The 66,318-nt window shown below is 46.3% G+C and overlaps 2 protein-coding genes across 2 annotated transcripts in view; both read left to right on the plus strand.

Annotated features, from left to right (window-relative positions):
- Window positions 1–4,285: 4,285 nt before the first annotated feature.
- On the plus strand, window positions 4,286–33,620 carry NBL1 (NBL1, DAN family BMP antagonist). Its single transcript, XM_029578047.1, has 6 exons — window positions 4,286–4,368; window positions 6,266–6,317; window positions 12,750–13,294; window positions 27,771–27,953; window positions 30,820–30,931; window positions 31,892–33,620. The coding sequence occupies exons 1-6, from the start codon at window positions 4,286–4,288 to the stop codon at window positions 32,144–32,146; spliced, it is 1,230 nt and encodes a 409-aa protein (XP_029433907.1). The 3' UTR covers window positions 32,147–33,620.
- Window positions 33,621–46,642: 13,022 nt separating this feature from the next.
- Window positions 46,643–66,318, plus strand: part of HTR6 (5-hydroxytryptamine receptor 6) — a 21,220-nt gene continuing 1,544 nt past the window's right edge. Inside the window, exons 1-2 of the mRNA XM_029579246.1 lie at window positions 46,643–47,635; window positions 66,315–66,318. The exon at window positions 66,315–66,318 is cut by the window's right edge and continues 149 nt beyond it. Of these exons, the coding sequence (XP_029435106.1) occupies window positions 46,886–47,635; window positions 66,315–66,318 (754 nt within the window). The 5' untranslated portion in view covers window positions 46,643–46,885. The remainder of the gene's footprint in view (window positions 47,636–66,314) is intronic.

Raw genomic sequence — 66,318 nt, forward strand, 5'->3', positions numbered from 1 at the left:
ATGTTGGGTTCCATATTAGGTGCTACAACCCATGAAAGAGATTTAGGTGTCATAGTGGATAACACATTGAAATTGTCGGCTCAGTGTGCTGCGGCAGTCAAAAAAGCAAACAGAATGTTGGGAATTATTAGAAAGGGAATGGTGAATAAAACGGAAAATGTCATAATGCCTCTGTATCGCTCCATGGTGAGACCGCACCTTGAATACTGTGTACAATTCTGGTTGCCGCATCTCAAAAAAGATATAATTGCGATGGAGAAGGTACAGAGAAGGGCTACCAAAATGATAAGGGGAATGGAACAGCTCCCCTATGAGGAAAGACTAAAGAGGTTAGGACTTTTCAGCTTGGAGAAGAGACGACTGAGGGGGGATATGATAGAGGTGTTTAAAATCATGAGAGGTCTAGAACCGGTAGATGTGAATCGGTTATTTACTCTTTCGGATAATAGAAAGACTAGGGGGCACTCCATGAAGTTAGCATGGGGCACATTTAAAACTAATTGGAGAAAGTTCTTTTTTACTCAGCGCACAATTAAACTCTGGAATTTGTTGCCAGAGGCTGTGGATAGTGCAGTTAGTACAGCTGTGTTTAAAAAAGGATTGGATAAGTTCTTGGAGGAGAAGTCCATTACCTGCTATTAATTAAGTTGACTTAGATAATAACCACCGCTATTACTAGCAACAGTAACATGGAATAGACTTAGTTTTTGGGTACTTGCCAGGTTCTTATGGCCTGGATTGGCCACTGTTGGAAACAGGATGCTGGGCTTGATGGACCCTTGGTCTGACCCAGTATGGCATTTTCTTATGTTCTTAATAGCAGCAGGAAGCAGGCTGGTCTCGGGATGGAAGGCCCTAGAGCAGGAAAGCTATGATGCCAGCACATAAATGTGTACTTCCAGCCGATGCTTCATTTTGACCCTAAACCATCTATGTTTGAAATCTGTGTTGACTTTAAGAGCCTTTTTTGTATGTACTGGCCTTGAGAAATCCCCTCAGGACAGGAGAAAATGTATTGTGCTCAGGTCATCTTATCTGCTCCAGGCATCCTGTGCACATCTGCTTAGCCTTCCTGGGACGAGCCCTTAAAACAAAATCTCGCTCTCCGAGTCTGGCTAATTTACATCGGGCCTGCTGGATGCCAGTTTGAGGGATTGTTTTCTAGTAGTAGCAGGAAAAGATTTGCTAAGTGGATTTTGTTGGTTCGCCAGCTTTAATTAGTTCCCCAGAAGAGGGCACTTGGTGCTTTAGCATCAGAGCTAGGGCGTGAGGATCCTTCAAGAGCAGAGGGTCACTCGGGGTTGTGATGTACCACCCTCAGCAAGGCCTTTCACAAGCAGCCGAAGACTTTAACAGCGTTGTTCTCGCTTCATTTTGTTTTCCTTTTCCGTTTGAAAAATATTCCAGTGGTTTGGCTTTAGGGTACTGTAGGGCAGTAGGAGGAGTAGTTCTAGGTCTCCTTTCGTCTCCCACTCTTTCTTCTACTTCTCTCTTCTCCCAGTTTTTCCCCCTTTCTCTGCTTGGTTTTCTGTGTCCCACTATTCACTGTTTACTGTTTTGGACAAACTCATCATTGTTTTGCTGTAATTTACTGTAATTGCAGTGTTTTGTAAGAACTATTTCTGTAACTGTCCAAACAAACCCTGCTCACCCTTTCCACCAATAGCACAGACTACGAATTGTCTTTTGTGGGGGCAACGGCTGCTCCATTGCTAAATTATTCTGAAGCCGAAACAGTTTCCTGTTGCTTGGTTTTGTTTTGTTTTTTTCCTAGTTGGGGAACTGGAAAAGGAAAAAAAGTGGGTCATTCTGAAGTAGCAAAAGGAATGTTAAATTTAGGATAAGCGGCTCATCTGGAAAGCATCAGTATTTGTTCCCGGAGCTTGTTGAAATTATGACTTCCTTCCAGACAGTGCACGATGAGCTGGGCGAGGGGAAAGAAGATAAGAGCTCGTGCTCCTCACCAGCCGCCGCTCCCGGTGCAGTACAATGGAGCCCAGTTCTGAGAACCCCCTCGGGACCAAATCAGAATCTTCTGAGCAGAAAATGCCTAGAGATGGCCCCGACAGACCCGGGCTCCAAGAAGTTCCTCTCCTTAGGCCCAGTTCAGGGGCCCAGGGAGGAGAGGGGGGCACAAGCTCGTTTTTCAAGGATGCGGTTTGTGTTCTGATTTCAGATTTATTTGACAGTTCCCCTATCCGCTCGCTGCACCGGGAAGGTGGCCGAAGCACAGTTCTGAAAACGTGGACATCCTCGTTCAGCTCTCCCATCTAGTGCTTGCAGTGCAAGCTTCATCAAGTCACTTAGTTATTATACGATTTATAGCCCGCTGATCTACCAATCTCAGCAGGTTACAACATTACATCCATAATAAAAAAAAAAAAAAAAAAGATTTTATAATATTGATAAGTATATACGCAATGTTAAAACCAAACACAACTCAAAAACAGACAAAGCGCCTCAAAATAAATCCTAAATTGGTAAACTCAGCTTAGACATGCTGCTTCAAAAAGGTGTGTTTTTAGTAGTTTTCTGAACTGGAGAAAATCCTTGTTCTTCTGCTTTCTTCCAGCAAGGAATTCCAGAGTGTTTGCCTAGCTCCACTGAGCAACACTGAACATCCTTTGTCTAGACTGAGAATCTTAAGATGCCGTGAAGGTGTCTATTTATGAATCGGAGATTGTTTTTCTGACAGAGCACAATCATGCAGTGCTTCAAAAACTAGTCATTTTAAATTTTTATTCTCCATACAACTGCAATTACACGTGGAGATACAGTCGTGCAGGTTAGTATTGGCTATTATGGACCACAGCATTTTGGATTAATTGTAGCACTTTTGTGTGTAACTGGCATTCCAATGAACAGAGCATTACAATAGTCAACAGTGGTTAGGACGAAAGATGGATTGACTTCGGAAATCAGAATAAGAAAGGAAAGGTTTGATGGAACATTGAAGCCCTAATTTGTAATAGTATGACCTCACAAGTGATTCGTTAGGGACATAACATTGGTAGGAAGGAAGCCACCAGAACACCCAGATCATGGGCCTGAAATTTGATCGGAATAGAATGGTTTTCAAAGATGAAGTTTCCAAGGATGGTCAGGTGGTGGTCCATGAGATCGGAAGACAATCTTTGTTGATATTTAAAGCTAACTTATTTGTAAATAACCATTTTATTTTTATCAGTAATAGGCAAGAGGTTAACTTATGAAAAGCATGTTCCATGGTTGATGAGATAGGAAAGAAGAATTGTAAATCGTCTGCATATACCTTAAAGGAAGTGTCAAGATGGGAAAGAACTGTGCATAATGGAGCTAAATAAATATTAAAAAGAGCTTCAGTAATTGCTGAATCTTGAGGAATTCCTGTGTAAAGTGGAAGATGAATTTCCTATAATTACCTTGAATGAGCATCCGTACAAGAAAGGAAAATGATAAAATGTACCAGAGATTCCTATCATTTCAAGGCGTGAGAGCAGAATTTTATGATTAAGGGTATCAAAAGCTGCCCATATATCGAGCAGAACTAGTAGCTATCGAGTACCTTTATCAAAACCTTTCTCTGCTGAAACTCAGAGAGTAATTGCAATGCAGCCATTGATGTGTATGGATGTTTTAAATTTTATATTCTGATTTTCCATGATAAGCTCAAAGCAGATTGCACTTGTGTCCGTGGAAACATTGGGTTGAGGCCAGATTGACTCTGCCTGCTGGGAGAAGCCCTGCAAGTTCTCACCGTCAGTAGGCAGACCCAGGCGAAGCAGAGACCTCTCAGGAGCTTCATCTTTACCAGCCGACGTTCCCCTCAAGTTGAGCCTTTGGGTGCCGGGGCTGGCAGAACTTAGGCAATGGTCTCTGCTAAGTGAAGAGATGGTCCAAGGCCAGGCTAAGGTTGTAGGCCGGCAACGATCAAGCATAGCCGGAGTCCAGGCAAAGGTCAAGGACAGGCTGTGATCAGGCATAGCCAAGGTCTAGGAAAAAAGTCAAAACAAAGTGTCTGAAGGAGAAGAGGAGGGATGGAAAAATACGGGCAGGGCAAGTGAGGACTGGAACAAGCTGAGAAGCAACACACACTACCCATAGAAGCTGAACCTGTAGCTGAGGCAAGTTGCTTCTGGAGAGCTACCCTTATATAGGGCAGTGGTGATAACCTCATCACTAGGGGCCATGGGGACTTTCCTGCTGTAGTCCCTTTAAATGAAGAGAAGTTGGGCACGTGCCTAAAGAAAGGTGTGGCGCATTACTGTCGGCGTCTTGCCATGTGGTGAGCTGGTGGCGTTTCGGCATGTCAGGGAGCACCATCTTGCTGTGTGGCGAGCTGGCGGTGTTCCTGGCATTGGGGACCAGCGTAGCTGGCTGGGCCCAGAGGTAAAGGCAGCGTTGGTGGGGTTAGCCTGCGGACCGCCAAACTCAACAACAATAAGAATATAACTGCTTTGTATATGAACCATAAGATGGAACACATGTAAAATATTGTCTGGTCTCTAAATCCTGTATGACAGATCACGCATTTCCCCAGTGTTTAAGAATGTATCCTATGCTACGCGATCATCGCCCAAAAGAGCTGTATTCTTTTTCCTCTTACAGAATTCAGGTATGAGTTGCTTTTATTGAGCCTTACTTTAATGAGACAGAGTGAGTCCTTGGCCCCTGTTTTGATGTAGCTTCCTGCTCTGGAGATCCAGCAACTGCTGGAAATCCTTCCTCTTCCATCTCTGCTGGAACTGGTTTGACATAATGTAGATGGAGTCAGTGCTAACATGTGGTTACAATTGTCTGATGGCTCCCCTCCCCGGTGCGATTACTCACTGTGGTTCTGTACATTCTCAGGTTGGTTCTCACCGTAGGGTTGCTATATCTCTTCCGTTTCCTCCATGGCCATGTGAATTGTCTTTTCTGGTGCCGAGGGGCTTGGTTGCAGGTGGTTTGATGTATCTTTGGTCTTTTTTTAAACTTAGTAAAGATTTGTGGGTCTGCAGGTGTTTATATAAAGCATACTCTGTTGATATTTCACTTGAGAAATGCTTTCTCCATATCCAAATTCCCACCCAATTTAGTAGAATGGATTCTCCTGTTGGCCGCAGATCAAGAGGCCAACGTACTAAAGTGCGCTAACACTTTTACAAGTGTTAATCTGCAATAAACGTTCTGTTAACACATGAAATCTAGTTTATTTAGTTTGGCCAGTTTGATTATGCCCCTTATTAAAACCCAGAGTGGGTTACAAGATAATTGGTATACATAGTTACAAGCATATTAAAAACATAAAATAATTGCTATCAAGGTAATGAGATGCACAACAGCTTATCTATAAGTGCATAGGAAAAAACACATTAAAACTCATAAACGTAAACATCCCCATTAATGCTAAAAAAAGAAAATGAACTATCTCTCTGATAGATGCACTTAAGGTTTTGGAATAATGTCAAAGTTAACATGCTAAGTAAACTAATGCAAAAGTCATTTGCATTTTATTAACATAGAACATTAACACAAGCTAAGAAACGCAGATTAATGGCCAATGTTAACATTACCCATCTGCTAAAAAAAAAAAAATAAAAATTAACTCCAGATGCAGTAAGCTAATGGTATGCTAATGCACGCCAACCTGAAAATACATGCACAAGCCATGATTTGTGCACAAATGGTGCTTTATGCACCTAAATCCCGAGTTAAATTTCCAGCATTATAAAAATGATTGATAAGCCTGTGCATCCCTCTGCATTGGGGAGGAATAGCTAATGCCTTGAATAACATGGACTTTGCATAAGAGGCATGCTAAATTGTGTGCTCAGTTTTACTCACATTCGTGTGCCTGCTTTTTGTGTACTAAACTCCTGGTTAAATCAAGAGTAAAGTTGTACTCACTAAAATGCGCGCACAGCCCATTCAGGGCCTGAGTGAGGCGGGAGGGTTAGAGTGGAAGGAGGAAGAATATTAGATGTGATGCCTTACAATAAAAGAAGCAACTACCGGCCATGCAGACCCATCCACCACCTCCTGGCTTGCTACCTTCTACCTCCCAACTTTTGCATTGCAGCCGACAGCAGAGGCCACGGGGAGGCGATGCAATGTTGGATGTTTGCAGCACTGCTTCAGCAGCCAGCTCCTCCGGTGTCTTGGTCTCCCGCCCACTATTTTGTTTAACTGCAGCCACTGGTCCTCCAGTCTTTGGGATAGTTAGGGGGGCCTGGACCCCCTGCTAGCCAGGCTTCTTTTTCGCTCTGCTGCAGCTCCGACTCCTGTGCTTCTGTTTTAACTTTAGTCTGCCCACCTGTGGCATCGTCTCTGGCATCGGAGACAGGAAGGATGGACTGGTAAGAGCTTGCTTTATTTCAGAACATGCCCTAAAAATGACAGAGGCTGGTGGCACCTTACAGACTGACTCAAGAGGGTCCCAAACCTGTCCTGGAGCAACTCCAGCCCATCAGGTTTTCAGGATATCCACAATGAATGTGCATGAGATAAATTTGCATGCACTGCAGGACAGGTTTGGGAACCTCTGCACTAACTGATTTAGTGAGGCACGAGTTTTCAAGGACAAGATGCAAAGAGGAGTGGCCTGAACTGGGGTTCAAATCCCTGACACTCCTTAGGACAGTGGGAAAATCACTTTTCTCCCATTGTCTCAGCCACCCACTTCTATGGTAAACTCTTTGGAAGGTACTTAGCATATTTCTAAATCCTTGTCACCATTGTACAGTGCTAGAATCATTCAGTAGTACTATCCAAATATTTCTTTGATTTATATTCCGCTTTTTCAGGCACTTCAAAGCAGATTACGTTCAGGCACTGCAGGTATTTCCCTATCCCCAGAGGGATTACAATATCAATTTGTACTTGAGGCAATGGAGGGTAAAGTGACTTGCCCAAGGTCACAAGGAGCAACAGCGGGACTCGAACCCTGGTCTCCTAGGTTCCCCACTAGGCTGCTGCTCCACTGGTGCATAATCTGCCCAACCAAATGGTTTCATGGGGAGGACAGAAACATTGAAGCCTAGCTTCAAATGATGAGGTTTTACGCGATCCAGCTTGCTTCGGCCTGTGCAGAGGACCTGCTGGGGAGGGGTTGTCGCAGGTCGTGCATGCGGGCGCCTGCGGCTCTGAGTGTGAAGGCCGAGTCTGGATGTGTTGGTTCCTGCCTTGGGAGATGGCTTCCCTCGCATGGAATGCACTTCTCAGGCTGCGTGGGCGTGGGAATGGTTGCAGTGTTTTAAAGTCTGTTTTGTTGCTAGCTGTTCCGATGGCTCCGTGAGATCATGGCTCGTGTGGTTTGGCTCGGGTTTTTGGCCATGAGCTGGAAGGTAAATGGAGGAGGAAGGCAGAGGGGAGACTCTTGACATAGAGGCAGAAGGTTTAGCTTGTGGCCGGTGTGAGAAGTGAATTATTTTCTTTTTAAAGTTGAAAGGGAAGGGCACACGTGCAACCTTTCAGATCACTGGGGGGGGGGGGGGGGGAGGATGTTGGATGTTTGGGGGCTCAGGTGAGGAGGAGGGGGTTCTTCCTTGGACTCTGTCCCTTTCAATGACTGAAATACTGTGAGAGGGGGGAGGGGGCAAGGTTCCCCCAGGGGTAACGCAGATAGAAATAGTTTTACTGACCCCCCCCCAAGACAAACTGCCATTACCCCAGGGAACCCTACCAGCTGCTTCCCCCCTTCCTCAGCATCTAAATCTTTCCTTGGGGGGGGGGGGGGTGAATGGTGCATTTTACGTGCGCTGTCTCCCACTTTCCCCATACACTCTCTCACCCACCCCCCCCCCCCCCCCCAAAAAAAAGGAAGCCAATTATTTAGGGTCAATTACTCTGTTAATGTGAGTGTGTGTCACATTGCCTAGCAAGGGACCTTAGTAGTCCCCGAAGGCTTGCACCTTTAAACATTCATTAGCATTGAGTCGATCCCTTCTACCTTGCCTTGAGCCACCGATGAAAGGCAGGAGCTAAACCTGGATTCATTAATAATTAGCCACTCTTTCTAAAGAAACAGTCGTCAATAGAAAAGGGCCACTGGGTCGGCTTCTTCTTCCCTGCACCCTCCCCCACCCCAGCACATCTGGTTTTCTCAGCCATGCAGATTCCGTTTCCAGTGCCCCCTCTTCACCAGGGTGCTAGCGTAAAAAAAATATATCTTTGAATACATTTGGTTTAAATATTTAGTGATTCCCTATTACTAACCAGTAAGAAGGCCACAGTGGGAGTCTTTGGAATGGTCCTTCTGGATCCTGAAATGGAAACACTGGGCCTCATCAGGCCATCCTTGAGGGGGGGAGGAGCAAATAGGGGTGACCACCCTTGGCCCCATACTGCCACAGTAGCCCCCATCCCCAACCATATAATTTCATTGGAACTATTTGGCCGCTTCACGCCCAAGTTTATTTATTTACTTATTTAAAGCTTTTTTATACCGGCATTAGTGGGTACATCATACCGGTTCAAAATCGAACTAAAGGTGGAAAATACATAAAACAGGGGCTGGGGGTGGGACAGGAGAAAAGAGGAGGCCGAAAGAGAGCACACAGAGTAACAAAATACGCATATATAAATAACAGGATAAAATAATATATAATATATATAATAATATATAATAATATATAAATAACAGGATAAAATAATATATAATATATATAATAATATATAATATATAAATAACAGGATAAAATAATATATAAATAACAAGATAAAATAATATATAATATATAAATAACAGCAAGTCCCCTGCTTGTGCTGCAACAAGAGGGCGATTGCTAACATAAAACAAACTCCGTGAGAGTTATCAACTGGAAATCATTAGCGGCTTCTTATGTCTTACATCATTTTCTTCCAAATCTGAAATGCACTCCTTTGTGCAACTAGCCAGACTCTGGTCTTTAAACTCTGCTCCCGAAGGTGGCGTGAAAGCTTCCTGCCAGGAGTGACAGAAAGATGGATTGCGAGCTTTCTGTGTCCAGCGGAAGGGCTGCCACACATCACCCAGGCTGCCCAGATTTCCCTTTCCATGACCACAAGATGTGGGAAAATCCACATCGTTCGGGGCGGAGTCTGAATCCATCATTTTGGAAGTTCTCGCCACGAAGTTGGCCAGAGGGGCTCAGAAAGCTTTCAGCTGCAGTCTCGAGTGTCTCCAACAGCAGCATTTTTCCAGGTGCCAGCAGCATTAGTAATGGAAGTCAGCGTGGGGCCTGTGAGCCAGCGGCACTGCCCTTGCATGAGTTTCTGCGGCGTGGGGAGGGATCGGGGCTGCTCCAAGGCCCACGCGCTATCAGCAGCCCACAGATCCCGTGCTGACTTTCATTAGTAACGCCGCAAATTCACGGGGCCAGCCACGGGGGGGGGAGAGCTGAGTGTGCACTGATCGGTGGAGATCTCCACTTCTCCTCTGTCCTCGCCCACCACTGAACCTGCTCAAGCAAAAAATGTTGCCCCACCAGGGCCCAAAGCAAAATATTGCTGCTGATCTAGGCCAGGGGGGATCTTTGGAGAAGGAGTTATTTGAAGGGAGGGATAAGATGCAGGAGGGGGTTTGAGGATCAGATAAAGTGGAGAGGGATTGGTTGTGGAGGATGAGAGAGAGAATGACAGAAGATCAACTTGGGGATATAAGAGGGGATCAGCGGGGGGGGGGGGGGAACTGAGAGGGGTTGGAGTGGAGGAGATGACACTGGGAGGTGAGAGAGAGGATAAGAGGTAAGAGGGAGGGGATGGCAGAGAATCGGGGATTATAAGAAGGGCTTAGAGTGAGAAAGGATCAGCTTGGGAAGATGCACAAAGGGCTGGAAGGAGTCAGAGAAGGGGGGGAGAGAGAAGCTGTGAGAGGGAGCCCGTTGTAGCTGAGGAGGTTAAGAGGGGCTCTGCTGGTGTGGAAAGGATGGGAAGGAGTGATTGTTGGAGGGGAACCACACCCCTGCTAATTTGATTAGGTCTTCCTTTGGGGTCATGGATTTTTAAGTGCTAAAGTGGGGTCACATTGGCTAAAAGTTTGAGAAGCCCTGCTCTCAGACCAACTGAAAAGATAGAGGGGAAACTACGGGAATGGTAGGGGTACCAAAGCAGCCTCTGTCTCTACCATCATGTTATTGTCCAGAGGCTGTGTTTAATGACTTCAAATTCTTCCTTCTTTCTCCTCTGTCCATAGGGTCCTGCTCCTAATAGCCCTAAAGAGAATGGCTTAGCCGATGGTCCTTGCCTCATGAGACGCTTCTAAGGAAACTAAAAAGTCATGGGATAGGAGGCGAAGTCCTTTCGTGGATTACAAACTGGTTAAAAGACAGGAAACAGAGGGTAGGATTAAATGGTCAGTTTTCTCAGTGGAAAAGGGTAAACAGTGGAGTGCCTCAGGGATCTGTACTGGGACTCGTGCTTTTCAATATATTTATAAATGATCTGGAAAGGAATACGACAAGTGAGGTTATCAAATTTGCAGATGACACAAAATTATTCAGAGTAGTTAAATCACAAGCGGATTGTGATACATTACAGGAGGACCTTGCAAGACTGGAAGATTGGGCATCCAAATGGCAGATGAGATTTAATGTGGATAAGTGGAAGGTGATGCATATAGGGAAAAATAACCCTTGCTGTAGTTACATGAGGTTAGGTTCCATATTAGGAGCTACCACCCAGGAAAAAGATCTAGGCATCAAAGTGGATAACACATTGAAATCGTCGGTTCAGTGTGCTGCGGCAGTCAAAAAAGCAAACACAATGTTAGGAATTATTAGGAAGGGAATGGTTAATAAAACGGAAAATATCATAATGCCTCTGTATCGCTCCATGGTGAGACCGCACCTTGAATACTGTGTACAATTCTGGTCGCCGCATCTCAAAAAAGATATAGTTGCACTGGAGAAAGTGCAGAAAAAGGGCCAAAATGATAAAGGGGATAGAACAGCTCCCCTATGAGGAAAGGCTGAAGAGGTTAGGGCTGTTCAGCTTGGAGAAGAGATGGCTGAGGGAAGATATGTACTGAGTAGTATTATTTTATTGTATCTGTACCTTATTTTTTATTTTGTTTTTAAATTATTGCTGTACTCTATTATGCATGTGAGTTTGGTATCCATTGAGATCTGTGGATTGGTGGAATACAAATTTTCAAAATAAATATGATAGAGGTGTACAAAATCATGAAAGAACTTGAACAGGTAAATGTAAATTGGTTATTCTTTCAGATGATAGAAAACCTAAGGGGCACTCAATGAATTAGCAAATAGCACATTTAAAACAAATCAAAGAAATGTCTTTTTCTCTCAATGCACAATTAAGCTCTGGAATTCATTGCCAGAGGATGTGGTTAAGGCAGTTAGTATAGTTGGGTTTAAAAAAGGTTGGAATGAGTTCCTGGAGGAGAAGTCTGTAAACTGCTATTAATCAATAGGGAATGGCCACTGCTTGTTGCAGGTTTAGCACCTTGGGATCTATTTAATGTTTGGGTACTTGCCAGGTACTTGTGACTTGGATTGGCCACCCTTGGATGCTGGGCTTGAAAGATCCTTGGTCTGACCCAGTAGGGCAGTTCTTATGCCATGTGGTGGTGCTCAGCCAAATCAGTCTATAAGAATCTGGTCCTTTATAGTTTCAGACTTGCTGCTTCTATTTATTGACAATCACTCTTAAGATTAACGAGCGGAAGATGGTAGTGTGTGCTTGAGCAGTGTAAGACTAATCCTTTGTCTATTGTGAACAGACTTTTTGTATTTGGATTAAAGGTGATCTCTTCTGCGGGTCCAATAAAGGTTCTATGACCTACAAACATTTTATCCGTACAAATGTTTAGATGCCTTTTCATGGGGGCCTAAATCTGGTTGGATGTCAGCGCAGAAGACGAGTGATGTAAACCTCATAGCCACGGGATTAGGTTCCATGCGGGTGAGCACGCAGAGGGCAACGCTTGCTTACTCAGTTATTAGAGTTTGAAATGGTTGCTTACCGGGACCCTCATAATTCATGTCTTCAGTACAACCTTCCAATTACTTAGCTCACGAGCAGAGCTCTAAGGGGAGAGGAGGAGCAGCAGAGGCGGCGGTGGAGCGTGGGTGCTGCTCTCCCTTCCTCCATTGACCTACAGTATGTGGCCAGAGATGCATCAAGGTGGTACAAGGATGGAGATCAGCACAGTACCCCTCCCTCCCCCCCCCCCCCAAGCACCCCCAGCACCCCCTCCCCCACTTTACTGGCAGCCAGCGGCCGAGGGGAGCCGGTCTCAAAAACGTCACCTGCTCCTTTCTCCTGAGAAATAAAATGAAGCTTGCAGAATGGGGATCTCATTTCTTTCTACTGGCTCGGCCTGCCCAGGTAAGGGGTTAGGCCCAGGTGCTGCGTCGGGGGTACTCACCCCTTTCGGCTTTTCCCAGAACCTGCAGGATGAAACAAATTGAAGCTATTTTAGCCTGAAGGGTCCTGGTCATGGAGGGGCCTGTTCCAGTAGCTAAGCAAAGGGATCCTGAGAAGCGATGGCTCTCTGTTAGGTGAAGTCCTACAGGACCCGGTGTCATCTCTCCTAGTACTGCAGGCTTTTGCCTGGGATTTTTCTAGCGGGGGAGCTGACAAACTGTTTCCACCCATGTATGCAGCCAGCCAGTGACCGTGCAGCACCGGGGCCTCCAGCACCTAAGACTAGCACTGGCCCCTGTGAGTGCAGAGCCTAAGGAAATTCAACCAAGCCCAAAATCTCCCACAAACCCAGCTATTTTTTTGGGGGGGGGGGGGGTGCATAACACACAGTGAGCGCCCATCCACAAACCTAACAAATAAAGGTAAGGAAGGTGCTGCCGCTGTTTGCAGACTTCCAGCAGGGCCCGGGAGGTTTTCTGGGAGGTGCGGCTGTGCTGTTCGTTGCCTGCGCGGAGGGAAACGTGACCTCGGGGCGAGAGTGGGCCCGGGGCGCTGCCCCTGTGGCACTTGCGTCTCCTCCCTGCCCGAGGACGGATGGGGAGCAGCTCTTGGCTTTATTATCATCATCATTCTTCTTCTTCTTCTCATCTTCGGCGCAGTCTCTGCAGAGCCCAGCCTGCCCGCATTACCGCTTCCTTGGGAGGGGGCTCTCTGCCACTTTAATTTATTGCCTTTGTAGGAGAATCTGCGGGGAAACGTCGCAGGAATTTGAAACTGGAGATTTTCTCTCCCTCTCTGCAGATCTTCGCGTTGGAAAGTTTCGGATTTTGCTGATCGATTTTTTTCGCACTTCTGGTCGTTTTTACCGCGCGGGCTCTCCTTTCGCCCTGGGGAATGCGCCCGCCTGCGTCGGACCCCTCCCAGACCCTGCTCTGCTGCCTCTGCTTTTCCTCGGCTTCTCTGCTGGGTAGTTAGTTTGTTTTGTTTGTTTGGTTTTTTTGTGTCCTTCTGGAAGGGGGGGGGGGGGGGCAGGGGATTTGCTTGCCCTGTTTGGAGAGGAGGAGATCCGGTCCTGACGTCTCCTCTTCCCAGCAGGAGATCCCCCCCCTCCCCCCGGGATTACGTTGTGGGCAGGAGGGAGGGCGCTGGGGTTTGTAGCAGGCGGAAGACCCTCTCTGCATGGAGCGCTCCCCCGGCAGCCCCTAGCGCAAGCCCCCTCTGGATGGGAGCGACCCGAACGCGCTTTCAGGGTAAGTGAGCTTCGTGCCTGGGCTGAAGACCATAACATCGGCTCGGTTTCTCTCCCACTGACGTTTGCCCCTCGCTGCTGGCTTTGCAATGAGAAAAAGGTCGCCCAAAAAAAAAAAGCCCAAATCGGCTGCAGATGAGACGTCAGTAAAAGACGTTAATTGCAGGGCACTTCTTCGGTTCTTCTGCTTCCAGGAGCCTGGTTTTACAAAGGGTTTCCCATTGCTCTTCTGCTGAAGGAAACCTTTTAGCTGCTGGCACCCTAAAAAGAGCATTTGCTGTTCTTTCCTTTTCCTTCCTGCACCTCCACAGGTTAGAAGACGTCTGACCCCCCCCCCCCCCCTCCACTAACGGGACTGGGGGGTCCCTGGGGGAGACGGATTGTTTTCCAGTTCCTGGCATGAAATTCCTATTATTCATTGGAAAACCTGCTTCGTACTCCAGTGCCGTAAGGGACGCGTTTGTCCAGACCCCTTCATCCAACAGAGGAGCCGGCGCTTACTTTATCCCAAAGGCAGAGGATTAGGATAACTTTATTCATCCTGGTAACCCCCAAATCCCCTCAACCCGCCGCCCTCCAAACTGGAAGATATTAAGCAGACATGGGCTTAACACTAGGAGCTTGGGAAGGAAAGAAGGTAGGGAGAGAATTTTAAGTCCTTTGCTAGGGGGGGATGTGCACCTGGCTGGTGAGGGGGGAGAGGCGTGGAGCAGCTGGGGGTGAGGTGGGATGGAAGGGACACTGCGCCTTGACCGAGGCACATGGAACATGTTAAGGAGGGAGACATGGAAGCCAAAGCGACTGAGAGCTGGTGAGCAGGGGCTCTCTCTCTCTCTGACATGGAAAGGTTTCCCCGCTGCCGGGCACAGGAGTTCAGCATCGCTTGTTGCCTTCTCCTCCAAATCCCGGCCACCGGCAACGGCAGAAATCTTGGACCCTCCAGCTCCTACGGACCCCTCTGAGCCCCCCCGTTTCCCTTCGGAATAATCTCTTCCCCTCTTGTGTGGGTGGGTGGTGGCCTTTAGCCAGGCATTTCCCTTCTATGCACGTCCCGCTTCAGACTGCGTCCCCGAAGCCCCTGGCACCGGGAGAGGTCAAGGTCCTTAACTAAGCCAGGTCAAAGGAATATCCCCAGGCCGGCGCACGGGTTAAACTGCGGTTGGACGCGCGTCCAGAACCCCTGATGCAGTAAAGGGGGATCAGCGCGTCCAAAACGTGCGCAGCTAATAGCGCTCATCACATATAAATGCCATGTGGGTGAGGCCATTAGCCAGTACGCCCGACGCATGAAATGAATGCGCGCGCCTGACGTGCACGTTTTAACCCTCAAAAATGAACGCCAGCCCCGGAGCCGGCGTTAAGCCTTGAGGCGCCCCCCAAAAAGCCTGCACAGGAAAGCAGAAACTACTGCTTTTCTGTGGGTCCACCCACTTAATATCATCGATACTAAGCAGGAGGAACCACAGCACCGTGGTGAAAATAAAGTCTTGACGGGTGTTCAGGTTAGGAAAACGTTCACTCGTAAAACTGAGCACCCCTTTTCCTAACCCACGCATGCGGCCGCTCCTCCGGGGCGCCCGGTGCCAAGGAGGCGCTACGGACGCACTCTAGCGCCTCCTTTTTAACGCAGCAGTCCACTTGCCTTCTGCATCGCGTGCCTGGGGGAGAGGTGGATGGGCGCACGGTAGGAACGCGGGCGCTCAATCGCGGGCGCTCATTTTTCGTGCGCTGATATTGCCTCGGCCTCCTACAGGAAGAGGGGGATATCTGTCTAATGCCTTTCAAAATCCGAGAGGTCAAAGCCATCAAGTCCTTGCTTTGTAGTCTCCTGGCTTTACTATTTCTCCTTTGAGGGGCTCTTTGTGGTGCTCCTATCACCTCTCATAGTAATTGTAATTGTGTATTACATAGTAATATAATATATTCTCATAGTAAGATGTAATTGTATATTTGTTAATTGTTCAATCTGTTTGATGTAATTTTCTGTTCCTTGTTCTGTGTAAACCGAAGTGGTATGCACAAGTGCATGAACTCCGGTATATAAAAGCCTTTAAATAAATAAATAAATAGTGCCGGCACTGGAACTGGGGGGAGTAAAGAATGTCCCCCCTTCGGGGTAGTTGAGCCGAGTTTAAAAGGCGGGGGAAGGCAGAGGTCTCCTTGCTGGGAATCCAGGAGCTTCTTCGGATCCACCCTGGCAGTTCACTAGTGCCACGTGAAATGCTTTTCAGCGGTGCATGGCATTCCCTTTTATAATTGTTATCTTTAAATATATATATATATATATATATATATATATACACACCTTTGCAACAGAGCTATTTACATTTGGGATAAAGTCTGAAGCAGTAATGTGTTGCGTGTAGCTCTGCAAAGTTTAGGACTTTCGTTTTGCAGCGACTGAGATGGGAGGCCGTTTCTAGAAAAATACCAGGCCATTTTTCCAGAAGGGTAATGGGTCATTGACCTTCACCCTCCTAGTAACACTCCACATGTGTAAGCTGTTTCACCCTCAGAACATGCAGTAATGTCACAGCACTGGTGGATCTAGGGAATCGTACATTCCTGCTCCTTTAGATACAATCTTTTAGTGAATCTATAGGAGTAACGTTGAGTGCATCCGACTCCTATGCCCAAGTTTATAAAAATAGGCTTTTCGTGGTTAAACAGGACTGGAGCCAGTCAAACAGTTGCTGATAGCGGGGGACTGCAGGATGTGTAGATTAGAGGGAGGCGTTTGAGGTTGAATTATGCTCTTCACGTGCGTGGCCTTGCCTTTGGGGCATGAATCCTGTGTTCTGGCAGGCCTTTGTCCAACATTTGGTTTGCTTCAGGAGCCCATAATCCCTCTGGTGTGGACCACCCTAATGCTCATTGCACCAGTTCGGAAATGAGTTTTAAATTGATGAGTTTTTAAGCACTTGTATACTTTTTAAAACGCCTGTGGGAGATTTCTGCTAGCACTAATAGCTTCCACTGTTGAGTATTTCCCATTATGAAGGCTCTTGTGCATTAAGGATGGGAGGTATTGACTGCCAGGAAATGTGCATCATTCTGGCCATAGGTACATGGCAAGGAAATGCACCAGTTAAGGTGATCACCCCCTAGTGCCACAGAAAGAAGACAGAATCCCAAACCATAGCCAGGCAGTTTCATAAAACCTTGCCACTACCTTTTAAGGAATACTCAAAGAAAAAACTGCCTTTGAAAAACTTCCCTGTCCAGCCTTCCATGCTGTTCATCTCTCCATCCCCCTCCCTACCAGCTCCTCAGCCTCAGTGCTTCCTTACAGCCCCTCAGGTGGGGCAGACACTGGTGCACGGAGGAATCACAGGGGTTCCTCTAGCTCCTGCCTGGGAGCGGCTGGTTAGCAGCAACCCTAGCCCAGCTTGCCTCCCACTGGCCATAAAGCCACCCAGCAAACGAGTAGCCTGGGAGCAAGACCTCGGGTCTGTCCATCTCTGGCTTGTGGTTCTTCACGCCCCGCAGATGTAGAGCTAGGAACCTCTTTATGAGAAATTCAGGACTTCTGGGTTTCACTTGTTTTCTGCAGGTGGAAGATGTACCCAAGCTGATCACCCCCAGTGCTTCTCTCCTACTTAAGGAATTTCTCTAGCACAAGAAGTGAAATTGCCATTATTCCCAAATTAGTGAGATCAATATGTAATAGGTGAACTGGTGCCTTTTTGAAGACCTGATTAATTTCTTTGCGCTTGGCTAATCCAAGAGTTTGGGCAGACTCATTGTAAGATTATTTGTTTGTGTGAACCCCCACTTACAGGTCAGCCCACATAAACCACTCCCTCTCAGCCATGTGGGTTAGAATGGGCACGTGTGGCACATCCACACAACTAAAGGGTTTCTCAGGGGTGGAAAGGAGAAGCTGGAGCAAAAGGTAAGAACAAGGCAGAATAAAATAAACATAAAATATTACTATGGCAAGTAACATGAGCAAAATCAATACATGCATATTTCCGTACCACATCTACTGCCTTAATCAAGCCGTTAGATTCTTACACTTTATAAGAAACAGAAGTACATGACCATATAGTAAAAATAATTTATTAATATTGGATACTTAAGAAATTTAGCTTTTTGTAAGTTGTAACAGAAAACCACCAACCCCACCTATATATCAGGCCAATTAACTTCCAGCTTATTAAAAAATTAGGGTTTCACAATTCCCTTCTAAATTCTGGCCAGAATATTAGCATAAATTCTGAGTTTAATCTCGTGATTATTGAATACTTTAGACTAACTTCTCTGTAGTTCAGAAGGTTGATGATACAGTTGCTGATGCTTGATAGATCCACAGTTGTTTCCACTACTCTAGTGGGTCCACAATCAACTTGCCTCATGAAAAAGTCTGAACTCGTACACAAAAAGAAATATTTCCTTTGCATTCTAAATAAAATCGTGACAAATCTTCTGAAAGATTCCTGGCACTAAATTAGCCTAATACTAAAAGTGTGCAGGTACAGTTCTTATCAGTTTGAAATAAAACAAAATCAGGGAATATCTAAAAAAATCACCTTCCTTTCCCATGCTAATAAATAACAAATAACTAGCTGTCAGAGTACTACTAGATATATAACAATTACAAGAAAACTTCTAGCTACCAGAAACTGCTTTTTCCTTTGTTATACATAGCCAGCTAGAGGTTACAATTAGGGTCTCATCTCATGACTGCATCCCTGTATCTCTTCCTCTCCATCTCAGCTTAAACAAAAACAGCCTTATCTTTTATAATTAATTAAAAAAAACTCATTAGTATTCAATCCCTTATCCCTCATTGACTCCAGGCAGGTATTGGCCACCCAATTTGTGATGCATTTATCAGTCCAAATATAAAAGTGTCTCATAGTCTGTCTAAGAAAAGTCAATTAAAATAAATTCTAATATCCCACTTTCCATTAATGTCCATTTGGTGTAAGTTTAGTCTAGTAAATAATACAACATTGATTTCAAATCACAGGAGTTCCCCCTGCTGACATCAAAAGAAGATAATGACCATCACAAGGAAGTGTTAATGGCCATTCTGTTGTCTTTCAAAGGGAACATTTTGCATTTGCATTCCTCTGTAACAAAAGAGAGATTTCAAGGAACTGCTTCAAGTTATCATTTGTTCTTGTTGCAAAGGAAGAAAGAATTTAACTTAATAAATACTTCTACAAGCCATTGACTTACATTTTTTATTTTATCATCTTTGGAAAAATTATTATAAACCTTTTAGTTCTTAGCTTTAAAAAACGTTTTAGTTTCACTCACGTCACCAAAATGTCTTTTTAAATGGAATTTGTAAGGTGGCTGTTACACCCAGGAGTTGACCCACATTCAGGGCTCATTTTCCAATCCTGTGTCTGTGGGAGAAAAGCTTAGTAAACTGCCTTTCTGTGTGTCTTCACTAGCTTGTAAGCTCCATGGAGCAGGGACTGTCTGTACAGTGCTGTGTACATCTGATAGCACTATTGAAATGACTGATGAGCTCTTAATGAGTTCTCACGTTTTGTGCCTTTGGGAAGAGTGATTAGCAGTTTTAGGCCTATGTGTTACTTTCTGTTTCTGCTGAAATATTGCTATTGCATTTTTTTTTTGTGTAGTATCCTAATGTTGCCGGCAGAAATGATTCCAGCACTGTTTGTAATTGTTTATTCACAATAGTGTGCTCGGTGTTCACTATGGCAAGAAAGATACAATAGATTCCTTCTATTAAAAACAATCTGGGGGCTGTCTAAAATTGTCCCTAAGAATCCAGTGCTTCCTTCAGGTCAATACGTGAAGGAAGACGTCGGATAAGTGGTTGGATGAAGTTCAAACGATGGTCCTTGAAGGCTTAATTTTGTTGTAAAGTGATTGGGTGTTAGACCAGTGCATGTTCCAAGTTGTCATTTTTGTGGTTTGTGTTTGCGGGCTCGGTATAGCTGGGGCAGGATTTTCGCTTTCTTTACCAGATTTGAGAGCTTCTGATAGTGTGTTCTATAGCCGTGTAAGGAAAGATCTCAGTCCATTCTCTCAGAGGAGAGGAAGAGTGAATAAAGCATCCCGGCAGCTGCGATGCGAAGAATTGTTGTCTTTGTTAGTAGACTGTTAATGTTAGTTGTGGTTTGCTGTTTAGATTTTTTTTGTGTGTGTAGTTTGTGTGCATCAGGGTAGGCTAAGTGGCATGTCCAGAGAAACTGTAATAACATAAACGTTTTTGTTTTTTTCCAGAGCTGTAATTTGTGAAAGATGTTTTGCATTAAATTGTTTAAAGAGGAGATAAATATTATGGTGTTATACTTTTATTTTTGTGTTAGCAAAGAATAAATAATTTATTTTCTGCAAGTACACATTCCTTATTGCCTTTTTGATTCCTATGGAGTTGCACAAGAGAGAGAACAAGCGTGCCCTTGTGTGACACGTGGGCATCTCTCTCCAGGATTAGAATGTCTATTCTGCTTCCAGTCCTCTGCTCCATTCCAGATGTGCACAGCATCACCTAGGGAGGAGATCAGATGCATACCTTTACCATTATTCTGTTACTGGTGCTGTGACTGCAGAACCTGTGCTTACACAACATGACTATTTTTATCTAAGGAACATGATGATGTCCCTTGGTTATCCTTATGTGACTGCATGCTGTCTCTGGGTAGGAAAGAGACTGCTTGCAGTGTCACTTCCATGTCCAGTCACAGTCCTTTCAGGATTGTCTGTAAGATGCAGTGAAGTCTCCTGTAGAATTCCCTTGAAGTGAAGCCAAGATGAATTCCAGGCTTGGCAGGGACCTAGGAATGGCCTTAGCGGAGGCATTTCTGGCAATACTGCTTCAGAGGCAGAATTCACTGCTTATTTTTGTGGAGTTAAATACCTCGCGGGATCGTCTTGTGATGTTTTAGGCAGGGATTATGCCATTCCTTCTATATTGTTGGCACTGTGATTTTTCGAGCCAGTTTCTCCTGTTAGGCTATCTGACTACCTTAGCATGTACCTCCATTACTGACCTCAGGGGCAAATCATTTGAGCCCACATCCACTAACTGCTGGCCCACTGGACTCTTGGTATAAAAGTACACTACATATACTGAGTTCATTTTAAAATATGAGCCAACTAAGTGATTGCTACTCTTTAGAGCATGAAATGCAATAACACAACATTCAGTAGTGGATTTCAAGTCCATGATTAATCACCCATTCCAGAAACCCCTCGGATGCCTCAGGTCAGAGGAAAAGAGGAGGTGGGATCTCTTCTCTCTCCTGGAAGGAGACCAAGAAAAGGTGAGAGGAGGAGCTTGTGGCAGGTTAACAAGCTGCCCAGATAAGAACAGTAACAGCATTCCTTCTTTGACAAGCTAAATCACAGAGTCTTCCCTTCAAGGCTTTTAAGATGTCCAACCTCTAGCGCAGTCAAGAAGCCCCAAACCCTGTATGAAACACAACCAGCCACCCCGGGCCCAGAGCACACGCACAGTCAACTAGAACCACAGCGTCTTTGTGCTAAGACGCTGCTCACGCCTTGTCCTGGACTGCTGCCAGGCAAGAAAAAAATCAACCAAGCAGTCAAGCAACTTTCAGAAACGGCATCCTTTATACCTTCTAAGGGTCTGCTGCTTCACGGATGACAATCCAGTTCCTTTCTTCAGACAGCCTATAACTCCCTTTAATGCTAAACCCGGGGACTCTGAAAGCCAGAGCTCAAGTGAGATACAAAGAGCGGAGTCCTCAAGTAATCGTGTCTGCTAGGAAAACAGTAGGATGAGGCCATGGCCAGAGTCAGAGGGATGCTAGAGTGCCTAGCGAGAGGGTATTTGACCAAAGGAGAAAAGGAGGTGAGAATGCATCTGTACAGGGCACTGGCGAGACCTCACCTAGAATATTGTGAAAAGATATAGCCAGGCTGGGAACGGTCCAGAGAAGGGCTGCCAAAACAGTGCAAGGTCTAATAAATATACAGCAGTGGAGAGGAGCGATGGGGTGAAAGACAGAGGCAGCCACGCTCCTCAATGGTATAAACAATGCACAAGGAGAAGAAGAGTTCATGGTATGAGGCTGCAAGGAGTAGACTCGAGAGCAACATCAGAAAGCTTGTTCTCATGGAACGGAATGACGGGTGCAAGCAATGGAATCCCAAGGGAGCTGGTGAAGGCAAACAGATTAAGAAAAGTCTGGGAGGAGCTCAGAGGACCTCCAGATGCATCAGACTGAATGGGCCTTACAGTCATCTGCCATCATAGTCTGTGTTTCTATGTAAGCCCACCAGTAGTGGCCTCTAGGTCAGGGGTCCCCAATCTTCTTGAGTTTGCACACCCCTTTTTTCAACTATCAAAAGTTTTTGGGATGCCCAGTCCATCCCCACCAGACTCTCTCTGTCCCTTACAGCCCCTCCCCACCAATTTCTCTATCCTCCAACCCCCAGCACCTCCCCATAATTCTTTCTCTCTCTCCCCCAGCCCCTCTGGGCTGACCCTCATCTGGTCAGACTTCCCAGCACCTGGGTAGCTGCCTCTGCTGATCTCATCACTGAAATTCCAGCCCATGCAAGCAGCTGCTTCTGCCAGTCTCTTGCCCCTCTGGCTCATTCCCGCAAGTTTGGGAACTCACACATAATCTTTCTCTCCCGTGGACTCCCTGTAATGGCCTCTCAGATGACCAGAGTTCTGCAAATCACTGTTACAAGCTTACCACAGCTACCCTCTCACCAGGCCTTGCTTCTCTGGCTGTTCTGCCTCCCTGGCTAACTCCTGACCCTTGTTGATTCCATCTGGCAGCAACTTGATCCTCCATTCATCAGCTGCCTTTTCCAGCTTTTCCAAGGCTTTTTCTTCTGCCTCAAACCATTCCCTAATTGGCCATATCTGTCTCCAAGGTTCTTGTCCCTTTAGAACTACATCATCCAACAGCCTTTTGGCTATAGTGACATCACTTCCTCTTATATTTTCCTCTTTGATGGGCTCTCCATTACCTTATCCCTTGTCTGCCCCCAAGTATTCTGTCAAAATGTTCCAAACACAGCCAATAACTAGACCCAAAGTCTATACCAAATACGACCAACGATTAGACCTGGAATAAAACACCACTGGCACCAACAACCACAGCCTGTACCAAACCCATCCAACAATCAGACCCAGAGTCTCAATAGAAATATCCACTAGGCCCAGAGGCTGTACCAACCACAATTAATAAATCAAACTGAAAGCTTTTACCAAATGCAGCCACAAACTAGTCCTGAAGCTCGGTCCCAGCACAAACCACTAGTAGACTCAGAACCTGGTCCTCATTCAGCTCTTCCTTCCGATATAGCCATGCACCAGGCCTGGTACCTGTACCTAACAAACGCAGCAGCTGGATGCCATATCTCCCTTGATTATGAGACACTCCCTTCTTTTCTGATCCCTTCCCTCACTGTACATATCCTGCAGTGACCAAATACTTTACCTTTGCTATACAACAGGATACCTAGTGCTGACATATTAGCTCGGTTTCATCTTTCCACATATGACTTTAAAAAAAATGTACTCAAGATAAAGATCAACAAATAATGCACATATCGCTCCCTGCACAAAAGGAAAAGCATAATATTGTTTGTTGGAAGAAGGTGGGAGTTCTACAGATCAGGACTGAGGTGTGTGCAGGGCTTCCTACTGGAATAATAGGGGGGGGGGGGGTCACAGATCAGGACTGAGGTGTGTGCAGGGCTCCGTTCTGGAATAATAGGGGGGGGGGGGTCACAGATCAGGACTGAGGTGTGTGCAGGGCTTCCTACTGGAATAATAGGGGGGGGGGGTCACAGATCAGGACTGAGGTGTGTACAGGGCTCCGTTCTGGAATAATAGGGGGAGGGGGTCACAGATCAGGACTGAGGTGTATGCAGGGCTTCGTACTGGAACAGCAAAGGGTACTTCAGGTTAGGTCACTGAGGTGCATAAGCAAGGGAAGCTTGAGCTGTTTTTGCCTGTGATATATCTGCCTCTCCTCATTGCTTTTATCTTGCTTTCATGAACATTAAAAGTCACAACATTTTTTTAATGAATGAAAGTTAAAATAAGAAGAGCAGAAGAGCACATTCTCTATGGATGAAGAACAGACCTTTTGGGATCTGCTGGGTCTGAATGGAGAAAGCCACCCATTCTTCGTGCTGCCGTCCTGTTTCCTTTAAAAGTTACTTTTAGTCTCTCCTTCACTTACTATTCATTGCCTAACAGAATCATTAACTACAAAAGGGTGGGGGGAAAAGTAAAAACTCCCCCCCCCCCCGACCCCCCTCTTCCAAATAAAAAAAAACCAGACAGCTCTGCCTCCTTGTGACCTTCTCTCACTGGGCCACAGTCCCCAGTGACCCCCCCAGCAGCGCGTTGGCCACTCAGACCCCTGCTGCAGGCTCGGGACATTGGAACGGTCTCAATGGTTAGAGCAATGGGGCTGTGAACCAGGGAAGCCGCGTTACTTTATCTCTTGCTGCCGGGGGCATCCAGTTAGATTCTTACATTTATTATCTGGCAAAATATTATAAATCACTTGGAAGGAAAATTGGGAAGGTGATCTATAAATACAGAACTGATTTATTTAGTATATTCGTACTGTGAAGGACAGCACCTACATTGTCTGGGATGTGGGGCGTTACCATTATGAATGCATAAAGGTCTTGGGTTTAACCTGCTATACAGTTTGCATTGATTAGGGCAAGGTAGAAGGTTATAAGGGGATTTTTTCTGGGTCTAGTTGGGTTTTTTACTATAAGATACATTTTGGTAGGTGCTGGATTGTTCAACTGGAGTTTGAAAATTAGCAAGGGAACAAAAGTAGATAGAGGCTCTTGGTTTTGATATCTCATCTGAAAGGATTGCCTCTCAGTAGTGTAATTACACTCAGCACTACCTCAGAGAGAAAAGGGTCCCCTAGAAGGCCTCTAACAAGTCTTGCTGCAGACCCTGGGTCCTCGAGGGTCTCCAACCCAAATGCTGTGCAGTCCCATCCCTGTTTTACTTCTGAGATTTTAGAGCCTGCATTGGTATGACCACAGCCATGCAAATTCACGTTGTGAGGGACACTCAGAGCCTGCGTTGGTATGACTGCAACCGAACCTGTACATGTTGCGAGGGACACTCGGAGCCTGAGTTGGTATGACTGCAGCCACGTGTGTGCATGTTGTGGGGAACACTCCCAGCCTGAGTTGATGTGATCACAGTCGCACATGTTCACCTTGTAATGGAAATTCAGAAAATGAGCTGGTATGACCACAGTCACATGTGTCCATGTTGTGATGGACAGTTGGTGCTTGCAGGAGCAGCTTTGTCTGTCTCTTTCTTTCTCAGACTCTAATTAGATATGTGTTATTTTACTACTATTACTACCATTAAAACGTATCATTTGTGAAGCATTAGTAGACATAACACAGCATTGTGGTTGTCCAAAGCACATATATTTAGTTAGCAGCGAAAGATTTGTGGCTGTATTGGTTACTATATAAAAGAAATAGTTTGTGAGATTTTGTTTCTAAGGGCACATGTGTCTTTTGAGGAAGTCTGGCTGTAAAGTGTGCAGCAAACGCTTTGGGAGAATAGAAAGAAGGTAAACATCGCCATCTGGTGGTCAGAACAGAAAATGCATAGGACTTTGATTTTAGGCACAATCCAGCTGCCTCTAAACTGGGTCCTGGTGGGTCTGGGAAGATGGGAGATAGAGCACCCCATGCAGCATCCCATTTAATGTTTGAAGAATGCCACAGGCAAACTCCTTTTTGAAATAATTGGACCCAGTATTCAAAGATATCCAGTTCTCTAAGTTATCCAGATATTTATTTTATTTAAATTCTTTTACTATACCGATACTCAAGACCAGGTCATATCGTACCGGTTTACAATGGAACTGGGGGAAACCAATTAACAACTATATAGAAGGTAAAGTTACATTAAACAGGGAGCAAAAACATGGGAGATGGAAGACAGGAAAGATTTTAAACGATTACAACTGGAGAGTGATAAATTAGTCAACGAAAAACAATAGAGTAGCGAGACATAAACAGATTGTTGATATATTATTATATGATATATGATTATGCAGATATAACTTATCCGCTTAGAATGGATATTCATCAACCTGGCTACGCTGCTGAATATAACCGGATAAGTGCTAGTTAATTGGATAGGTAATATCCGGATAACGTTAGACCTGCTATTCAGCAGATCTAACTTATTCGGTTAACTTAACCAGATAAGGATAAATATAGGCACTTATCCGGTTAAGATAACTGCATAAGTTGCCCTGCCTCGATCCACCCCAAGATACCTGTTTATCTACTTATCCAGCTAAATGGCATCCGCTAATCATAGCTGGATGTTCAGCGGCTGCCACTTATCCGGATAAGTCCTACTTATCTGGCTTAGTAGCATTTCAATATTGGCCCCATTGTATTTTGTGCTGGGTCCTGAAATGAAGACTTTCGTCCCTGTTCCCCGTGCACGATGTAATGCTCTTCCCTTTTCACTATCTGAGATCAGTAGAAAAGGAAACGTACTGGATAAGTGTCGCCTGTAGAATACCCCTCACTTCTAAAAGAAGTGCCCTGTAATAGTGACCTTTTCCTAAGCAGACCATGGTGTGTGTTACTGATTCTGCCTTTCATCCATTTCCACAGTGAGGAAGACTCATCAGTAGCTGATAGATTTGTGGTCAGGTGGACCAGGAATTTTTGCCCTACGGAAACTCCGTTATTGGAGGGCTTCTCAGACCTGTCCTGGTGATTCAACAGCCCACCGAGTTTTCCTGATATCCACAATGAATGTGCAGGAGGTAAATTAACGTATTCTGGGTCTCCAGTGCACGCAAATTAATCTTCTGCACATTCACTGCTGAAATCTTGAAATTCACTGCAGAAATCTGGACTGGCTTTGGGAGGGGAGGGGGGTGTGTGTCTCCAGAACAGGTTTGGAGGTCCTGCTGTAGTACATATGGAGCGAGGGAGGGGGGAGGGTTAGGGGGACAGTTTTTTAAGTAAGCTGCTTTGCTTACTCAAGTAGGGGGTCTCTTTGCAAATCCATGTAGAGTTACATGGACACAAAGTTCCAGCTCTATCTGTGGTTGGACTGAAATGGGGGAAAAAATCCACTATACATACATAGTTTTCTCCCCCGACCTAAACATTCCCCCCCAGGGAATGCCTATGTCTTATGCACACAAGAACACAAGTTTTTGCCATGCTGGGTCAGACCAAAGGTCCATTGAGCCCAGCAACTGGTCTCCAACAGTGGCCAGTCCCAGAAAGGAGATACGGTTTCTTGTTGCCCGCCCCCAGCAGGTCTTTCCTGGAGTCACCTGGTTAATAACTGTTTATAGACCTTTTTCTCCAGGATCTTGTCCGAACCCTTTTTAAACGCAGCAATGCTAGTTGCCTGGACCACGTTCTCTGGCAACCAAATCTCACAGCTTGATTGTGCATCAGGTGAAGGATTTGTTTTAAATCTGCCACCTGCTAGTTTTCCAGGAGTGTCCCCCTAGTCCTAGAACTATTTACCTGTTCTACTACTACTACTCCTGATTTTGTGAACCTCTGCCCTCCTAGCTGAAGAGCTCCTGCTTTTTATCTGCTGTCTCTGCCTTTTGCAGGCAGAAGACGAGGAACTCTTGGAACGTATCTACCCTGCTCCGTTGAGTCTTGGCTTTCAGAGTCGGCTGTATCTTGTCAAGGGGGGGGTGGGGACACGAGACAAGCAGTGCAATGGCCGGAGAAGGCTGCAGCTTTCCCCACCAGATGTTAAATGGCATTACTGTGAGAGGAGAGAGAGAGTGGAATGATACTTTACAAGAGAGGCTACGACACATGTATCCCCCTCACACAGGTGGTTCCGCAGCACAGAAGGAAATCTTCACAATAAAGATTTGGCACAAATTCCTGTTTCTTTTTTCTCTTTTTAAATCATTGTGTTCAGAGGTGAATGAGACTCCCAGAATGGATATCAACAGAAGATTGCCTCCCTGTTATTACCCCCTCCCCTCTCCAGCAGTTGCCTTTTTCAGGGCTGAGTGTGCACCCCACTTCGTAGGCCCTTCCATTGTATTTCGTGGCAGCTATGGACCTTCACCCGGGGAGTCAGCCCTTAGGGGTAGGAACCGCCTGTGTCTCACCTGCTGCGTGTATCTGCTCCCGCCTCTGCTCTAGCGCACAGCCAGTGATAAATGCCAACAGTCATTCTTTTTTTTTTTTTGTTCTGGTTCTGGCCCAGCTCTAGGACTTTGCTAGCGCTGTCCGCGATGATCTGGCTCCTCATTCCCGCGTTGGCCCTGGCGGCACCGCCTCCCATCAACAAGCTGGCCCTGTTCCCGGACAAGAGCGCCTGGTGCGAGGCTAAGAACATCACCCAGATCGTGGGGCACAGCGGCTGCGAGTCCAAGTCCATCCAGAACAGGTACCAAGCGTCCTCTGATCAAGCACAAATGTAATGAATCCGTGTGGCGCAAGCCAGTGATATGGTTAGATGGTGGAATTAATAAAAAAAATAACAGAAGAATGGTTTAAAATGGAAGTTAAATAAATGAAAGAAGAGAGATTTCTCTGAAGGCTGAAGAGACTGAGGGGTGGGTAAGGTGGCAACAGGGAACTGACAGAGTGGATCCACTAGTCCATGTGGTCCGTGGAGGGGGGCCATGTGCTGAAGGATTAAAGCACTCGAGGAGGAAAGAGAGTGGACAAGGCAGGCTGTACGGAAACTCTGTTTTTCACAGAGGCTGATTAGTCTGTGGGATAGTGGTAAAAAGAGCCAAATTTAAGCGTAAGAGAAATCTCTCATGGGAGATAATTAGGGCTGTATGTTTCCATGAGCATTTTTTTCCATTCTTTTATGCAGTAAAATTGACATTTTGAAGGAAAATTAGTCATTGTAAGAACATATAAACACTCACCCATGCCAGCCAAAAGAACAAGATTGAAATGCATTACAAATGTTTCAGCATTTGTAAAAGAATAAAAGGAACTCTGGAGGTGTCCTCAGAGAATTTGCTTGAAGGACAGGGGCTATGTAATATATTGGTCAGATGTGTAGCAGCGACCACACAGATCAGCTGGGTTCCGATCCAGCGGGTCTTCACTGCAGGAGATGGCATTCTGGGCCTCAGAGCTGTAGCAGGCTGGTGGAGACTATCCAGAACTGAGAGGTGGAGGGGTGGAAGAGGCGGGGAGAGCTGCACCAGGGTTACCTATCCTCTTGAGAGCCTGCAACAGATAGTGGTATTCAGCTGAGCACCAAGATAGCGAAGAACCTCACATACACTCACACTCACACTCTCTCATTCACACACACACACACACACACACAGCAGGTTCCTGAGGGGGGAGGGGCCAGGGGTTATCTTTTACAGCGTTTCTCACCCTGATTCTCTGGGACTACCCGGCCAGTCTGGTTTTCATTTGATCTTCCACACAAGGTGGATTACAAAACAAGTTTCAGCCAACAGGCACAGTACATTTACAGTCACAGCGGAATCCAATCTGTTGAGGGACCCAGGATGTATGACGTATGGTCCTTGCTTGTCTCTGCCGAGGGGACTCTAACGGAAGTATGGCCAATAAGCCATGCCTTAGCTTTTCTCCTGAAAGTGAGGTAGCAAGGCTCGAAGCATAGGGGTAGTGGTACTTCGTTCCAGATTTTTGGAGCATAACGATTGAAGGCATGAATATGTATGGAGATACAGTATATGCACTGTATACACACATATATCTCATGCATATTCAGGACCGGTGTGACCAGGTGTGCATACTGTGCATTTGCACAGGGCGGCACATCCGGGGGTGGGGGTGGGCGGAGGCAATAGGAGAGAGCGTAGGGCCGTCAGCGGAGCCAAACTCGCTAGCAGCTGAAAAGGAAGAGAGGCTGCCGGCCACCGGCAAAATTCAACCGCTGCCACGGTGTTCCCTGAAACATGCCACGTGCGCGCCCGTGCGCAACTTTTCCTGCGTCGGCGCCAACCCCTCCCAAGAGCAGGAGGGCCAGCGGGTTGTGGTGGGGCTGATGAGAAGAGGAGCCTGCGGGGCAATGGTGGAGCTCATCCCTTCTATATATAAAACCCCATCAGTTCTCAGCACGTTTCTATTTATACTTTCTGGATGCTTTATTCTGTATTTGGTCAGGGTCTCTCTATGTTCTGCACATGTGACCGAGGTGAGCTATTTTGCTGGCGTGTAGTTTCTGTGTAGGGCTCTTATAGCAGCCTGGCTTGGTCCGTTTTCCCAAATGGAGCTGTATTGGTTAATACGTGCAGTGTTGCCTTTTCACAGATAAGGTTGTGAGGGAGGTTTTGTATGGGAGGTTTACTATATTCTAATGGAAATTATATTTATTCATGGCTTTCTGAGGTGCCGTTATAAATTCCATAGGCGTTCCACGTATCTCTTTTGCAGGTTTCTGCTTGGCACCACGGCAGTGCATGTAAATATAATATATATGTTGTAAGTGATATTTTGCCTCAGAAGACTGCACTTGTGTTCTGTTTCATGTAAAATCCGTTACACGTGCATAATTACATTTTGTGTGTCTGCAGAGGGTGTGGGAGTGGGTGCAAGGCTGTAAGGTTTCCCTAGGGAGGAGTGGAGAGGAGGGGGGTAGAGGCTGAATGAATCGAGGTGGGGGAGGGGCGGCACAGGGCAGCAGCAAAGCTAGCACCGGCCCTGTGCATATTCACTGTGGATACCCTGAGAAGCAGACTGGCTGGGTGCTTCCCGAGGACCGGATGAATATCCACCGCTGCGTCTCCTCTCTTCCCGATCTTATGATACCCATGTGCCGTAGTCCTGCGGTGAATATAATGCTGGTTGGAGTCCTGGTTTCCCCCAGAGGCTGCAGGCAGGAATAGTTTGTTTTTTCCATCAATGTCACAAGCATTGTCCCACCTGCTGTTCTTCCTTATCGCCTCCCGCACGTTGTGCATTTTACCAGCAGGGGATGCAGCCCCCACCCTCTTTGCGTAGCACCAGGGTTCACTTTATTTCCAAATTTATATAGCCCTTCACCACAAACTACATACAGGCACAGCAAGTCCCTGCCCCAAAGAGCTTACAGCCAACGTGAACATCTGAGACAATAGGAGACCACGTGCCCGGGGTCAGGGGTGAAGCAGGATTGGAACCCAAGCCTCTTGGCTCCCAGCCCATTATTCTAAGCAGCCCGTCTCCCTAACCAGCTTCACGTTTTTTCTTCCTGTACTGCTGGGTTCTCATTGGCCTGCCCTGTGGTGCTGTCTATTGAGGACACTCCTCTGTGTCTCTGCTCTCTCTGACAGGGCCTGCTTGGGGCAGTGTTTCAGCTACAGCGTTCCTAATACTTTCCCGCAGTCCACGGAGTCGCTGGTGCACTGCGATTCCTGCATGCCCGTTCAGTCCATGTGGGACATTGTAAGTACCGATTTCCCTCTCTCTCTCCTGTGACCGAAGCATCTTTTTTTTTTTTTAATTTGGTTCACTTACCATCTGGCCCGCTGTCTCCTGCACGGAAGCTTTTGTACTTGTGTCCTTGCGCCACCGTAATGATGCAGGGGCCAGGACCCAGGAGCTGTCCCTGTAATCCTGAAAGAAAGCACCGCCCCCCAGAGAAGCGAGGTAGCTGGCTGGGGTTATGGTGCGGCAGGGCCGATGGCTCCACCCAAATATGTGCTGCTCTGAATGGGAAAAGGCCCGGATTTAAGATTTTGGCACCCCCCCTAGGCAGAGTGCCACGGTTGCTCTCCTTTGAAGCTGTTCCAGCTCACGGCTCTAAAGCAAGGAGAAGGAGGATCTCTCTTTGTCCTGGATTTGAAATTTAGTGGCCCTAGGGCCTAGGCAAATGCCTGTGTTGTCCATACCTAAATCTGGGCCTGAATGGAAGGACCAGCTCTGTGCGGCCTGCGCTGTCGCATGAGCTTCCCCGCACGTTCAGTAGCTCACTAGAATGGGCACGGGTGGAGGCTCAGAAAAGGGGTTTGGATCCCAAATCCAATATGATGAGGAATGGGTGGGGACCCATCAGAGCCTAACAGCACATTCTCAGACCTGCCAGGTTCTTGTTACAGGGAGAGCAGAATTCCCTCTGAGCAGGACGTGGTTATTGTAATTGCAGCTCCGCCCATGATGGCGAGGGCGATTCTCTGCAGCCTGCCATCCCTTTTTTTGGGATCAGTGTGAGAATTATCCAACAGTGCGGTTGCCTATTAGCTTTTGAGACCACCCAAGCCCTTCCTCTGTTTGCACGTAGTCTCCAAATTTCATGGCCACCTGCCTCTTTCTGCATTGGTTTTGTTAACCCGAGAAAGGTATCGCAATTCCAGGAATGCCGCGGCCCTTTAAAGGGTCTCTCACGCGTCCCTCTTCTCTTTTCAGGTGACCCTCGAGTGCCCGGGCAACGAGGAGGTGCCCCGGGTGGAGAAGCTGGTGGAGAAGATCGTGCGTTGCAGCTGCCAGGCGTGCGGGAAGGAGCCCGGCCACGACGGCGCCCTCTTCAATGTCTACCTGAACACCGACGAGGCCCTGGCACCCGGCGAGGGCATCAATGCCCATCACTACTTCCAGCAGCAGCAGCAGCAGGAGGAGGAGGTGCCCATGCCCGCTCATCACGAGGAAGAAAGGGACGACTGACCCCATCCCTGTCGCCCCGCCCCCAGCCTGATACCATGCTCAGATTGCACCCCAGGGGGTGGGGGTGGGGGATGGGGACATACTCCTTTCCAAAATGTTTTTCCCCCTTTTGGCACGACAATCAACCTTGATGCACTTAACTGTGACACCGCCGGGTGGAAGAAGCCATGAGAAGCACAAGAGAACTGGAGATGAACCAAAAAGTGTAGAGACATTGAAAAGACGACTTGCAAATATATAGTAATATATTCTGAGGCCCTGTCAGCCTCAGGCAGGGCCAGTATCGGGAGCTGGCCGGGGGGGGGGCAGGCTGTATTTGGCCGGAGAGTGTTGCTAACATGGGATCAAGGTACGGGGTCCCCGCACAAGGCTTTTTACTGGGGTTTTATATATAGAAGGGGAGCCTCTATCGAGGACCCAGTAACCTCTCTCACTATTCATCAGATTTCTCTTTTTTTTTTTTTTTTATTAAAAGGAAATATTCTATAACAATTGTAATGCCAAGAGAGGGGATCTGCACGTCCCTGCTAGTGGGCCACTTAAACCCCCACTACCGCAATTAGCCCAAAAAGTCTATCTCAGTAGAGCGAGCCAAGGTTAAGTGGACAGAGAGAGGCTGAAAAGCGTTCTTGCTTCCTGGGGGTGATCATCAGCCCCAGAGCAAGGCGGGGGCACGTGGGCAGTCGCCGTGGAAGTAAGTCAGCCTCGCTGGCGCCAGCATTGTGCTGGAGGAGAAAGGCACCGTCACTCCGAGCTAGCATTTCTTAAACTTTGAATTCACTACATCATCCATTAAAAACCAAACCTGGAGAGTTCCTAAGCTTCGGTTCCAGAGGCTTCTGCCAGGGCTCCTCTCTCAGCTCCCCCATTTCCTGGGCACTGTAGATAACTCAAGAGGGTGGCTCCTTTGCAGGATTAAAGGTCCCTCCCCCCACTCCCCGTGCGAGCCATCAGTGGATATGTCAACCCCCTAGAAACAGGGGACACCATCCCCCACCTGTGCACGGTCCCGCAGACCGGAGAGCGTCATGAGGGAAGAGGGCTCCGGCACCCCCCGGTCAATCAAGGTGCAAGGGGTGGCTGTCAAGGAGGGAAACAGCGCCTTACAAATGCCTGCGCTTTCCGGGGGACAACCCAGCTCTCCTCTTGATATCCAGAATTTTAAAAGACCCCCAAACAACCGGCTCCTTGGTGTTTGTGACCTGACTCCCCCAGAGAAGGTCCGTGAGAGGCCGAACACTGGCGAGGGGTTGGCAAGGCAGAGAAACGCTTTGCAGTTTTTCACGCTGCCCTGATTTTGGGGGCAGGGTGAGGGGCACACAGGACGCCTCTTGCTGGAAACCCAGTGGCTGCCCTCAGCTTTGGCCAAGCACTTTTTTTTTTTCTTCCTGGTGTAGCAAACAATTTTACCGTGTCTCTATAGATATGTACATAGCATTTTTAAAAGGACTGAGTAAACGACCTTTGAACCCTGGCTCGCAGTCTCTCGTTTGGTTTCTAGAGGGTTGCGCGTCATTTTCCTGCTCTTCCCCGAAGCTCTCTTCCCTGGTAGGCAGGGCGCCCAGAGCTCCTGCTGTACAAACAGGGCCAGCGCCTCAGCTCCCTCTCAAGAAGACCAGGAAGTTGGGTTTCCTGGGAGCTCGTGCTGAGTAATAAAGCCAGGGACTCAGCTCCTTCTCACTCGCTGGATGTGAATTACCTTTCCTGGGCTCAAGGCAAGTTACATTCAGGTACAGAAGCTGCTTCCCTGTCCTCAAAGAGCTCGCAATCTCAGGATACAGCATTGGGGGGGGGGGGATGCTTTGTAAATCAGACCCCAAGTTTCTGTCTCGAAGTGACTTGCCCAAAGTCCTGAGGAGCATCAGCAGGTCTTGGACCCTGGCTTCCCTGCTTCTCAGCCCCCAGTTCTACCCAACCCTCACTGCTGGGATCTCAGCAGCTGCTTCTGTGCACCAAGTGCAGGGGACTGAGCTTCTGGAGCCTCCGGCTGTCTAGAAAGTGCAAGGCCTCTGCTCCTGCTGTGCCAGAGGTGCCAGGCGCCCCGCGCGGTGCAATTAGTGAGAAACGGGCCAAAGTGACTCTGTAAGGAAGTGGCAGAAATGGGAAAGGCCAGCGGAGGCGGAAACCTCAGGATACACAAAGACTGGCAGGGAAAGACCCACATGGAGGAGAGACATTGTCCACCTGAGATCTTTAGATCTACAAGGGACAGCTGAAAACCCAACGGGGAAAGTGAATTGGTGACGAGGATCCTCTTTTTCCCTTCTCCCCTCCCTCAGTGCCTTGATTCCCTGCCCCTCCCCCCATAAACTCTTTTTTTTCCTCCTCCATCCTCAATTTTCCTCCATCCACTAATCCTCTGCTCCTCTTCCCTGAGATCCCTTCTCCATCTTCTTCCTCCAAGATGCTCTCTCCCTCTCTATCTGCAGATCCCCTCCCCTCCCCCTAATCCTCCTTCCTCCTGCTTTCCCCCAGAAATCAAACCTAATAAATGAACTGGACATACATGAAATGTCAGAAAATGACTTTACTTCTGCAAAGGAAAATACGCGTCATTTAACCAGAAAACGGATGCAAATGGGCCGCATAATAATTGCTGCAGATTTTTCTAACTCTTGCCAGAGTTATCTGCTCTTGAGCTGCCACAGAAAATTTGGAGATAGGGTGACACAGCAATGAAAATCGAGAGAGGATGAGAATCTACGCCAAACGTGCAAACCATATCACGAAAATGGTATCTGTTTCTGCCAACACCTTGCTCAAAACCTTAAATATGCAATAGCGGCATCAAAGGGGCAGCCAGGTAGCTAAGATATGAGAGCACTAGTGGTAATCTTGGCTGCCCAAGATTTTGAACAGTGCGTTGCAAGAAACTGATGCGATTTTAAGCGAGTCTACTATTGCCCTAAGGAAGGGAGGGCCAACCAAACCTGCTTGGGACAGACACAGGGCGCAGTAATAAGAGCGAGTGGGGGGGGGGTGGCAGGTAGAGGAAATGAGAGAGGGGGCACGAGGGTTTGCTCAGTCACAGGGAACGTTAGACTTCAGAGGGCCAAGGAGAGGAGAAGCCAAGGACCCAGAGGCAGAGAGAGGCAGCGCGGCTGCTTCAGGTTTCCTAGGAGGCTGGGGTTACATTCCTAACATCAGCGAGGACTGGATGTTTCGGGCAACGGCCTCATTAATTTTTGGTGGCCGAGTTTGGGTTTTGTGGTCTTGGACCTACATTACTCATCTTTTTGATCTCGAGCTGGTTCCAGTTCAGGTAAAGCTGTTTCCCTGCCACAGGACTCTGCGCGGTAGCAAGATGAGGAAGGGGGCCCGCGGGTCTGATTGTGAGACTTGTAAGAAGCAAAGAGGGAGGCGAGACGACCTGGAATAGGCTGGCAGCACAGGTGGTGCAGGGCGGCGCGCTGGGACATCCTTAGAAGGGCGGTGGTGGCAATAAGGTTGACAGATTGGGGAAGGTGTAGTAGTGGTGGTGGTGGTGGTGGTGGATGGACATCTTATCTGCTCGTTTACCCATGGTCTTAGAAAAACAACTGTGCAGCCTGGATGGGGGCAGTGGGTCCTTACCTGCCGCCCATCTGCTCTGTACTGTCAAGTTTTTGTTTTTTTTTCCCGTTTTGGGATCTATGGGAAAAATGCTTCCTCTACCCGGGCCGTAGCTCGCAGGAGCTTCTGCTGTGCAGTTGGTAAAGGGATCGGGTGCTTGCTGTGTAATGAACCTGGGGATTTTGAGCTCTGAAGCTCAGAATTTCAGCAGGCTGTGCCTTGAGGGCCTGATAGGTAAATGTGTTTCTGCCTTTCGGTGCTTATGGGAAACTTCCTTTTAATAAAGAAGCCCCTTCCGCTTGAATATTTGAAACGTGTGGCCACTTTTTGTAGTGTGATAGCCCTTTCATAGCAAAAAAGATAAGGTGCGACTCCACACATTTTTCTGTAATTTCAGGGCCTGGCATATTAAGATCTCTCTTTTCAGGGTCGTTAGGCCCTGCAGTGATGAGAACAAGCCCTGTCAGTTACGGCTGTTTTAGGCTCATTTGTTTTGGTAAGGAATCCTATATCAAGAGTAAGGTGGGAAGAAGCAGTGCAGCCCAGCTTCAGCAGCTCCTCAGCGTCCTTCATAAAGAGTGATCTGAGCCAGGCTTCACTTTACCTGCATGGTAGATCCTGTGGGTCTGAAGAAACTAGAACAAGTCCAAGAGCTGCAAACAGGGGAAAAACTAGGCCTGTCCTGAGGAGCGGAGCTTGTTGGCAGCCTTAAGCAATCTCCAGGTTCCACCCCTGGTGCCAGGGAAAATCTGCAAATCTCAGACCCTACCAACTTCAGCCAGAGTCTCGTCCTGTCCGTGCAGAAAATGGCATTGGGGGAAAAAAAGAGGCAAAACGTTGATGCTTTCATTTTCCAACATGAATACATTGTTTCTGAGGTGGCTGGGGATGAGTGTGATTTCTGGTGATCCCTCTCGGAGATGGACATTTAATACTTACGTCTAGCTGGAGTTTGAACCTTTAGACGGGTTTCCACTAGGTCCTTTTGTGACTAGCAGGTGGCGTTCGGGTTGGCACCCCCAATAGATAGGGAAACACTTCCAAGAAGCCCTCCCAAATTTATGGCAAAAAGTAATAATTCTTAAGAAAAGTTCCTTCCATCTGGCACTATACACCCAGGGTTGTTCAGCTAAGCTTTTGTTCAGGCTGTAGACACCGGATGTTATGAGTTCTAGGATGGGATCGTCTGCTCCTTTGTTATGCTTTGCTTACTATTTCCTAATGTGAGCTAACAGCCTGCATCTTGCACCTCATCCAGTTCTGCTCCATAATGTGTAATCATATAAAGTTAGACATTTTTCTGAAAAATGACGAGAAGCGGGTGGCACCTTACAGGCTAATTTTAAAACGAGAGCACATGCACCCATACACGCACATCTCGGGGCGCGAGCGGAGGTACGCTAGAATTTTAAATCACACAAGCACTTGCGTGTGTATGCTTTAATGCATCCAGTTTTAAGAGGTTACACGAGCAAACCTACTTCATGTATCTTCCATAGGACTTTGCCGGCTTTTATGCATGTATGTAGGTGGATTTTAAAACATGCTCACGCGAGGGTCATCCCACTTTTCCCAATTAGCCCACCAGTTTGCCCAGCTACTATCTTGCTCTTCCAGACCCCTCTGGTTCTTCATCCTGCACACCCCCAGTTGACCCGGACCCCTCAGCCTGTCCTATAAGACTTGAGATCTATAAACTTGCTCCCCATCAGGGGCAGCAGTAAAGGTACGTGGATAACAAGCCGACGCACGCCACGGTCTCCAGATTTAAAATACGCGCTATGTGTTGGTCCCTCCCTGGAATGCCCATGCCCTTCCCTCTTATATTGGGTGTGCACAGAGGTATATATGTGCACACTTTGTGGCTTTTTAAAATTCATGTTGCTTGCAGGCGGCCCATATTCGTGCTTATGTGGGCATTTTTGCACGAGCAACATTTTTAAAATCTACCTCTAACCAATTTATTGAGGCCCGAGCTTTCGAGGACAGAGTTCCACTTTGTCGGATGTATTCTCCTGTTATTGATTTTTTTTTTTAAATAAATCTTCTGTTAAATATTTCATGCATGTATTTTCTTTTTAAAACTTTTACAGAATCCACTTTGCACTTCTTTAAGGAGATTGTCAAACATCAAATAAAGGGGGGAAAAAAAAAAATTCCAGCCACGGATTGGGATGAGCAGTTGGGCTCCAAGCTGGGGCTCAGGGAGGTTCCTTTTCAGCACCAGGTGGCGCCCTTGTTCCTGGCGGAGGCAGCAAAACGAATCCGTCCTCGAATTCAAAGCAATATGCAGGATGTAAGAATACCTGGAGTTTGGATTACCTTTTCCTGTGCTCTGTGGGGGTCTTCGCGCTTCATGTACAGTGTACATTAGCAGAAATAAAGAGGGGGAGGGGGACATTAATAAAGGCGAAAACTTGCTATTGAATGCAAGGAGCAGACAAAGGAAAGGTGGCAACTTTAGCTGGGATGTCCCTTAAATAATCTCCCAAGAAAGAGAGCAATGACTTCCTGAGTGAGCCACGGCTAAAACGGGTTAAAAAAACAGGACTAAATCAATCCGTCTTGAACTCCTGGAGTGCTTTGTGGCAAGTGCGTAAAAGATGCAACGACCGATAAGGGCTTCCCAGCCCGGTCCTGGTGATCCCACAGGCAATGCTCAGCTTCCTTGAGCTGGCCATGTTGTGCGTATGGACAACTCTCCTAGTCCTAAAGAGTTTTTCTTGGGCACCTGGCAAATAGGTAATGATTTACAGTGGATGATTTCAAAGGCAGAAAGACGACCTGATGTCTTATGGACTGAGCAACCATAGTAGATGCTTGGCCACATGGGTGCGCATCGGTTTGATCAGAAGAGCATCTCATCCGTAAAGCTATAATCCCGGCGTGCATGTCCGGCTTTAAGATTGTCAGTGATGGTTTGAAATACTTGTGGGTCTATATAGCTATGGATTTCAAAGATCTTTTTGCCACAAACTATAACAGCCTTTTATCTAAGATCAAACAGGATCTACAGGCATGGATGGACATACCAATATTAAGGACTGGTAGGATAAATCTATTAAAGATGAGCGTGCTCTCCAAATTGCTATACCTCTTTCAACATGCACTATGTATGCTTCCAATCCGAGTGCTTAATGAGCAACACTGATCAATGTCTAGGTTTATTTGGCAGCACAAGCCAGCATGTATATGCCTCAGTCAGTTATGAATCCCTAAAAAGCAACGTGGTATGGCACTTCCCAATCATAAATTATATTAGTGGGCGGCTCGTTTAACTTGCCTTGCAGCATGGTTGGGACACCAGGATGCCTCTTGGTTACAACTTGAATGACTGCAAGCAGCAGTTGTCAACCTGTCTATGTTACTGTTCATTTCCCCTATGTCCCCAATCCGTTGATGAGTGACTACGGATAATCCTATTTTGGCCCATACGCTTTGGGTTTGGAAACAGGTTTAGGGGTTCTTGGGACTGGAGTGGGGAGTCTTGTCGTCCTTAGCCCCTATATATCGAAACTTTACTATTGCTGGTCATACATTCTCCCTGGCATTTCGGATGTGGAGAGAAAATGGCCTATTTTGCTTGGCTCAGTTGTTGGAGGATGGGATTTTCAGGACATTTACTTCTCTTAGCCAGGAGTTTCAACTGCCTGTACACATGCACGCCAACTGCTTACAATTACGGCAAGCGTATCAGATATACTCAACCTCGTCGTTTACCTGAGGCCAATAAATAAAATGGAAAGCTTTTTAGGTGACCCTGAGGCATCAGCCAAAGGTATTATTGCCATATAGTGGGGTATTCTGATTGGCAGGTTCGGGTACGTGACCTCATCGTCCTTAATAGACAAGAGGAATGCAGATCTGGGCACCAACTTGGACACTAAAACCTGAAAGCACATTTGGTCTGTGCCTCCAGGTAGCTCTCTGTGTATTTGTGGAGAATTGAGTTAATGGTCAAGCTGCAGCCCAGAAGCTATCGTGCTCCAATGCTCTATTCTAAAGTGTTCCCAGTCTTTCACACTATGTGCTGGAGACAGTGGCACTGTCAAGGAGTGAGGTATTTTTGGCAGGGGGGGTCTCCCAGGAAATTGCTGAAATCTTGGATCTACCCATTTACCCAGCGCCCCTCACCGGACTATTGGGGCAGATGGGATGGGTCCCTGGTCCTTCGTAAGCACAGGAACTGGGTTGGGCAGCTACTGCTTGCAATCTGTATGACCATTACCCCATTCTGGAAATGCAAGCCTTGCTTAGAATAGGGGCGAGCCCAGGTTAAAAATGAACAAATCAAATCTAGCAATATATGGGGGATTCATCATCAACACTGTAGGTCTGCTGTCAGCTGATTGTATATGCCTGTCCTATTATTTATCTCCTCAGTTGTTTGTATTGATGCTTGTTTCATTTTTATTACTGAGATGTCTTTCTGTTTCATGGCTCACTTTTGTACTTTGTAGCTGTGTCACAGATATCTTCATGTTAAAGAAACAATGCCAATAAGTCTTCATGGCTGCACGCTGATACACCTTGTATGTCAAGAAAAGTCTATAAATAAATAATTATAAAAAAAAAAAACAAGAGGTGCATCCGATGGAGGAATGTCAATGCCATGAAGTAGGCTGCACATCCATTAATCCATCAAGGAGAAGCTTACGGTTCAAGAATTGGTTGATATTCACATTAAAAAAAACCCCCCAAAACCCATCACCAAGGGGATCTGTTGATGGCCCACTCAGTCCAGGGTCAGCAGGACCCCCTCCATCCTCACTACTGCATGGATCCCTCTCACTACAGCGCCTGGTCCTGTCACATCCATCTCACAGCCGTGTCCACAGCAGGCCTGCCCAGGCTCACGACCTCAGCCACCTCATTTGCAACGCAAAAACTATGGAGGCCGGTTCCACTTTAACAAGCGTCTGGAGATGGGCTGGGTGGAAGGAAGAGGTCCATCATTCAGGCCTGCAGGACAAAATGTTGCTATTTGTCTTCCAGTTTTCTATCACCAATTCAGAACCACTCTGGCGGGGGAGGCATAATTACAGTAATCTACAAGGATTTCCCCCCCAAATGGAATAATTTACATAAAAATGGATTCTTTTATAGCTCTCTCCCCGCCCTTCTTTCCATTAAAGTCACTTGCTCCACCAATCGATTTCTTTCGTTGTCCACCCAGGTACAAACATGGAGCCCACTGGCAGGGTTTGCGAGCGAAGCCCCTTGTAGATTCACAAGATTTTAGGGGCACAGAATTCGTGTTGCTTTCTTCTGAGAGCTTAAGCAGGACCTGACATTCTAAAGTTGTTTTTTTTTTGCCCTTAGTTTTAGTTTTGCTTCTCTTCCCCCTCCAGTCCTCCCCAGAGAGGGCAACTTCTAAATGTAGTGCCTATGGCTGCCAAAATCTCAAAGCTGGGCCTGGCTAAGGATGGAGGTATCCAGTCTGCCTTCAAATACTTCACTGAATGACAGTTTGAAAATGAATTGTGAAAGGCTCCCCGTCACTCACCGCTCAGGGGAGGCCGGGGTTTGGTGGTCCCACCTCTGCCCTCCCCACCCCCAAGCTGAGAAAACCCCAGGGTGGCAGGGGCCGCCCAGCTCCAGATCAAGAGGTGTGACTACTGCCAGCATTTCTTTCTGGGAGCGGACGAGCAATTACGATTTTTGGTCACTTTGAATAACTGATAGGTTAAAGTTCTGGAGAAAACGGAGAGAGAAATATGTAAAGTGACATTAACTTGCCGGATTCTGCCTTCTTTGCACTCAAACAGCAAGTGTTATTATCCCAGAAATAGTATTCTTACAGTTTCTGTGGACACTGTGCTCTGTGGCTCCTCCGTGTAATTACAAAGTCTGAGCACAAATGATTTGTAACAGAGCTTCCAACCCCACAAGCTGTTGGGTTTTCAGGAAAGCCACAATGAAAGTGCAGGAGAGAAATTAGCATACGCTGGGTCTCCAACACATGCATTTTTCTCTCCTTCATATTAATTCTGGATATCATTGCCAGAGGATGTGGTTAGTGCAGTTAGTATAGCTGTGTTTAAAAAAGGATTGGATAAGTTCTTGGAGGAGAAGTCCATTACCTGCTATTAAGTTCCCTTAGAGAATAGCCACTGCCATTAGCAACGGTTACATGGAATAGACTTAGTTTTTGGGCACTTGCCAGGTTCTTATGGACTGGATTGGCTACTGTTGGAAACAGGATGCTGGGCTTGATGGACCCTTGGTCTGACCCAGTATGGCATTTTCTTATGTTCTTATGTTCTTATGTATTAAGCCATGCATTAAGGCTACGAGCTGAGATTCAGTGCACAGTACTTTTAATGCATGCACTAAAAAACAATTTAACTCCCCATCAGCAGATAAAAAAGTGTGCAAACACAAAAATATGGACACAAGCCCAAATTAAAATAGGCGCTCAGTACAGGATAATCACACATTTTAACTTGGGGGATAGGAGAGTCTGTGCACAAAAATGCTTTTGACGCAGAAAACATGTTTTGTATTCCTAAATCATATTTTATGCATAAAAAACATGCTTCGTGTGTGCAAAGCATGTTTTCTGCACATAAGACCCTAACTACAGGTCCCAGCACCAGAACCCCTGCTGCTGTCCATAAATGGACACTAGAGCCATAAACTTTACTCCATGTCTGATCAGGGGTTAAATTTCCAGTGCTAAGTAAACCTGCATTAAACCAGTGCCCCTCTCTGTCCTGGGAGGGAGCGGGGAATGGCTAATGTCTTCATTAGCATGGGATTTCCATGCCAGGGCGCAAAGCAATGTGCATAGGCTCACACATACATTTTTTATGTGCAAAACTCCTGGCTGCATCGGGAGTAAGATTTGCGTACCAAAAGAGTAAAATTGTCCGCTCTGGTGAGTGCACCTCATTATACTGGATTCATAGTGTGGTAGACGGTGAATTTAACCTGAGGATTGAGGTGGGAGCCGGTCTCCAGATTCCCCAGTTCTAACCACTGCTTTAGATTATTGACCCCACAGTCAATCAGAATTTCAGGCTAGCTCTATGTATGAGATAAATGTGCATTTACTGAGTCCCCTCCCCTTCTCCCAGGACTGCAGGAGAATATCCCGGGGTTCATTGAATCAGCTGGTCACGTCAGCTCAGTTTTGTGAAAAAAGCCATGATTATTTTGGGCTTCTTCTTACCTTAATGGATAATAAAAGCATGGTTGTGAGTATAGTATGTGGACAGAGTAGAAGGCACTAGCATGGTGTGTCTTTGTTTTTTGTTTTTGTTTTTGGTGTGTCTCAGTGTGCTGGAGAGTGGTTAATGCAGTAAGGATGTTTGGTAAGACTGCAGTGGATCTGCTCTGCCCTGGGCATGGCTAGAGGGAAACTCACTAATACTGTAAGCAGAACAGGGCCCTGCCTCTCTCTTTTAACCACAGCGTTTCCAACCGAGTGTGATAGAATATATGATACGCAGAGCCGTGGGTAACGGCAAGGAAAGTGGAACTGCTCCAGCCTGCAGCCACAGCATGCCTTTTCCTCTTGATGACAGCATGGGACCTGCATAGTGCCAGAGGAAACAGTATGGCATGGGCTTTTATGACTTAGGAAAGATATACATTGTGTTCTGGGATTGCAATAAATATGATGTGTACAGCTCTCCACAGTCAAATGTTATACACAAAGCATCTTTTTCTAAAATAGTATTAAAGAAAGAAAAATGTTACCAGTTCAATTAACATCTGCTTACCCATTCCCATCCTCTACCCACCCACACCCAACCTCTACTCACTCACACTCATCCTCTACTCACCCACATTCAACCTCTATTTACTCATAACTACTACTCGCCTGTTCCCAACTTCTGCTCACTCATCCATTCTCTACTCATCTGCACTCACTCTCTACTCACTCATAGCTGCTACTCACCCACTCCCAACCTTTGCTCACTCACTCATTCTCTACTCTAAACTCACCCTCTACTCACAGTTGCTACTCACCCATACTCAACCTCTACTCACACCCATCCTCTACTAACCTGCACTCAACCACTACTCACAGCTGCTACTCAGCATCCTCAACTTCCACTCACTCACACCCATCCTCTACTCACCTACACTCAACTGCTACTCACAGTATATTGACAGATACCTTTTGTATTTTTGCAAAAATAACTATAGTTTTAATTTAGGATCACATTGTAAAGTTCACCAATTTTAACAAAATCTGTTTGCCTTTTTAATGATTTTCTATAGTCATTTTTACCTTATCTACCACTCAAAAATATGAAATCATGAACACCTTTTTATTTATCACAATATTTCAAGCCATGTTCAGGGGTACCTTCTGAGAGCAAAAAGGAAGTCTGTCACTGGCCCTTTTTTCTGGGAATAAAAAGGAAGGCTATGACTTTGTTTCCATCTTCTACTCTTCTCATGGCCCCATGGATGCGCACGTTGTGCAGCTTAATGGTGAAGCCCTTGGGGGGTCTCCATCGAGTTTGGGTGCCTCCCTTAACCCAGGCCAAAGCCTACCACCTTTGCAACCTTGTGTGCAGTTACCGGTTAGATTGCTTCTGACCTCCAATAGTGGGAATGGTGTCCATGGTAATTTGACAGGTTTCAGGGAGGAGACTCTGCATTGAATCAATTTGAGAACATGGAGAATTTGAGCTCTGCAATGGTGAATAACTCAGTGGAGCACTTATTGGATGGAACAAATTTGGCACGTTTTTCCACCAGTAGTTTGGGGGTGAAGGGTAATATCATTGCTGATGGACAGTCTGTTGCTAATTCTGGTAATATTTTAGCTTCAGAAGTGGTTGCTGCGCCATCTCCAGTACAGCCACCATTTGACGCCAGCTTGGAGTCAAGGAATATATCATTAACTGATGTAAGGAGAATCGTGTCCAGAATGGAAAGGACGCTAACGCAATGCACTACTCAGTGGTGTAAACTTTCTTTAGAAAACTCAGGTAGCAGTAGATCAAGGGGTAAGAGTTTCTCCACTGAAGCAGTTTGTCTATTCAGAACTAATTAGACAATACTGCAAATTCTCAACGAAAGAAAAATCTTCGTTTTATTAACTCCCCTTTGACAAGATTGCTTTTTCCTAATGAAATGTTCAAGAAATATGTACGTGAAATTCTTGGTATTTCTGAAAAGAAGGTACCTGTGCTCTAAGATATATTATATTCCTAAGAATAGAAGAATTGCAGAGGGTGCTATGGATCAAATATCTCCTGATACCTCTAATTTATTTGAGTTTCTAGATATTGTTTCCGGTAGGGCCACTCTCCTGGTGTCCTTCTGTTTAGAATCTGACAGAGACTTGGTATTTAGAAAGCATTTCCTTAATAAGGATATTTCATTTTGTAGTCAGAAGGTACAAAATTTTGTCCAGACGTTTCCTCTATTACTCAGTGTCGGAAAAACCAATTCCTTTTGTTGAGGCGGAGAGCGGTGGCCCTAGGGGCGACTCGCTTTCTTAAATGTCCCTGTAAATGCCTAATTTTGTTTCCAAAGGAATGCATTTGTATTCCCTGACTCTTCACACTTGGAAACTTTCTAAGGGACAAGGAGGAAGGACGGGATAAGTTAATTTAGGCGGTGGTGGAGTATAGGTAGGTGTGTAAATATTTACTCCCTCCTGTGCTTGCTGATTTGTGATTTCTAATGGGATTGTTATAAATATTGCTCCCCCAGATATGGACTGAGGTTGTGCAATGCTGTTTTATTTTCCTCTTGATTTTCCTCTTGTTGCTCTGTGATTACATAACTTACCTCATTTTTGTAATTTTCCTTTTTGTAAATGATATAAAAATAAAAAACCTCAATGTTCTGTAAATCCTTTCTCCTCTGAGATTAAATTAATCTCATGATGCATATTTTTGCATTTATTAAAACGACGATGGAAAAGGAATGAAATGGGAGGGGGGGGGGGGGAAGAGATACAGGGCCCTTTGGAATGGGGTAAGAAGGAGAGGGCAGGGTTTTCTTTGGACTGAGAGAGGGGTGGAGTTAAAGGGGGGGGGGGCATCTTATTTTGCAATGAAGGACAGGAAGAAGGAAGGGCTTGGGAATGGGGCAAGAAGAGGAAAGGTACCTCTTGATCTGGACTGGGGGAAGACAGGGGCAGAGCATGGGGTGGCAATGAGGGCATCTGGATCCGGAATGGAGTAGGGCAGAGACAGGGAGGGTAACAAGGAGGAGGGGGTAAGAAGGAGAGAAGGGGTGGCTCGCCTTCCAGAGGGGGAGGGGGCAGCAAGGCGAAGGAATGGGGTAAGAACCAGAGGGGCACATCTTATTTTTGACATGGGGCAAGAGCAGGGGCAGGGGACGGGGAATCACATAGTAAGGAGGAGGAGGAGGAGCGGGGGCGAGGAAAGGCAGGGGAAAGTGCAGCGCATTCTCATTAGCACAGACTAAGACAATGGGCTCCCCTTTTTAGCATTAAAGATAAAGCAACACATTTTGTGTTAAATCCTTTTTCTTCATCAACAGGAGAACAATGCAAAGAGAATTAATTAATGCATCCCCTCCCCTGCACTTTTTAATAGAAGCCAACAGGTTACATATTATTGTTCATAATTACCATAATAATAATAATTAGCTTTAAATATTCACCCCACATTTTCACACAAAAGACATCTTTCAGAGAGAAAGAGGGAGTGTAGGTAGTGGAAACTTTCTTTCTGCCCGTGAACAAAGCTGCATTTTCCATACTGTGCCCCTAACCAGTAATCTCACCTCTTTTCTCTTGTTTTCCTATTTTAAACCCTTTTTGTTTGTTTGTTTGTTTGTTTTAGTATTGGGTTGGATTTCGATGCAGAAGCGCTGGATCCAAGGATGGGCTGGATCCAGATCGCCCCCCCCCCCCCCCCCCCCGGATCTGAAGTTTGGGAGAAGTGGTGAAGAGAAAGGAAGGCGGGGAGGCAGGAAGAGGCGCGCGAGGGAGGGAAGATGAGGGAGAAGGGGAGCAGGCGAGAGAGCCGGAGACGCCGCAGGCATTCGCTTCCCAGCCCGTCGCAGGTGGGCGCAGCCCTGGACATGCCGCGCAGGAGAGCGCAGCCCTGCTCGGCATGAGGGGGGGCACAAGACGGATGAAACCGAGAGGACAGCGGCAGGGGAGAGGGCAAAAGGCAAAAAAAAAGAAGAAAAAAAGCAAAAAAAAACCCCAGCCCAAAGAGGAAGGAAGGAGAGAAGAGATGGATGGGGGGGAGAGAGCGAGCTGACTTAGCTGAGCAGAAGGCTGGGCTCTCCCCTCTCTCCATGGAAGAGCCCCGCGGGCTGGGGGGCAGTCGCTGGACGGCCGCCGTCCTCTGCTTCGTCATCCTCCTCACCGCGCTGGGCAACTCGCTGCTCATCCTGCTCATCGTCAGCCAGCGGGCGCTGAGGAACACCTCCAACTACTTCCTGGTGTCCCTCTTCATGTCCGACCTCATGGTGGGCCTGGTGGTGATGCCCCCGGCCATGCTGAACGAGCTGTACGGCCGCTGGGTGCTGGACGCGCAGTTCTGCTCCCTCTGGTACTCCTTCGACGTCATGTGCTGCAGCGCCTCCATCCTCAACCTGTGCCTCATCAGCCTGGACCGCTACCTGCTCATCATCTCCCCGCTCAAGTACAAGCTGCGGGTGACCTCCTGCCGGGCGCTGGGGCTCATCCTGGCCACCTGGAGCCTGGCCGCCCTGGCCTCCTTCCTGCCCATCGAGATGGAGTGGCACGAGCTGGACTTCGAGGTCCGGCCCGCGAACAGCACCTCGCCCCCCCCGGCAGAGGGCCAGTGCCGGCTCCTGGTCAGCCTGCCCTACGCCCTGGTGGCCTCCTGCCTGACTTTCTTCCTGCCCTCGGTGGCCATCTCCTTCACCTACTGCAGGATCCTACTGGCCGCCCGGAAGCAGGCGGTGCAGGTGGCAGCGCTGACCAGCAACGTGGCCGCTGCCTCCGATGACCACATTCAGGTAGAGTACGAGCTTTCTGGCCGCCGGGATTCCTCTTCCGTGTGCAATGGCAGAGGACGCCTTTCCCGTGCATTACTTTGTCATAGTTGTGGCGCTGTTCTGGCCAGATGTGCGTTGAGGCAGAGGGGCGCAGGGGGGAAAAAAAAAAAGAGTTATTGCACCTACGTCCTATTGACGAATTGCCCTTTGCAAAGCAGTGCGTCAGCAAGGGTTAAAAATAGCTGGGCTGCAGCCGGGAGCAGCCCCTAGCAAAGACCCGGGTGAGACCTTCAAGGTTTGACATCGTCAGGCTGGCTTGTCAAGTTTGCCCCTATCAGACTGCGGTCCCCATCTACCCCCTTGGGGGTAGATGGGGACCGCACCCCTCCGGAAGGAAGGGTTCAGCAGCGGCTGCGGAACACCCGGGGGGGCATCCATGCCCGCAGGAGGGGGTGGGAGGGGGCAGAACGAGGAGGATAAGGGCAAATAGTCTCAGGCTCTTCCATGGGGGTCCTTACGTACAACCTGGGAAGCCCAAATCACGGGCCCCACCGATTCCCCAAGGCGAGGTCCCGTTCCAAAAAGAAGAGAGAAGGAGGGAGCCGCTAGCACCAGCTGAACGCAACAGATAGGAGGGCAGAAGAAGAGCAAGCCAAGGCTGGATCCGACGCGGGGGGAACTAAGAGTAAGAACCATTCCTTGCCCGCTTTCTTTTTTGGCCCTGGGAAGGTCCTTCCTGGGCGCTTTCCCCGCGTTCTGCAGGGGGGCAGCGGGAAGGCATTTCTTATAGAGAGGGGGCAGGTAGCAGAGGCTTCCGCTCCCCGAGGCTCCTCTGCAGCGGAATCGGCGCATTTCACACGGTCTACATTAACCGGATCGATTGCACGGGCACTTTGCAGGTCCATGTCTGCCCGTGCGCTGTACTAGTACTTCTCTAGCGCTATAAAGATGGAGGCAGTGCTGGACAGACAGAGAATCAGAGGGAAGGTCCCTGCTCCAGGGGAAGAAAGCCGGCACTGCCTGGTGAGAAAGTGGTAGCACCGAAGGCTGCAGTGCACACTGCACACTGCTCTAATTCACGCTTAAGATCGGGGGATGGGGATCATTTACTCCACTGGACCCCCACACATTCTAGGACACATTACCTGGAAATGTACCTGTAATAGGTGAAGCAGCTTTTTAACAAAAAGCTCTTAAGACCTTCTTTTTTTTTTAGAGCTGCTTTCCACCAAGAATCCAGATAAAACAGGCTAACACTTTTTTTGCAGGATGTATTGCAGTTTTTTGAATTTTATCTTTTTATTTGGCAGAAGGTACTTTTATCATGTATTTTTATGTATTTTAGGGCGTTATCATTTTGTATAATCTTATTTATTTTATTTTTGGTCTTATTGTATTTTTTTTATTGTTTTACCGCATGTTAATGATTTTATTAATGATGTTTTCATTTGATTTTTGTGTATGTTACTTATGGAATCCGCCATGATATACTGGAATGTGGGGGAAAAGAATGTAGGGAATGTAGGGAATGTAGGGAATGTAGGGGAAAAGAAAAACTGTTACTTCACACATCCAGCAGAGCTCTCTGCTTAAACGGCAGGGGAGAAGAAAAAAGGGTTCGCACTCACAAAGCGGGGAGTAGCTGGCTTGTTACGGCGGTTACTACCCCAAACCAAATGTACCTGATACTTCACTCTCGACGCATATCCAGCATGGCTCTCTACTTCAACGGCATCGGAGAAAGACTGATACATCACGAATTTCCAGCATAGCTCTCTGCTTCAACGGCAGGGGAAAAGAAAAACTGATACTTCACGCATATCCAGCATAACTTCAACGGCAGGGGAGAAGAAAAAAGGATTCACACTCACAAAGCGGGGAGTAGCTGGCTTGTCACGGCGGTTACTACCCCAAACCAAATGTGCCTGATACTTCACTTTCGATGCATATCCAGCATAGCTCTCTGCTTCAACAGCAGGGGAGAAGATAAACAACCAATAAGGGCTGTATAACATAATCTGGGTAAAAACAAATAAGCATGGGTGTAGCTTGCTTATTGCGGCGGTTACTACTCCTACTACCTCTAACTAATCAAGCTAGATATTTCACTTGGATGCAGCTCCTCCACCGCTCTCTACATTAATGGCGGGGGTGGAAGGGAATTAGAACCAAGAGCTAAGAGAAACAGATAAGTATGGGAGAAGAAATGAGGGAAGCTTGCTGGGCAGACTGGATGGGCCATTTGGTCTTCTTCTGCCGTCATTTCTATGTTTCTATGTTTCATTTCTATGTTCTAATAAATATGCATTTTCCCAAGAATACAGATTGGGAAAAAACCTTTAGTAAATAGTCCCCTTAAATTGTAATTAAAGGCTAATAATAATGTCAGGAATCCCATGAGAGGGTATTAATGATGTCACATCCTATCCGAGCGCAGTAATGATGTCAGCAATTGTCTGCGGTTTCTCCTGATCCCAACTCATTTTGTCCAGAAGGGCGAAATGTCAGTAAATATATAGATTTTATTTGGCTTGGGGCAAATACCAACTAATGTGTAAAAAAAAAAAGAAAAGAGATTTGCCAGAAAGTCTGATGCTTAAAAAATAAAAATCCCAACCACATTACTGGTGTGGCCTCCACAGTCATTGCACAAACAGCCTCGGCTCTGACCTGCTTGCGGTGACCTTCCCATAGCTCACAGCATCCTGGAAGCAGGCAGGAGTACCATCGTCCTGCTCTTACTTGCCCATCCCCCTCCCCCCAGGTATTGTTTGGGGGTTTCTGTTGGAGGATGGGGGAAGGAATGGTTTCTTCCCCTGTTTTTTTTTCTCCCCTACCTTATTCTAACCCTCTCTCTTCGCTGACTCTATGTTAAATCGGCTCCCCCTGAATGCTCCCACCCCCCTTGATTTCAGGCTGTACGTTCTCTTCAGGCAGGTCCTACAAAGATTTTGTGGCCTTTGGGCTCTGCGTCTCAAACCAGTTCCTCATGTGCCTCACGGACCATTATCTCCGTGACGGGGAGAGACTGTCGGTGCCGATGCTGTACCATGCGCGCCGGCTGCAGCGCGCGGCTAACCTGCGACTGGATGCACGTCCCTCTTCCCAGTGCGAAACGGTGGTTAGCGTGTGGAAAACCCACGTCCTGTCATGGGCGTGGGTAACAGCTCTCATCACATGCAAATGCACATGGATGAGGCGGTTACTGATTCCCCCTCCGTGCAAGCAGTAAGGCTTGAGGAGCCCAAAAAGTGTACTGAAAAGCAGAAAATACTTCCACCAGCTCAATACCGTGTCGATATTAAGTCGTAGGAAGAGAAAAGCTAGAAATGACCAAAAATAAACTAGAAGTGCGCTGCAGTCAGGTTAGGAAATCGCGCATCCGTTTTTCTAAGTGGCTGACAGGCGACCTCTCCCGGGCGTCCGCTGCCGAGGAGGTGCCGCGGGTGCGCAGTTTCCCCTAGAGCCTCCTATTTGCATGTGGCATTGGGCGCCTGGGAGAGGGGGATCGGCGGGCGTTAAGGGAGCGGGCGCTCAATCCTGAGCGCCCCTTTAACACGCCCCGATATTGCATCGGCCCCTGTGTGTTTTAGGGAGGTTCTCTCTCTTCCCCCCCTTTGGATCCATCCGCTGGGTTCAGCTGCTGCTAGCTGCTCCCTCCTTCTCTTTTATTTTGGAAGGGGGCTTCGGGGGGGGGGGGGGGGGAGGAGTGTCCCATGATATTGTCCTTTTTGGCTTCCCAATAGGAAATGCCTGTCAACAAATTTTCCAATTTTGTTTTGCTTTGTAAATGAAAGAAAAACAAATTTTTTAAAATTTCATTTACAAAATCCCCGCTCTCCTCCCATGACAAAACCCACAGTGAAAGTTATAAAAAAGCTCTGCTGCAGTTTCCACCATCCCCCACTCACCGGAGCTCTTTCCCCCGCCTCCCATCTTATTCCTTAGCCATAGACCCAAAGAGGACGGGAAAATTCCCATGCACTCCTACCCTGCAGGTGCCTTATCCTAAAACCAATGGGGTGACTGCCTCCTCGGGGCATGCTACGGCGGTAAGATTTCTAGATGTCATAAACGACTGTTTCATGGTCTCAGAACCAAAGACTTGCCGTACTGGGTCAGACCAAGGGTCCATCAAGCCCAGTATCCTGTTTCCAACAGTGGCCAAGCCAGGTCACAAGCTCCTGGCAGGATCCCAAGGGGTAGAGAGATCCCAAGCTGCTTATCCTAAGAATAAGCAGTGGCTTTCTGCAACTCCACCTTAATAATGCTTAATGGACATTTCCTCCAGGAACTCGTCCAAACCTTTTTTAAATGCAGCTACACTAAAAGCTTGCACCACATCCTCTGACAACAAATTCCAGAGTTTAATTATGCATTGATTAAAAAACTATTTTCTCTTATTAATTTTAAATGTATCACCTATTAACTTCATTGTGTGTTCCCTGGTCTTTGTACTTTTTGAAAGAATAAACCGATTAATGTTTACGTGATCCATTCCACTCATTGTTTTTGTAGACCTCTATCATATCCCCCCCTCAACCATCTCTTCTCTAATGCAAGTTGAAGAATCCTAACCTCTTTAGCCTTCCTTCATAGGGAAATTGTTCCATCCCCTTTATCATTTTGATCACCCTACTCTGTACCTTTTCTAATTCTGCATTATCTTTCTTGAGATGCGGTGGCCAGAACTGCACACAACACTCAAGATGAGGTCGCACCATGCAGCGACACAGAGGCACTAAGATATTCTCTGTTATATTCTCCATTCCTTTCCTAATAATCCCGAGCATCCTATTTGCTTTCTTGGCTGCTACTGCACACTCAGCAGAAGATTTCAATGTATTTTCAACAATGACACCTTGATCCTTTTCCTGAGTGGCGACTCCTAATGTGGAACCTTGCTTTGTGTAGCTATTATTTGGGTTACTCTTCTCTAAGTGCATCACTTTGCATTTGTCCAAATTCAATTTCATTTGCCATTTGCATGCCAAGTCTCCCAGTTTTGTAATGTCCTCTTATAATTTCTCACAACCCGCTTGTGATTTAACAATTTTTAATAATGTTGTGTCATCTGCAAATCTGATTACCCCACTTGTTGTTCCCAACTCCAGATCATTTATAAATATATTAAAAAGCAGTGGTCCCAGAACAGAGATCAGTGGGGCACTCCACTATTCACCTTTTTCCATTGGGAAAATTTACCATTTAACCCTACTCTCTGTTTTCTATCTTTTAACCAGCGGGCAATCCACAATAGGACTTTTTAATTTCCTAAGAAATCCTTCATGAGGGACTTTGTCCAATGCATTCTGGAAATCCAGATGCACTATAACAACTGGCTCACCTTTATCCACATGTTCATTTACACCCTCCAAAAAATGTAGCAAATTTGTGAGGCAAGACTTCCTTGGCTAAATCTATGTTGGTTTTGTCCCATTAAACTTGCTTACCTATATGTTCAGCAATTTTGTTCTTTATGATAGTTTCTACCTTTTTGCCTGGTACAGATGTCAGACTCACTGGTCTGTAGTTTCCTGGATCACCCCTTGAGCACTTTAAAAAAAATTGAAATCAACAAAAGCGGAACTACTTTAGACTTAGTTCTCAGTGGAACACAAGACCTGGTACAAAGGTTAGTGTTCCTAATTCACTAAAATATGACAATTACTGGAGAATAATAGATAAAGCTACAGCAGTAGCATTTAACTTTGCAAAGATAAAATGCTACTGCTGTATGAGGTGTACAAATTGTCAATTAGAAACTCAGATAGAATGTATTCCAGAAGGTGGAAAAAAGACCAGATGACTGTCAGCATGGCTAAATGGTGTTTAGAAAGAGGCTATGAAAGTCACAAAGGGATCTGTTAAAAAAAATGGAAATTGGGACCTAATGAAGAATATAGGAAAGAGCATAAGTACTGGCATAGTAGATGCAAAACAATAATAAGGCATTTTAAAAGAGAATTTAAGACAAAACGTGCCAAAAACAAAATAATAATAAAATGTTTTCAAGAACATCACAAGCAAGTCTGCAAGGGTTGCTCAGACAAGATAAAGCCATTGCAGAAAAACTGAATAAATTCTTTGTTTTGGTCTTCACTGCAGAGAGTGTTGGGCGGATTCCCACACGGGAACCATTTGTAAGTGATGATTCAGAGGAACTGAAGCGAAAACTATGAATCTGGATGAGGTGCTGAAGCAAATTGATAAACTAAATAGTGGCAAATCATCAGGACCTGACAGTAGAGCTCTGAGAAAACTCAAACATAAAACCGGAGAGCAGACTTGCTGCTGTCTGGCAATCTAAACTTCTCATAAAAATCTGCCACCGCACCTAAAGCCTGGAGAATAGCCAACAGGGAAAATGGTGGAAGAGCCAGAATGGATTTAAAAATGGGAAAATTTATCCCTACTCTCTGTTTTCTATCTGTTAACTGTTAGAATTCTTTGAAGGTGGATAATGGGGAGCTGGTTGATACTGCGTATTTGAATTTTCCGAAGGCATTTGACAAAGTCTTCTGTGAGAGAGGAAATTAAAAAGCCCTGGGATAGGAGGCATGTCCTATTGTGGATTGGTAACTGGTTAAAGAATAAAAAACACAGAGTCGGATTAAATGGTCAATTTTCCCGCTGGAAAGAGGTAAATAGTGGAGTGCCCCAGGGATCTATACTGGGAACGGTATTGTTTAACTTATTCATTAATGATCTGAAAAAGGGAGTAATGCATCACGATTTGCAGATGACACAAAATTGTTCAAAATAATTAAATCATGAGCCGACTGTGAGGAATTGCAGGAGGACCTTGAGAGACTAGGGAATGAGCATCTACAGGAAACGGCAGATGAAATTTAATGTGGAGAAGTGGAAAGTGATGCACAGAGGGAAAAACAATTCCAACTAGGGGCTTGATTTTCAAAGTCATTTACATGCATACAACATGGTTTTATGTGCCTTGATGGCTATTAACAAATTGCCGCAGGGTTTGTGCACATAAAAATGTACTTTCACTTATTTAATTAATTTATTTATTCATAAAAATTAGAAACCATGCTCTCTAAAAGATTGAGGTGGTGAACAACAAAATACCTATAAAATATATTAAAAACATAAAAGTAAATATATGTATGTTTTTAATATAGTTTATACGTATATATATATATATATTTTATGTTTTTAATATATTTTATAATAATAAATATATATATAATTATTTTATAAAAGCCACAGAAAAGCAACGCCACAGAAGGCTCTGGGGTAGGGGCTGGAGCTGTGGCAGAGATTTGATTTACAAGCAATTCTTTGGATTTTAAGAAGCCTGCGTGTAATTTGACATGCACAAGCTGCCCCCCGCCCCTGCCTACAGCATGTATAGCTTTGTGTGGGTGAGGCTGTGCATGGACCTTTGCATAATTTTCAAAGCGAAGGGTCCTTTTCACTTGGAATAGCCGGTGCAGACTTCTACGTTATTCGAAGATTACTCTTGCTCTCTACCCGGTGCTGGGTTCTGTGCTAGGGATCTTGAAGCCCTCGTGAGATCCGTGTGCAAAGGGAATGTTAGGAATTATTTGGAAGGGAATAGTGAATAAAACTGCGGATTCCATGTTGCCTCTGTATTGATCTGTGGTGCAACCACACCTTAAATATTCTGTGCCCCGTCTGAAAAAACGGTACAGCAGAACTAGAAAAAAGGGCATAGGAGGGTAATAAAAATGAGAAAGGTTAGTGAGTGGCTCTTGTATGAAGAAAAGTCACACAGGTTAGGGCTCCTCGGCCTCTGAAAAGCGAAATAACAGAGGTTGGTAAAAGCGTTAGTGTAAGGGCCTGTCAGGAAAAGGCTTGCACACGTGTCCACGCACGCTTCCAACCACCGCCGCCCGGGGAACGCTTCTTGCCTCAGTGACTGAAAGAACTTTCCCTAGCGGACAGACAGATTCTGTAAACCGTTGTGGTCTTCGCTTGGATCGAGAGTACATAAAATAACTAACTAAATCAACGTGTGCTGTGCCTTGAGAGTTACAAAATTCCTGCCCTCTGCTGTTCTGCTGACCTCTGGCCCTGCTGCCCCTCTCCATCTCCCTGCTGACCTTCCAAGCTTGCTCCCCGGTCCTCCGAGTCCGATTTGATTCCTTCACCTCCGACCTCAGATCCTTTCCCCACCTTTGCACTCATTAGAAGGCAGCGATCCTACGTACCCGGGTGAATTGTCAAAGGAGTCACGTGTGCAAATGTAACATACTATCACAGCCATTTTCCAAAGCCCTTTACATAAGAACATAAGAAAATGCCATACTGGGTCAGACCAAGGGTCCATCAAGCCCAGCATCCTGCTTCCAACAGTGGCCAATCCAGGCCACAAGAACCTGGCAAGTACCCAAAAACCTGGCTAAATCCTATGGACAATTCAATGGCATGGTATTATAGCAATTTTCAAAAGCCCACTCACACGGGTAACGAGCATTTACACGTGTAAAACCCAGTTTTAAGCATGTAAATGCTTTTGAAATTCAGGCCCATGGGTGGGGGAACTGGAGGGCACATGAAAATTGTAAGTCAGGAGTCACCAGGTACTATCTGGGGCACAAATCTGAATGCGTGCGCAGCCCCCTCCTGCACATCCTCAGAGAAGAATGGGCCAAGAACAGCCCACCTTCTGATAGACTGGTTAGGTAAGGAGCATTCATAGCTCTGGAAGTTTCCTCAAAAGAACACGTCATGGAATACATGAGGATGCAGAACATAAATTGTTAAACTAATTTAATCGCACCGAACAATCTGACACTTGCTGGCAAAAACTGTGACCTTTCCAGTGCACCGGCTAATGATCGGGTCTGAGTCATCTGTGCAGGCGGAAATGCAGGAGGCCAGAGCAGCTAAGGAGAAGCACTGGAACGGGCCTGCAGCTGGGGGTCTGGGCATGGAGCCGCAGCCCCCCTGGCTTGTAGGGCCTTCGGTTATACACAAGGCTGGAAAGGGGTTTCTGGCACTCCCGCTTAGGGCCGGTCCTGGGATAGGGCGATCTGCAAAGCCAGTTCCTTCTTCTCCTCCTCCTCTCCCTCCATCCTTTTTTATCCGCTGGGTGTCGAGGGTATGTATATGCTCTTCGTGTTGCTTCCATAAGGGGTAAGTTTTCTGACCGACTGCTCTGGGAGAAGGTCTGCGGGTATTTTTTACCCCTGGACTTTGCATCATGTATCAACGAGGAAGTCTGCATGCATGATCCCTGTCTTTTTTTTTTGTGTATATTTTCTACAGAAAACAACGCGTACAGACTCGAGAATACTAACTGCGCACGCTACTTTCTGATCCCACCCACAACACACCCCTGGGGACGCCTCTCCTAATTGTGCTTACAAATTCCCTGGTTTGTGGCACGCCGGGTGTCCCGCTAACCCAGATCGAGGGAGGGAAGTTTTCAGACACCCATTTTACCTGCGTAAATACGTCAGGGAGAGTAATTTTGTACAGTATGCGGCAGCCACGTGCATAAGTCGCCGCTGATAATCAAACTTCAGCACACAGAGGTTTGCTTTGAAAATGATCTGAAATGACGCACACAAATTCAGTCGCAGGATGAAATGACGCACACAAATTCCTGCTCTTTAGAGGGTTAAGTTATGCGCGTGCAAAAGTATGCATGGAAAGCCTAATTCCTATCCTTTCTGCACATATAAATGTTACTTTTAAGTGGAAAAACTCCAGGCCATTTTATAACAAGGCATCTATTTGTACATAAACGTGTTTCATGCATGTAAGTTGCTTTGAACATTACACTCCACAACGTCTATTCCATGTTCTTTCGATATGTCCCTGAATCTTAAAGTCATATACTCGGGTAAGTTGGCTGTCTGAATATTGCCCTCAGGCATTAAAATATACGTAGCCTTCCAAAACGTGTGGACTGTTAGCTGGATTGCGGAGAAGGCCTTTTCCGGGGGCACATTCAGGGTTGGGTTTGGAAGACAGTAAACATGGATTGGATGCTGCTATCCAGCAAAATGTCTGGTGCGAGGCCTAGGGACCCTTTGTACCCGTGGACGATTTGTGCACGTGAAGCGTACGCTTCGTAGTTTTGTCTGTTCGCCAAACACTGGAGGTCCTGAACCACTTGCCCACCATTTCTTGCACTTGCACAATAACGTCAATGCTATCCAACCTACACCTAGCTCTAAACGCTGCAAAAACAGAACTACTCATCATTTCCACCCATCTTGACTGCTCTCCCCACGACTCAGCTCAGAACACAACCGCTCCACAACACAAATTACAGGCTGTAAGAGACTTGGGCGTCCTTATCGACCATCAGCTAAACTTTAAACCTTACATCAAATCCATCATAAAGGGAGGCTTCTACAAATTAAATATCCTCAGGAAACTCAAACCTCTGCTCCACACCAACGATTTCCGAACTGTAATCCAGACTACTATGCTGTCAAAACTGGACTATTGTAACGCCCTCCTACTCGGCCTCCCTGCTACCACTATCAAGCCACTCCAGATCCTCCAAAACTCCATGGCCAGAATCATAACAAACACCCGCAAAACACAACGCATCACTCCAATTTTAAAAGACCTGCACTGGCTGCACATCTCCTTCCGTTCACAATACAAAACACTCACCATTCTTCACTGCTCATTATACCAACTCAGTCACACCTGGCTGGAAGAAATGCCTCGCTTCCGCACTTCCAACCGCCCCACAAGAAGGGCTCATGCAGGTACCCTACACATTCCTTGCCTTAAGGCTGCACATCTGTCCCTCACCAGAGAAAGGGCTTTCTCCATAGCTAGCACCTACCTCTGGAACTCCCTCCCCACGCCCCTCCGAATAGAACCAACACTCAACAAATTAAAAAAAGGAGTCAAAACATGGCTCTTCAAGCAGGCATACCCCGACTCAACCAATACGTAGACTTCTCCTAAATGGACCTTTCTAAGAATCTCCATTACGTGCCCCTCCCCCCTTGCTCTTCTCCTTTTTCCATCTGTGCCCCTATCCTCCCCCCCTGGAACTTTGCTGCACTTCATAACCCCTATACCACTTTCTCATTGTTAAAGATAAAGTTTTCTTAGTTTGTACAAAGTTTCTCTTTCTTTCTTTCTACCTTTTCCTCCATAGCTATTTAGTTCTTTTGTTATGTTAGCCTTTCCAGACAACAATCAAACCCAAAATCAATATAATTAACTCAGAACACCCTTCAGGATAATCAACAGTTTTGACAATCCCATCAATGGTACAATCCCTTTTAAACTGGCAGGCTTTCCCAGTTATTCTTCACTGTTAAATTACTATCTCCTTTTCTTCTGTTCCAAGTTGAAATATGTCCCTGTTTTATTGTAACTGCAATTTTCCCTTCTTTTAGCACTTGTTAATGTTTTTTATCACTTTATTGTTGTTCACTCCTTGTTATTTGTAAACCGGCATGATGCGATTCCCTTCGCGAATGCCGGTATAGAAAAGACTCAAATAAATAAATAAATAAATAAATATATAATCTCTGAATGTTTTTACGATACTTATATCCTACACCATTTGCGTTTAACTATGACATGTTATTCTGTTCATTGTATTTTACTCCTTTCAGTTCAATGTAAGCCGGTATGATGTGCCTCACGAATGTCGGCAAAGAAAAGTCTATAAATAAATAATAAATAAATAAATTTCAATTTGCCCTGTTCCTGCTCTCAGTTTCTATCCCTTGCACTGATAGGGCAGAATCTGACTTTCTGTGTATTTATGATTCATCTCTCTCAGGAAAAGGGTACTTGTCATTAATCTGGCAGAAGTAATTACCCTCAGTAATGCTCTCCATAGAACCAATCTCCTGCTGGATAATCACAGTTTAATTACATTGTTAGTGCTTTGCTTTTTTCAACTTTCCCCCTTTCAATTGAGGATACTGATTTGGGACACCGATCCTTCCAACCCAATACCACCCAGTGTTGCAGACTGAGTTAGAAGTCCTCTCTACAGTACAAATAAAATGTAGACAGTGTAAAGAGAAATATTATTGGAAAGATATTTCTTTGTGCTTGTTTGGGCACCATTAGCTGTGGCAAACTGCATTTTAAGTATTTATTTAGCTAAGATCAATAGTGGTATTGACTATGTCTCCTGTCCCTGACCATGGCATATTCTCTGGAATACAGATGAAGTTTTTTTTTCCAGCACCATGTGACAAGCGGATGAAGAAGAGTGGAGATCAGATAAAGCCGGCTTCTTGGAGAAGTTGACCTCATGAAGCCTCCAGTTATGTAGAGACATAACTGACAGAGGCTTTAGAGACAGACCAGAGAGACTCAGCTGAGGGCAACTTGGAGACACAAAAGAGAGAAGCGGACCCTGTAGCAAAAGAGACCAAGCCTGGTCTGAAAGAGCTTTAGGAACACACAGAAAGGAATCCAGGACTGATTATTCTTGGCTTCAAGTTATGGAATGACCTTCTCAACTACCTTTGTTTTTAATTATAATGAACGTCTATCAACAGGCTTCACACAGTATTTACATGAAAACTGTTAACAATGGAAAAGGAAGATGTGTTAGCAAGAGATTAAGTTTAATCAGGAGAGAGCGTGTCGGGAGAGCCGGCGCTCCGAGGCGAGCGCCTGCTCTCCCGACACGCGCCCAGGTCCCTCTCCTGGGCGTGCGATTCAGTATGCAAATGAAGGCCAGCGGTAAAAAGGAGGCGCTAGGGACACTAGTGCATCCCTAGCACCTCCTTATTGACAGAAGCGGTGGCTGTCAGCGGGTTTGACAGCTGACACTTAATTTTACCGGCGTCGGTTGTCGAATCCGCTGACAGCCACGGGTTCAGAAAACTGATGCCGGCAAAATTGAGCATCTGTTTCCAACCCATGGGCAACGGGCAGATTTTTTAAAAGATTTTTTATTTTTTTTATTTTTGGGACCTCCGTCTTAATATCGCTATGATATTAAGTCGGAGGGTGTACAGAAAAGCAGCTTTTTCTGCTTTTCTGCACACTTTCCCGGTGCCGGCCGTACTGAATTGGCCTGAATATCTGCAGATTGAAATATTTCAGGTTTTGTTCATTCAGTGAGAGGAAATGCTTTTTTTTTGTTAGTAATGGTTTTATCATTTTCAATTATTTAATAGTGTTTTGAGAACAAATGAGATTACGTTTATATGAGTTTGGTGCTTGCCTGCAGGTTTTGCTTTTTCTTATTTTTCGTGTAAGTCCTACGGTTCTTGCATTGGCCGAAATAGGTCAGACATCATAGCTCAGCTCACGCATGACCCCTTGTCTAGATATCTCTTTCTGTCTTCATGGTTGATTTCAATGTTAGTGGGTGGTCTATGTACAGGGCTGTGAACCATCAGTAAATTTACTGACAATCAGTAAAAAATTGAGCACAATATGACATGTCTGTAAAGTCTGTAAAAATAATTTCATTTCATTGAAAACACTGGGCACGATAGACAGACTGGATAAGTCCTATGGTGTTTTTCTGCCGCCATGTTTCTATGATAGGGTCTGGGTCCTGGGGAGCAGCGGCTGGGCTTGGGCCAGTGTTTTTGGTGCTGTGGGCTCGAGATCTGTAAGACTGCAGCACTTGGGAGTTGGGGGCCACGTCTCGGCTGCTGTGTGCGTGATTCCAGCACGTTATATCTACCTGCCCATGCTTTTCCAGATCTTCTTCTAAGGCTGTGTCTGATCACCAGCAGGTGCAGCATTACAAAAAGAAAGAGTGGCTACTGCAGTGAAATGCACCAAGTGAGACCTACAGTAAGGTGCCAGGAGACATTTGGAAGTCATCTGCGCCTCCAAAGATGAGTTTATGATTGCTGGTCAAGTTGGTTCAGAGGCTGTTGTTGCAAGGGCAATTTACTGGCAATGAATCTTTATTTGGATCAAAGTAAGGTGTATTTAAGCTTTCTATAATATCCTTTATAAAGACCTTTGTTCCTTCTTAAATCAGTACCTCAATAAAATCACCCAAGCTGGTATGTTCCCCCTTGAATGCATAGCCCAAGCGCTGGGTAGAGGAGAACTACTGTAGATTTATCTTCTCAGAGACAAGGAGGTGGTGCCCAAACTGGTGGCTCTGTGGTAGTGCTGCACAACTGCCACGTGAAGGGGTCTGAGTTCAACTTCCAGTTCAGGTCTCACTCACAGAATACTGTGGAGGAAGCGTTCACAAGCTCTGAGCGGGGCGAGTCATGGTCACCTACTGGCTAGATTAAGGCCCATGACTGCAGGGTTTCCAGAAGGAGCCCTGGAAAGTGGCCCTTGGCTGAGGACTGTCTCTGCGATGACTGGGCTAGGTGAGTTGGGAGAGCATATAATATAGGGGAAATATCCTCGGTTAGTTGCAAATAAAGGCTCAGAATGTTGCATTCCAGACTCAGGTCCGACTGAGTTGGAATTCCAAAGAAATAGGAGGAAACTGTTAGACCCACCGTGGCCTCCAGAAAGAGGCAGCCTAGGTGAGGGCTTTCCAAACCTGAAGAAGCTGGATGGCCAGATGAAGTGGAACCGAGGCTAGTAAAACCAGGCCTAGCTTGGGAGACATCCAGGCAGACAGCTGAAACACTGGAGCAGGAATGGAGCAGGACTGCAGGCCTGGATGCAGAGCAGGAACAAGATCAGATGAGGAGAGGCACTGGTAGGATTTTGCTGCCCACAAAATTTTGCTGCTCTAGGCAACCGCCTAGTTTGTCTAATGGAAGCACCGGTCCTGTCTACACCCTCCCCTCATATCCTGCATTCTCAAGTTCTGGGTCTTATGAAATTTCCTATCACGTCTTCCCTGCATTCCTTTCAGGCCTGGAACTTTTCATTGCAGCAGAACTTTATAGGTTACTGGGCAGAGAGCTGTAAAATACTTGCGGTCAAATTAGTATTCCCAGTCCGTCTCATCACTGTCTCCCCACCCTTCCACTAGTCCATCCCTACCACTCGCTCTTCGTCCCTCCGCTCACCTCCATCACTCTCTCTCTCTGTCCCCCTCCCCAAGCCTATCATCACCAGTTTCTCCCCACACAACCCATCCCCAGGAATCTCTCTCTCCCTTCCCCCACAACCTGTCCCCAGCAATCGCTCTCTCCTGGTTAGAGTTCCGCTGCTTTAGAAGGCCTTTAACCCTGTTAAATCTGCAGCTGACAAAAAGGCTGCTGGAGGCTTAACACAGACAGGGCTACCTTTCAGAGATTTTAGTTTTTTCGAGGTCATCTGTATGTGTGCCGAATTTCAGTCCTTTATTTCATCTAGACGTGCCTACAGAAAGCATGACAGGCAGACAGATGGATGGACGTTTGTGAATTATATTTATAGATTACCAATCTATTTTGTCTGACTGCAACCTGCTTCACTCTTTATCTCAAATCTGAGGAATACAAAGGAAAGGAGAAGTGAACCTTTTTCACATAACAACAGTTCTAGGCTTTAGCTCTCACCGACTGTGCAAAGTGTACAGCGTTTGCGGGCAAGGACAGGACAGCCATGAATGCCTCCGGTGTGCAGGGAAGCGCCAGCGGAGCTCTCGCCTGCATTCAAGGGCAGGATTTAAGATACTTGTACCCACGCACATGGACCGGGAAGGATGGGGGGGGGTCCCCTTCCCCCGAGAGAATGGAGCTTGCCCGTGCTGGTTAATCACCCTGCCGTGCCCCCCCCCCCTCCCTCCCCTGAGATCAGCAAGAAATACAAAAATAAAGCCAGCGCGGGGCCTGTGAGCCCGTGTGCACTCACAGGCCCCGCCCGCGCCGTCTTTACAGGTTTCCCATTTCTAAGGAAAGCTGGGGCGAGGGCTGGGGACCGCTGCGGATGGACAATTTTTGTTCCTGCTGCTGCGAGTGCCAAATCAAGACAACAGCCGGGATCCAGCTCTTTTTTTTTTCCCTCTGCTGTGCGTCAGCAGCTGGCCTGGATGGCGACACAGGCATGGCGCCTTCCAAATTTGGCACTGGAGGCGGTTGCCTACGTTGCCTGCGAGAGTATCCGGACCTGTTTGTTTCATTACATTGATCGTTGAAACTTATCTCTAAGTCCCATAGGCAATGCTGCCCCAAACAGGAGACATTTCTCAGGAGGTCATGCCACAGGATGCTCATCATTTTTTTTTTGAGCCGCAAGGCTACGGATTATCCTTCCTTAATTACAAATCAGCAGGTCCCTCTGTAAAGTGACCTCAGAATGTGGATAAGGCTCAGTTTGGAGAGAACAGCCAGCGAGTTCCCCATCAGATATCGCCTCTGCTTGGCAGGTGGAACCACAAAGGCAAAAATGAGCAGAATGTCCTGAATTGCCAAGTCTGGCTACCCGGAGTAGGATTAGCCCAGCACTTCTAGCAACACTTTCTCCGAAAACAACAGAGGGATTAATAATGTAAAGGTGTTAATTACATGCTGAAACATTAATTAAAGCTGCGGCACAAAATGAAACATTTTGCATCATGCAATAGACAATTAAAAATCATTCTGAAGATCCATTTTTGTTTTAGATTTCATTCCCGAACTATTAGTTTTCAAAGTTTTCTAAAGCTCCTCCTACCTAGCCTAGCCACGCCCACCACAGTGAATCTAAGTCTACCAGGGGTGCTGCCCTGCTGGTTCTCATCAGAACTGACACCCCCCCCCCAATGCAGGTGTCAGACTGATGTGTACAAAGCACCATACTAGACCTCTTCCTATTAACCGTGCGAACTGACCATGCAGAGATGGTAGTGCATACGCCCCTCTGTGGGCTCACTTATTGCCAGCATAAAGAACAGCACTGAGAGAAATGTAAAAAAGATATGCCTAATCTACGTTGAGCTGATGGATGTGCCTGATGCATTGTTGGTCACTGACTGCAGAGCATCCATCTTCTACTCTGCTGTGATTCCACTTCCAAAGATGTGAAGTATGGGCATATCTCTCTCCTTTTTTTTTTCTTTTTTTCTTCATTCCTGGGTCATTCTCCATTTTATTGCTCCTTATATTGTAGCCAGGTGAGTATCCTGACAATTCTTTGGCCAGAAGCCACAATCTATGACTCCCTCTCAGAACTCACTACATATTTACTTATTTATAAGAACATAAGAACATAAGAAAATGCCATACTGGGTCAGACCAAGGGTCCATCAAGCCTAGCATCCTGTTTCCAACAGTGGCCAATCCAGGCCATAAGAACCTGGCAAGTACCCAAAAACTAAGTCTATTCCATGTAACCATTGCTAATGGCAGTGGCTATTCTCTAAGTGAACTTAATAGCAGGTAATGGACTTCTCCTCCAAGAACTTATCCAATCCTTTTCTAAACACCGCTATACTATATATTACTAACTGCACTGACCACATCCCCTGGTAACAAATTCCAGAGTTTAATTGTGCGTTGAGTAAAAAAGAACTTTCTCCGATTAGTTTTAAATGTGCCCCATGCTAACTTCATGGAGTGCCCCCTAGTCTTTTTACTATCCGAAAGAGTAAATAACCGATTCACATCTACCCGTTCTAGACCTCTCATGATTTTAAACATCTCTTTCATATCCCCCCCTCAGCCGTCTCTTCTCCAAGCTGAAAAGTCCTAACCTCTTTAGTCTTTCCTCAGAGGGGAGTTGTTCCATTCCCCTTATCATTTTGGTAGCCCTTCTCTGTACCTTCTCCATCGCAATTATATCTTTTTTGAGATGCGGCGACCAGAATTGTACACAGTATTCAAGGTGCGGTCTCACCATGGAGCGATACAGAGGCATTATGACATTTTCCGTTTTATTCATCATTCGTTTTCTAATAATTCCCAGCATTCTGTTTGCTTTTTTGACTGCTGCAGCACACTGAACAGACGATTTCAATGTGTTATCCACTATGACACCTAGATCTCTTTCTTGGGTTGTAGCACCTAATATGGAACCTAACATTGTGTAATTATAGCATGGGTTATTTTTCCCTATATGCATTACTTTGCACTTATCCACATTAAATTTCATCTGCCATTTGGATGCCCAATTTTCCAGTCTCACAAGGTCTTCCTGCAATTTATCACAATCTGCTTGTGATTTAACTACTCTGAACAATTTTGTGTCATCTGCAAATTTGATTATCTCACTTGTCGTATTCTTTCCAGATCATTTATAAATATATTGAAAAGTAAGGGTCCCAATACAGATCCCTGAGGCATAACCGGTAAAATACAGATCCCTGAGGCATATTGAAAAGTAAGGGTCCCAATACAGATCCCTGAGGCATAACCGGTAAAAAAAACAATAAAAGCAGTGTACAATAATACACTCATAATTAAAATACATAAAACATGACAAAACTTAGACACCATCACTGCTGCCCTTTTGATCTTAATTCTCCACAGATACAGCTCCCAGACCCGGATAATGTGCAAGATCTTACACGCAGGTTGTTTTTAATACATAAGACCTGACAACTCCCCAGGGAGCCCAGCCCGCCCATTCTACCAAAACTCACCTTAGGCCTCACCAGGTTCCAGAACGTCAGATAGCTCAAGTCAGCACTGCACTCTGAGCCTGGCCAGTAGATGTCACTGTTGCGCAATGGTTGGGATTCCCCTTCAGGGATAGGGATCGCTGTCTTCACAGTTCTCCTTGCTCCTGCATACCTGAGGAATGGGAGAGGAATCCATCAAGCAAACCTGGCTTTATTTGGCCACAGAAGAACGTTGGACTGGACAGTTGGTCTTATTTCTGCCTAAGGCACCCTGTAACACACTTTTTATTTTTATTTTTTTAGGTTC

Source organism: Rhinatrema bivittatum, chromosome 15 (genome assembly GCF_901001135.1).
Source record: "Rhinatrema bivittatum chromosome 15, aRhiBiv1.1, whole genome shotgun sequence".
Classification (NCBI taxonomy): domain Eukaryota; kingdom Metazoa; phylum Chordata; class Amphibia; order Gymnophiona; family Rhinatrematidae; genus Rhinatrema; species Rhinatrema bivittatum.

Coding starts and splice junctions, on each gene's coding strand:
- NBL1 (XM_029578047.1), top strand. CDS start 4,286: ATGTCAGGGAGCACCATCTTGCTGTGTGGCGAGCTGGCGGTGTTCCTG. Junction 4,369..6,265: donor GTAGCTGGCTGGGCCCAGAG/GTAAAGGCAGCG, acceptor TTTTAACTTTAG/TCTGCCCACCTGTGGCATCG. Junction 27,954..30,819: donor TCCAAGTCCATCCAGAACAG/GTACCAAGCGTC, acceptor TCTCTCTGACAG/GGCCTGCTTGGGGCAGTGTT.